This window comes from Scomber scombrus, chromosome 18 (genome assembly GCF_963691925.1).
Source record: "Scomber scombrus chromosome 18, fScoSco1.1, whole genome shotgun sequence".
NCBI classification, from domain to species: Eukaryota; Metazoa; Chordata; class Actinopteri; order Scombriformes; family Scombridae; genus Scomber; species Scomber scombrus.
Window position 1 is genome coordinate 14,526,935 of NC_084987.1, and position 64,652 is coordinate 14,591,586.

General features: G+C 39.9%; 3 protein-coding genes and 1 long non-coding RNA gene across 8 annotated transcripts in view; 2 read left to right on the forward strand and 2 right to left on the reverse strand.

Moving 5' to 3' along the window:
• Positions 1-10,426: 10,426 nt before the first annotated feature.
• LOC134000130 (centriolar coiled-coil protein of 110 kDa-like) lies at positions 10,427-17,964 on the reverse strand. The gene is made up of 13 exons (XM_062439443.1): positions 17,800-17,964; positions 16,392-16,520; positions 14,238-15,453; positions 13,901-14,022; positions 13,601-13,778; positions 12,974-13,083; positions 12,724-12,840; positions 12,494-12,595; positions 12,295-12,411; positions 11,886-11,959; positions 11,698-11,763; positions 11,522-11,581; positions 10,427-11,121 (listed from the first exon to the last, which is right to left on the reverse strand). The coding sequence occupies exons 1-13, from the start codon at positions 17,962-17,964 to the stop codon at positions 11,046-11,048; spliced, it is 2,532 nt and encodes an 843-aa protein (XP_062295427.1). The 3' UTR covers positions 10,427-11,045.
• Positions 17,965-20,052: 2,088 nt separating this feature from the next.
• LOC133999188 (uncharacterized) lies at positions 20,053-20,490 on the reverse strand. Its single transcript, XR_009927375.1, has 3 exons — positions 20,375-20,490; positions 20,171-20,289; positions 20,053-20,066 (listed from the first exon to the last, which is right to left on the reverse strand). It is a non-coding gene; the product is annotated as an uncharacterized LOC133999188 (long non-coding RNA).
• A 2,709-nt stretch (positions 20,491-23,199) lies between these two features.
• On the forward strand, positions 23,200-51,632 carry sun1b (Sad1 and UNC84 domain containing 1b). Of its 5 annotated transcripts, none has more exons than XM_062438214.1 (23): positions 27,015-27,165; positions 29,408-29,505; positions 39,629-39,820; positions 39,963-40,216; positions 40,553-40,810; positions 40,981-41,115; positions 41,849-41,977; positions 42,840-42,923; positions 43,834-43,944; positions 44,065-44,184; positions 44,310-44,403; positions 44,922-44,980; positions 45,373-45,575; positions 45,789-46,064; positions 46,168-46,260; positions 46,849-46,940; positions 47,064-47,208; positions 47,336-47,650; positions 47,789-47,873; positions 49,065-49,180; positions 49,304-49,471; positions 49,563-49,655; positions 49,763-51,632. In XM_062438214.1, the coding sequence occupies exons 2-23, from the start codon at positions 29,423-29,425 to the stop codon at positions 49,877-49,879; spliced, it is 3,222 nt and encodes a 1,073-aa protein (XP_062294198.1). In that variant the 5' UTR covers positions 27,015-27,165; positions 29,408-29,422; the 3' UTR covers positions 49,880-51,632. The 5 variants fall into 5 exon arrangements, with proteins under 5 accessions (XP_062294199.1, XP_062294200.1, XP_062294198.1 ...); XM_062438212.1 differs by lacking the exon at positions 27,015-27,165 and adding an exon at positions 28,735-28,961; XM_062438213.1 differs by lacking the exon at positions 27,015-27,165 and adding an exon at positions 28,735-28,961 and having other exon boundaries at positions 39,635-39,820.
• A 1,297-nt stretch (positions 51,633-52,929) lies between these two features.
• The window catches only part of iqck (IQ motif containing K), a 25,908-nt gene continuing 14,185 nt past the window's right edge, over positions 52,930-64,652 (forward strand). Inside the window, exons 1-8 of the mRNA XM_062439499.1 lie at positions 52,930-52,981; positions 53,063-53,190; positions 53,286-53,436; positions 53,544-53,641; positions 54,102-54,154; positions 54,263-54,340; positions 54,600-54,684; positions 62,004-62,115. Coding sequence (XP_062295483.1) covers positions 52,930-52,981; positions 53,063-53,190; positions 53,286-53,436; positions 53,544-53,641; positions 54,102-54,154; positions 54,263-54,340; positions 54,600-54,684; positions 62,004-62,115 — 757 coding nt within the window. The remainder of the gene's footprint in view (positions 52,982-53,062; positions 53,191-53,285; positions 53,437-53,543; positions 53,642-54,101; positions 54,155-54,262; positions 54,341-54,599; positions 54,685-62,003; positions 62,116-64,652) is intronic.

Sequence of the window (64,652 nt, forward strand, 5' to 3'; positions counted from 1 at the left end):
TTTTTATGTTTTGCATTGATTTGTATTTACTTGAAGTTTTGTGTTTTGTGCTATAATGTTCTGTATGTAATGTCTACAATGTTTTTAATTAATTAGCACTGATCCACCCAGCCCAACAGATGCACTACAACTGCCAGAGTGAAACCACTGAATGTGCTCCTAACTATTAATTTATTTTCTTGATTTATGATTAGTTTGTAACCCAAATGTTTAGTAATGGATGATGTGATAGCCATTGCTGTTTATCTTTTTTCAAGTTTCTGAACCCACTGAAGGTTCCTGTGGACGCGCTGATAAAAGAAATGATGCCGCTGGATTTGCTCTTAAACATTTTTGTTATTACAAATATACAAGTTATTATCCTTCTTTCTTTAAATGTTACTTTGTTAATGTGTACTTTTGATGAGTTTTTTTATTTTTTACTTAATAGTTTGAATAGCAAGCAGGGACTTTTTGTTTTCTTTGAAATGTGAGGAGAGATGACATGTCACAAAGCAGTAAGGTCACTACAAGGCTTCAGAGACTGTGCTCCTCACTTTTCATCTCCTTTCTTGATGTATAAATTGTATGTAAACCTAATATTGACCAATGGATGATGCTACAGCTATGTGGTGCTGTGTATCTTGTTTTAGGTTTCTTTGGTGAAAAAACAGCACAGACCTGATCACACACTGAAGGTTCCTGTGTACACGCTGATGAATGACATGAATTATTATTATTATTATACCTTTTTTCTTGAGTGTTGTTTTGATGTGTACTTTGATGTTTAATGAACAGTTTGAATAGCAAGCAGTGATTTCTTGTTTTTCTTGATGTGGGAAATGTGGGTAGAGAGAGATGACATGTCACAAAGGCCCCTTGGTGGTGAGCAGTAAGGTCACTATGAGGTTCCAGAGACCTTTCATTTTTAAGATTTGCCTTTGTTGAATATATTCATGTTTTTATTAACTGTTTTATTTTTAAAATAATTTCCTTTTTGTCATCATATTTGAGAAATAATAATCCAGTGGCCTCTTACTCATTCAGTTATTTACTATGCTTCCATTGTTTTTCATATTTTATTATAAAGTCTGACTGCACTGATTCTAAATGTATCAAATATTTGACATGGTGTACTGTCCAATAAACTTAATAGTCAACCTCTGAGTGATGCAGTTCGTGATGTAGTTTCCTTACTCATTGTTAATCAGTTGTGATTGTAAGATTGTCTAATTCTTCTGTAAAACCATATAAATATTCTTATCTTGATGACATATGTTTCAGTTGATTTTATTTATATAGCAATTTAAAAAGCAAACAGATTTTGAATATATACACATTCAAGCATATAGACATATATATGTGCATAACACATGTTGGTAAAAGATTAAAAAAAAGAAACATGTTTGAATACAATTAAACGCCAGTGAATAAAAGTGAGTATTAAGGTGCATCTTGAAAGCATTACCAGACCCAGTTGTTTGCCCTTCAAACAGCAGCAGGTCTGCTCGGTACACCTGCAAACAGCTTTTAAAGGTTATTGGCAGGTAGGTTGTTCTTGCATTGTGGGGAAGTCGCCACAGTTCCTCTGTGGATTCAAGCGTCTCAGTTCCTTCTGTGTCTTCATGTAATCCCAGATTGCCTTGATGATGTTGAGATCAGTGCTTTATGATGGCCATACCACCTGTTGAAGGACTCATTGCTCCTCTCAATCAAAATAGTTGTTCATGATTCTGGCTTTATGTTTGGGGTCACTGTCATGCTGCAAAACATATTGAGGACTGATCAGATACCTCTCTGATGGTATTGAGTAATGGATAAGAATCTAAACATCTATAGTGACTAAAACTTTTTCACAGCAGGAGGGTTGTGACTGAAATGTTATGAATTATCAAGACACTACGATGGAGTAAAACCATTGCACAGTGTATGATGAGGGTTGATCGAAATGTTATGTTCCATTTAACCACTGATAAATGTTTGTCAGGGAGATATTCATATGAATATGAAACATGACATCTTCACTCAAAATTACTGCTGGTGCTCCTCAGTGTTTAATGAGCATTCAGTAGGATTGACAACATTAATATCAGTGGTATGAAACCAGAAAAGCACACACAGATTATGTTGCAGTAAAACATGTTCAGCAGGTGCTTTAAGGGCAGTTCACTTCAGGGCAAACTGATTTGCTTTCAGTTTGCATGATTTATTTTCTGTTTTGGATGTGTGCAATGATGACACATCTGCTGTTGACTGCTGACACTGTACACCAGGAAGAAATAAATGATGTTTGCACGCAATAAGAACAAACAACAAGATTTAAGATTAGAACAGAATTCATTTGGGATCTTGTTACTGCAACACTTGATGCAGTATATCTACACCATATTAGTCTTTCTACAAATACTTAAAAATATTTGTAATCAGTGATAATTTCCAAATCAGAATCACACTATGAACAAAGGTAAAAAAAATCATTAACCTGTACAAGCATATTTGCAGATACATAATGATGTGATAGAGTCATTAAGTTTTTTTCTAAGGCAACACTCAAAGTCTAAACATGTTCTAGACCATTTCTAACCTTTTATGAATCATATCTAACCTGGTTATGCCGTGTTATAGTTATTCAATTAACATGACATTAAAAGAATATCAATATTAAGATCCTAAAAAGTTTAAGTTCAGTTTACCCAAATTACGAAAAGACATTAAAAACGAAAACTGCTTCTTCATTACAAATTAGTTCCCATGACAAATGTTGATAGTAAAGTCTATGTATCTATGGAAAGACGTGTTGCTGTTGAGATCATCAATTATCGGCTATGATATTCTAAAGCTTCGAGCAGCAAGTTCAAGCGAAGGTTTTAGGTGCCCATACCTCAAACCTCAGCACAAAAAATTAAACATCTGCACGGCCAGACACCACATTAGAATTCACCATTTATTTTTTTCCTTTAATGATGCCAAGACAGTTCTTAAATATGGAAAATAGTTGCATCTGTGGTGAATTTGATTTCAGACTTAAGTTTAATACTGAGGCAAATGTATGAGTCAGTGCAATGTCTGGATGCCCTCTAAAACGGCAGCTTATTTTTGAAGGGCTCACAAAAGTAGTTTTATCCTGTAGTGTGTAATGGTGTTGGTTTCATGTTGAGACAAGACTGAAGCAATCAGGCCGGTACAACCTGTTTTTTAATCTCACACATCATTATCAAGTAGGGATATGTGGAGCCACACAGTCACAGCTGGCCACTTGCCAGAGTCAACACACAGAGCAAGGACAATCAAATAAAAACACCATCTAACAATCCTGCAGCTTTGGTTGAAAATAGATGTATTAAACACGTAAAATATACGAAATAAATGCCTGTGTGATGCTGGTATGTGGCATTTATAGAAATACCACATACCAGCATCACACAGGCATTTATATATTATATCACACATAATTACAAAATCTAGTGGCATCCTGTTATTGTTATGACTTATTGAACCACGTGATCTCTGTCAGCATAGGTAGGGGAGTGAATGAAGGAGTGAGGCATAAATATTCAGAGCACCAGAGGAGTTGCAAACATCAGAAAAGTGGAAAAGACTAAATGTAAGTACCTCTTAAACAGAAAATACTGTTGTACCATTGATTCAATCAAGTGAAATATTTTACTACATTTAAATGCTTATGCTGTTTTTCCTATTTTTGTTTATAAGGGCAGTGCTAGTTATGATAATGTATACACAAGAATAAAATGACCTGAATTTCCAATTCAATACAATATTTCACATAATCTGACGTGAAGGGTTGAGCAATGCCAGTTTTGTTGCTTGCAAATACAAGGCGACAAGTGCCTCGGAGCTTGGGTGTAGATTTAGATATGTTTCTAGTAGAAACATGTTCAATCAATGAATGAATGTTGAGATGTTGCTTAATTGTCCTACCATTTCTCATAGTCATAACTACTCATAGTGTTGCCTGTAAGATGTATTTATAGTTGCCAGGTTTGTTTGTTTTTTTTTGCAAAAAGTGCGTAATCATGATAAAAGGTGAAAGAGGGGGCACAGAAAACAGGTAAAAAGGTGTTGTTAATTGAAGAACTTTATTAATATGGCCAATTAAAAAAAAATTTAAAAAAATATTTTATTAAAGAAGAATTAGTCAGTGATAGATGAACATATTTTCCTTTCCCTATTCAAAGAGAACATGAAATTGATGGGTCATTATTAGCCTACAATGTGTAAGACCAATTAGCCACACCTTGTCCAACTGATCCAACTGCTGGCAGCATGGCAGACATCTGAGCCACACAGGAGTAAAGGCATTAATGAAACAAGTGCCTATGAATATTGCAACTGAAAGAGATCTACAGATCAAAGGTCTATTTTTGAAACAGTGCACAACTCAACCTGTCAATCAAACTTAACACAAACATTTCTGCACACATAGCTGCTGCATTAAAAAGCCACCAGCTCTACCAGCTAATCAAGCTTACAGAGAAGTAATGAGATATCTTCTGTTCAAAACATTTCTCCTAGTTTTATCATTTCAATAAGTTTTAAATATTATATTACACAGTATCACATTTGTATTATATGTATCAGCTTTTTCCAGTTCTGTATTGAAGCTATATGTTTACACTGCGCAAAGTATCTACTAAGACTCTTTGTTTTTATAGCTGCACCATTCTATCATATGTTATTAGATGTCTTGGACCAGGACCAGGATAGGTTAAGGTAACATTCGAAAGCATTGTTAAAATAGTGTCAGGATAGAGGTATAGTAGTAATTTGATTGTTTTTTGGCCAGTACTGAAAAAGTCTGGCTGATTTAAACAATAATTGCTTCCCATTTTGAGTTTTGACTAGCCCAACTGCAGGTCATCAGGGTTTAAGAGGTTAAAAGCAATTTAAGCAATGTGTCTCTATGTATAAAATGTTGTTTTAAAATGTGCTAACATGCTCTGTCTCCCTGTCACACCTTGACTTGAATTTTAGGATTGTCATTGTTCAATAGCAATTGTACTGTATTGTATTAACCAATCAATAATAATTGTTTAACATTTTACAGCGGGTTTTCATGGAGACACCCAACTTCGTCCGGGACAAATTAACTGAGTGGGGCTTCAGTGAATTCATAGAGAGATTTGAAGGTACTGCATTAATACTCTGCTGTGGTGAGAACAATTGCATCTGTAATCAATGACAAAATTGCAGGGAAAACAACGACATACTGTTGATTTTTGTATGAATATTTGAAAGCCACAAAATCTCTTCTCAAAGACCCAAAGTGGAAAAAATTCAGCTTCAGAAAAAGTGAAAGGTGAAATTTGCATGTACATATTCAGTCAGTCAGGACACCTCACAGTGTACAATAGTAACAATATAAGTATCTCCACATGTAGAAATAAATAAATCCACATCATCAAATAGATTTTTCTTCTTGAAAATAAGAACCAGTGTTATATCATCGAGTTTAATCTGATTGTTTATTTTATTCCAGATGAAGGCATTGACAAGGAGACTTTCCTTTGTCTTGGAGATTCAGACAGCATCAATGTCTTGATTCCTAAAATTGGACCAAGAGTGAAGTTCAGAAAGAGACTCAAAGAATCCTTGCAGGTAATGTGCTCTACTGAGAAGATTCCGTGTACTTATAGGCTATCTAAAGTCATCTGACATAAAAATGTAAAAAGAATGATATCCAACATAGAAATGTCAGAGTTTATGCAGGACTTTAGCCTCTATAGCTTTGGAAAAAAATACATTAAATTATCATACTTTTATACAAAAGTGTCATTTTATCAGCTTTCCAATCGTGTCTTATGTCTGTTAGCAGCTGCTGTAATTAATTTAAGCAATCACAGCAAATTATGTAACTTAATTGCTGGGTATACAGAAACTGCAACTTCAGTTTCTTACATCCATGTTTCAGACAATTTTCCACATTTTAACATATATTCTAATAATGATTTATTGAGTAGAATCATGCATTATAACTGTTTTAAGCAATTCCATTTTCCGCTTCTGCAGAGGATTCCCATGGAGACATCTGAGTTTGTCCAGGATAAATTAACTAAATGGGGTCTCAGTGAGTTAATTCCGAGATTTGAAGGTAAACATACATTGAAGGGCAATAACACTGTATCCCTGATATTTTCTATATGTGAATGTTGATAGGAACCAACCACGTTTCATATAAATATATTTTTAATTTCAGATGAAGGAATTGACAAGGAGTCTTTCCTAAGTCTTGAAGAGTCAGGCAGCCTCAACGTCTTGATTCCTAAAACTGGACCAAGAGTAAAATTCAGAAAAAGACTCAAAGAATACTTGCAGGTAATGTGCTACTGTGTGTCTGAAAGATTAAGAACACTGGTCACTTGTGTTGGCATTAATGTTTCTTTCACAATTTATAGGAGCTGTGTAAGTTTGCACAAAAAGTGATGTATATTAACAAAGGCAGAGGCAAAAATGAACTGCAGCTTAAGCTGAAGCAACAAAAAAAATAAAATCTGCAGCCCCACAGCAAGCTGCCACCTACTCTCCCCCCTACTTAACTCAATAGAACGCTGACTTTTTACCTTCTCAGCCCCACCCACCTGGAACATACATTTCAGGGTACCAAAAGGTGACACCATGCTGTCGAAACATGAACAACAACATTGGTGAAGAATTGTTGTTAATTATTTCTGTTAACAACCACAAATTTCTACCTACTTTGATGTTAAACTTTTCATTTGGGTCATATGTGGAAAAGCTATTGAGGCACCAGTCAACATTTGTGTCAGTATGTGCTCATGAAGCAAGTGCTAAATTTAAGCATGTCTCCCCCCTGCAGGCCCTGAAACAACGACACGATGATACTCCTGAAATGATTGACACTGACACAAATTCGGACCAAGAGGATTGCTTTGAAATGGTTAGTTCTTCTTCAGTAGGTTCAGAAACATTCAGCATGTGCAAAGTCAGTGTGAGGGACTGTCGCTGTCAAAAAATAACTTCTTATCTAATTGGAGGTTATGGCCGTGGCTTTATGTATCAATTAGCACGCTCAATACTTGATATAGGTTCTAATTACCTGTCGTTATATGCAGGACACAACTATTTTTCCATGGAACTTTGAATCTACTTCAGCAACAGATTCTGACACGCACACTGGCAATGAAATGGTAAGATGTTATACCGTCCGTTTCTGTTGACACATATACTTAAAATTAAGCATATGATAATGAAAATATTTGTTGTTATTGTTGTGTTTTTATTGCAGACAGAGGAACCAATTTACCCTGGTGCCACAGTAACTCAAGGACAAGGCCTGCTTGCTGTTATACTCTTCATTCTGCGTCACCATCTAACAGCTGCACAGGATGATTTAATGGCTTTACTAACTCTTCTCATTCCTAACCTGGTTCTCACAGCTAAGTATCTCTCTGATAAGATTCCTGCTGTGTCTACTGTATTTTATTGTGAGAACTGTCAAAACTCCATGGGAAAAGATCCTATTAATGGTTGTTGTTTACACTGTGGCACAACGTTCAACAAAAGTAACAGTACAAAAAGTGGACACTTTTTTTGGTTCACATCGCTGAAAGACCTTCTGAAAAACATCCTTAAAAATCACGGCACTGAGTTGTTACCTAAGATTATCAAACATGGACATGACATTACAGATGTGATGGATGGGAGGATGTACCAGAATCTGCTTAAACGAGGATTACTGGCTGAAGATGACCTTACACTGTCCTGGAATTGTGATGGCGTACCAATTGACTCATACTCAATTTGGCCCCTTCAGTTTACTATTAATGAACTTCCTTACACACAAAGAAAGGAAAACGTGATAGTAGCAGGACTTTGGTTTGGCCGAAAAAACCCTAACATGAACACATTTCTAAAGCCTTTCATAGATGAATGTTGCAGCTTAGCCCGAAATCCATTTCAGTGGATAGACAACAATGGCACTGTTCACTCCTCAAAAGTCTTCACCTTGGTTTGTTCCTCGGACGCTGTAGCGAGACCACTCCTACGGAATTGCAAAAGATTCAATGGTGAATTTGGTTGTGACTGGTGTTTACACCCTGGCACAACAGTCAAAAAAGGCTCGGGATCCATGAGGTCCTACCCATATGATGAAGAGAAACAAGCTGCAAGGTCAGATGGAATCTTTAGGGGTGACGCAATACAGGCTGATAAGACTTGCACCCCAAAAAATGGAGTGAAGGGATTGTCCCTGCTTTCCCTGCTTCCCTTGTTCGACATTGTTTTTGGATTTGTACCAGACTACCTGCACTCAGTTCTACTTGGCGTGTCCAGACAGCTTATGTCACTGTGGTTGAATCAAGATGATAATACGAAACCTTGGTATATAGGTCAACAGATTTCACAACTGGACTCCCGTCTTCTCCGTTTAAAGCCGCCATTAGAAATAACCAGATCCCCACGGTCATTCAAGTATATTGAGTACTGGAAAGCATCGGAGTGGCGAGCATTCCTTTTATTTTATGCTATCGCAGTCCTGCCAGGTGTGCTGCCTCCTATGTATGTGCAACATTTTTTTCTCCTGTCATTTAGTATGCACATTCTGTTACAAACATCCATATCCCAGCATGAACTTCACATGGCCCATGAGTACTTGGTACTCTTTGTAGTGAAAATGAAAGAATTATACGGTGAAGAAAATGTGACTTTCAACTGCCATCAGTTGATCCACTTAACTGAAAGTGTGCAGAACTGGGGGCCTCTCTGGGCAACATCAACATTCAGTTTTGAGAGAAACAATGGAAATTTAAGGGCTCTTCTTAGGAGCATCCCACCCCAAGAAATGTATAAAACCTTTGTCCTTTGGCAGTACATACCCAGACACCTTGGTTATTTAGTTTTTGACCGAAATTCACATTTTGACAAGTTATTAGCCAAGCTTCCACTAATGAATAACAGCAGTGGCTCTTACAAAGCCTTCGGAGAGTCTCGCCATCTGGATCTCATCGGACCTTTAAAACTAACAATAGAAGAACTCTTAAATCGGCAACTTACTATCAGATCAGTAGAAGCTTATGACGGCTTCACTTGTCAAGACACTGCTTATCACTCTAGAAACTGTGAAGAGAAAACAGATTTTGCTATTCAGTTCAAGAATGGGTGCTGCGGGGAATTATCTTCACTTTTACTTTTGAAGGAGAACTGTGTATGCACATCCAACTGTTTGTGCCAGTCTATTCCAGTGATTGAGGTCCACCTGTATGAAATCCAGCCTGATACACTGTTCACCAATGTAAGTCCTTACAACACATCAAAGTCTATCGCAGTAAGAGTTGAAAGGACAGAGCGACCCAGAGCTTTCCACTTAGAGGATATCAGGTGTAAATGTATGTATGTGGATGGCTGGCTTGTTCCTTTACCAAACACATTGGAGAGATATTAAGTTTACAGCAGAGCGAAAGCTCTCCAAACTGCAGGGATTCAAATCTCTACATCATGGCACTGGGATATTTATAGCAAACAGAAACTTACAATTTTTATTTGAATAAAAAACACTTACACATATTTTTATAACTGCATTGCAAGAAGTGAAACTTTCATCGCAATGACACCATGTTGCAATAAAGAGAAGTAAGCACTTTTCAACACAGGATGCGATACTTTTGCGTCATATAGTAAAAATGTGCCTGTTAATAAGTGTCTACTGTAAGAACTGTTCTTGTTATTGCAACATCCTGTTACTGGGTTGAAAGTCTCACTTCTTGAAATGCAGTTGTCAAATTGTGTAACTTGCTTCACATAGGCAGCAGGTGTGGTCCACCACACAGTGGCTTTATGATCTAAATGTTGGTCTACATGAAATTAAAAATAATGTGTATAAATGTTTTTCTTAACAAATCCCTACTTGAAACCATTTACACCCTTGTATAACGTATACAATGGAGTACAACAACGTATAACTTGTTGAGGCAAGCCAGTTTCACCAATATCTTTACATTTAATCATGAAATCAGATTCCAAAAACTTCAAATCATTAAAGAATTTATTCTGTTCATAGAAAACTTAAAAAAAACAACTTTTTTCCAAAGGGAAGGCACAGCAAACAACATCTACACATTGAATACTACTGAAGCACAAGTATAAAGTCAATGTGGCAAATCAGCAGACAGTGTACCAATTAAGTAGTGTGTGCTTAGATAATCTGTCCATGTAAATATTTCCATGTAAATATTCTTATTTTCAGATTTGGACCTATATCGCAGTGGGAAATATGTGTGTGTGTGTGTGTGTGTGTGTGTGTGGCTTTAATAATTTACTTTGCTCAGTGAGTTTCAGGTGGAGGCACCACACTGTATGTCTGCTGTGTATCTCTTGTTATGTGAAGCTACAACAATGTATAACTGTGCCAATATGTAAACAAATACACTTGTTTGTTTTGTTTTTTGCATCAATTTAAGCCAACACACAGAGATGTCTCAGAGCATGAGAGCATAAACTCAGCACCATTAAATAAAGAAAGCATAAGCAGGTACTCCAAGCCCTTGAACATACATTTTTAAGTGACCTAATTACATATACTTAAATAGTTTGCATTTTTTGGCAACTAAATTGTGGACTGCTAAAACGGCACAGGTGTTTGTAAAGTTACTTGCAGATATAAGCACTATATTTTATGACTACAATTATATGCATGCTAAAATATTACAGATAGCAAAGGCATAGTTCTTAGGCACAGTTACTTTTTTCCCTTTAGCTCTAACTGTCTTCTAGCTTGCATGTATGTACAGCTACTTACCAAAAAAAATACCTACCAAGTCATTAAATACAGCAGCTACATGTGAGTTTTCTTGTATAACAATCAGTTAAGGACACTAAAAACTATTTGAGCAAGCTACCACAATAAAAAACAATGGCATTGTGATTGAGTATATTGGTGGCTTAAGTGCGATAGTGAATACAATCATCTGAATATCAGAGGGTAGATTAAACACAATCACCTTGTTAGCAGCGCTGACTGGAATATCAGTGGTCCAAGGTATTAAAAAGATTAAAAATTCAAGTTCACGGGTCAGGGGATGCTGTGTTACCCATCAACCCAGTGAGTGCTGCTTCTTCAGGTTATCTGAGCGCCTCACTCTTTCCTCTGGGGTTTTTCTGTACCAGCTCCTGAGAGAAAACATCCACAGTCATTACTTTAAAAACACAGGTTAAAGCTGAGTTTAAAGTTTCTGCACAATGTTGCCTTTAGTGACATGTTACTGAAATGATACTGGAATCAAAGTTCATTACTTAAAGCAACAAAACTTGACTGATGCAAGTTTGTTGTATGATTGTGCTGAGCTGCAAAATATAAACCAAGGAGCAGTTTTATGCATCGCCTTTGTTATGAGCATTGGCGTTGTTAAGCAGTGTAAATCAGGACAGCAGCAACAACAATCAACAACATTTTTGCAGATGAGTAGCAACCAAATAACATGAATAATAACATGGTTGTGTATGTGTTTAATGATAATTGCTCTCTGGCAGTAAGTTAAGCAAGGAAGAACAAGTCAAATTTCAAATTCACCCCTGACGGTTCAGCTGGTTTGAGACAGGAGAATTTTGCCCTTGGCTTGGCTTCAGAACTCTGTGAGGGGAAAAAAGAAGGCGTGTAGAGAACAGAAATAGACAGAAACTCAGGAAAATATTAAGCAATTTTTGTCTCTGCAAGGTGATAACAAAATGTTCAGTTACTTTCAGCACCTGTTGGTTGTGGGGCTCTTTGGCTTCTGCTGCATCTTCCTAGCCTGGGCTGGGGATTCACCAACCCTGATGGGTTACAAAATCCATACAATAAAAAGACTGCTGATCACTGGATCCAATCATTGAAAATATCAGCATCTAAAAGCAGATCCTATACAGCACCATTTTGTTCTTCTATCTCATATTACCTCTTTTTACGGTCCAGAGACCTCTGTGTGGCAGCAGACAGAACCCCTTTCTCCTTGGGGCACTTGGATTTCTCCTTTGGGTTCTACACAGTCAATGATTAGTTTAGATTTATAAAAGAGGTACGAAACAAAATATGTACAGTATAAAAAACATATTTGAAAGCCCTAAATGTCTGGATTTATACCTAGATGGACTTTACACTAACTGTCCAGAGACATGGATGACTGGCAAACTACAATATAAGCCCCCAACAAAAACATGAGCCTGCTTCATCATTCACCACATGTATTACAAACTCAAGTTGGTTTTTAAGTTTATACTCAAGGGTAAAAGAGTGAAAAGATATCTTTCAGGTCTTCCTGATTAAATATGTCTATGATTTATTATTGGCCTGTATTTTCAAGTTACCATGTCGCGTAACTTCCTCTCTGCACGGAGCTCTCTGTCCTGCTGCAGCAATGCTAATCGTTCCTCCAGAGGCATTTCAAAGAAGATTTCATGAATGTCATAAAGGGCTGCACGTAACTGAAGGATAAAAGACATACACACATAAATACAATGAAAGATGGACCTCTGCTGTCTATAGATAGCAACTGCACATTCATACCTGGGCTCTAACTCTCTCCTGCAGAGAGATATCTTGTGCTGAAAAGCTGCCCTTCTTCTGTGGAGCTTCAGTCTTGAATGAACGGATGAACTCTTGTGTATCCTGAGGAAACATATAGTACAGATTTATAAACTTTTTTTTTCTCAGTCAGCCACATGACAAATAATTCATTAATTGATTATTATACTTATTATAACTTAGTGTTTGTGTATATGTGAGTGTAATCTCACCACGATGGTCTGACGCAGGTGTTTGACCTTGTCTATTTTGAGCAGTCTGCGTGTGAGGAAGCCGCGAGTGATGGCACCAATTTGACACAATGCTCTCTGCTGTTCTGCTGTCAGAACCTGGGAACAAAACAAAAGGTGGAAATGTGACAACAGGAACACAGAGAGGGTTTGAGAAATAAATGTCTGAAAAAAAAGAACTGACACATAGAATCACCCTCTCACTATTACTTGTACACTAAGGTATACCCACCAGACTTAGCCTTGACCGAGGTTTGTTAGCTACCCAATTGGGTCCCCACACATAGACAGGAGGCTGGACAGAGGGAGAGGACACACTGGAACTGACAGGATTGGGAAAACCTGGAGAGAGACACAAAGAGATATTTTTAATTACATGCAGTAATACTGCTGTTTCTCTTGATATCAGAGACAGTGCACTGAAAAAAGCAAACCTTTACTGCAGTTATGGAAGTGACAGTATGCAAAAAAGTATAGTTATCTTAATCTCATCATTATTTCTATACCATACCATCTCCATAATTCTAAAACCTCCACCTTCCCTGGAAAAAAGTTGAAGATGTTAAAGTTCTTCAGAACAATATATGTGAAAGGTATAAATGTTACATTGTTTCTGAAAATCTGATTTACATACTACTTGCATGCCTATTACTAAGACCCATTGGAGATATAACTGTAGAATCCTTACAATAAATATTTTTTTATTTATTGTAAGTTAAAAGAGAAATGTTCTGTTGTTAATCATTCCAGAGTTGAAATACTAAGTTATTCATTCATCTCTGAGCATGCAGTCTTTTGTGACCAATAGTGTTTTTATTAAATTACAACACAATAGTAAGTGAGCATGGTGAAGTGGTACCTATACTGTGTCCAGGTGATCTTTCTGCTGGTGTGTGGGCAGGGCTTAGTCCAGGGCAAGAGGGGCTAACAGCAGGACAGCTGTCACTCACAGACCTGCGGTTCCACCGACAAGCATCCCCACTCAGAGGCCGCACACACTCCTGCTCCTTCAGCTTTCTCTCTGTCTCCTCCAACTCCTAACCACACACATACATGTACAAAATGACTAAAGTAAAGACAGATAACAGATAAAATCCAACACAAAAAATACATTTTTGGTACTATTTATAGTAGATTTTGTGTGATTCTATGCGCTGACCAGACGGAGGCGCTGTTGCTCTTTCTCCTGCTCAGCCAGGAGCAGAGACATCTGCAAGGCATGCTCCTCCTCCAGACGCCATTGCATGTCCTCAAGAGCGTGTGCTCGCCTCTGGGTCTCCTCTGTTGATGTGCACAAATGTACAAAATGATTTATCTTATAATTTTTAAAGATTTGTTTTATTGTTTTCCTTCCACTTTCTCTTATTCTTCGTCACTCTGGGACAAACATTGAGTGTAACAATTTAGTGTAAATTACTCAATACATTTAAATAAGTAAGTAAATACTGTATGTATTAAAGAAACTGTTCTATAAGTAAACATATATAGGGCTTCACCTGTCTCTCTGGCCTGTGCCTCGGCTGCATTTCTGAGCAGAGTTGGTGTGATCCTGCCATTGTGTGACACTCGAGGTTCGTCAGGCTCCATCTTGAGTTTGACCTGAGTCAAGTCAGGATTCACGCGGGGCCTCAGCAGGGATGGTGAGGGATTCTCTATCTCATATGACTGGTTCAAGGGGGCTACAGGGTTCCGCCAACTTGGGGCCAACCGTGTAATTCCTGCCATGAAACGAGGGACCCTCTCCTGGCTGCGGTCTATATGCTCAAGTCCAGAGTGGTATGTATGCAGCTGACTGTCCAAGGTGTGACAGCGCCTCCGAAATCCTGAAGCCAAAATATCATGGTGACCCATCGGGCTGGGCCCTGAGGTGTTGACAGGGCTACAGACCTCCTGCACTGGACTGGTACCACAATGGCTGGATCGACGATTGCCACTACTGCTAACACCTACCCCACTTTCAATCCCCATTGGGCCCCAGTGATCAGGGGACCTTGTGGCCCCTGAGAATACTTCTCCCCAGTCCACCATGCCAGCACCTTCCCCTGACCTTACTGGGCTTCGGGGAATAAGATCTGCTGGGCCGATGGGGAATGAGATATGGATGTTTCCTGTAGACACTGGGCGTGGTCTGCGTTTATGTGGTCGGGGACTAATGCTGGACTCTGGACTCGGGAGACGGACATACCGATCAGGTAGACTAGGGGAGAGGCTGGCAGATTGTTGGGGATTGGGATCGTACAGAGTTTGATGCTGGATCTGGACCTGAGGTGGGCCATTAGGGCTATGGTGCAGACTGAATCCAAACTCAACGCCTGTATTCCTTATGGAACTACAGGTCTTATTCTCCTGCTCAGAGACAGTCTCAGGCGGGGGCGTCCGAGTGACTGTGTGGACAGCTTTTGACCCCTGACTCTGCTCTCTCTTCACATACTCCCTTGATCGCTTGAGAAGGCTGTCCAAACTAATATCCTCCTCCTCCTCCTCTTCCTCCTCACTCTTCTCTTCTGTCTCCACCTTTACTTCCTCCACTGCCTTGTAGCCATTGAGAATGGCAGTATCAGAGCATGTAGAGGCAGTCTGATTGTTTGTTTGAAGCCCAAGTCCGGAGTCTCTAGTAAGTCCAGGTGAGTCAGTGACCAAAGTGTAGCCACTGACTGTCGCAGATTTAGAAACTGGCAATTTGTCAGCCTCTTCACTCGGAACTTTGTGTGCCTGTTTAAAGATTTTTTAAAAAAGTGATAACAACCAATCTTCAAATGATAAAACATCTAAAATGACAATAAAGAATGACTAGTTGATGGATTCCACTTCATCAAAACTGTATTGGTTTAAAGTAGTGTAGTTCATTCATCACTTACAAAAAATTGAAAGAAAAAATAAATCAGATAGTTCAGTGTTTAATATCTACCAAATGAAGTGTTTAAACTGGCATAATTCTATTTAGAATAACCCTGACCTAACTTTGCCCAAATCTTAACACTCCAACTTAAAAATGACTATGCAACCATACATTTAATCTTAACCTTGCTATTTCCATACCTATAACATCACCTGAAACATACTTCTGTCATCCTCTTAAAAAAACAGTCACATAATCACATTGGAGGTGGTAGTAAGTACAGACAATCAGACCAGACATTTCTCAAATACAGCAGATTTGCAAGTGGACAATATTGCTTTAGATGTTGAGGTGATAAAACAGGGACATTATCAGGTATAAATAGCAAAGTCTACTAGGTAAAGTGTTGGGTCAGATAACTTGTTTTCAAATCTGCAAATGTCTCAAGAGATTATGGGACAGATTAGTTATTGTGCTGTATTCTGTGACTGACACACAGACCTACATCACAGACGGGCCTATTTGAACATTTTAGATGAAGCTTGTTTATGAAAAGATTTTAAAAAATGACATATTTCTTCTTTTGTGAACAGAGAATAGTTGAATTGATATTGTATGTGTTCCATAAGTATCTGCTGTGTATGTAGCATTTACTGTACCTGCTCTTTCTTGGTTGTTTGATTTCACCTATTCATTATACTGTAAGCCATACTTGTATTGATTTCGCAAAATATGTTGTACTCAATTGTCCACTGGATCCTCTACCAGACCACACCTGGGCTTGTGACCAAGACCACACTGTTATACTGACCTGAGCTTGGTCCAGTATGTCTTGAACCCGGGCCAAAAGCTTGTCTCTCTGCTTGCTCTGCATGTCCAACTCCAGCTGGACTGCCCTCTGTCTGTAGTCACACATCTCATTGCGTTGCTCTACACTCAACTGGAAAAAGGAAATGCACATTGATTTTCAAAACTGATTCAAATCTCACTTGAGCTTTTTCATTTGAACAGATTCTGGCAATATTACATCTCACATGAGCAGAGATTTGTCGAAAAGTATTTATGATGAGGTTTTAAATGAGCAAAATGTATTTTTTGAAGTTTGTTTGTGCTTTATTTTTAGTTACTGCTGATAACAATCATCCTACTTCCAGTATATTTTTGTGTCTCCTTTATTTGAGTGGATGAGAAATCTTCAAAAGCCCTGAGCCTCACACTGGCCCTGAAAACTAATTTTATCAGCAGTCGACAGCAGATGAATTCTCCTGACTAACATCAAACTGACTTAATGATCTCCTCTCTCTTTCCCCTGCCAACTGCTGATCTAATTGAGGCTAGGCAGCCCACGTGCTTCAGACATATGACATAGGTCTCACAAATAAATAGGCGTGTTATCCTAAATGTTACCTTTATCATTTTAACCTTTTGTAGGTCTGCTCAACCGTTTGGTAGAGGTCACTTTGTGTCATGATATCTGGTCAAAAACAAAATCTATTTAAATTTTTGTGCAATCTTTACCACTTGTATGAGTATGTATGTAATGCACAAAAGACCATCAGATTGCATTATGGTTGCTAGATATAGGTTGTGCTAGTGTATAAATGAAGAACAACACAAATCACTGCTGACATAAGATCCTGCTGGAGACAGTTTTGAAGTTGAGTTTCATTTTTTCATCTTGTACATGAACAGAATGAGTCTCTAACATGTTTTTAAAACGTTTTGAACAAATTAGGTCTAAATGAGGTCTGTAGAAGACTGTAAAACATCAAATTTAGGGTCCACAAATCCATGTGTTATGTTGTCATGTCTTCAAAGAGGTAGGAAAGACAAAGAAATTATTTTTTTAATAGCACTTTCTTGATGTTACCTACAAAGGGTTAAATTGATGTTGTTTGATTGAAATGTGTATCATTACATTCTTACACTATGATTGAAAAGTGTGGGAAATACTTTCTGTTGCTAGATGCAAAATGGCGATACCAAAACAGAGCCACAGGAGGGCAGTCACAGATATAAAACCTACCTATGGAAACCAAACCTTTTGTCAAGTATAGCCACATTAAATGCACTGTACATCAAACCATCGGCAAACCTCCCAAAAACATCCATTAGATATGACTTCTGTCTACTTTTGATGTGGTAAGCTGTGTGATGTAGAAACTTGAATAGGCTAAGATAAATCTCTAACCCTTTAGCACATGCTGTAGCCTCCTTACCAGAGGTGAAAGCACTGCTTGTCCATGAAAGCGGATGACAGAGCAAGCCTTCAGGGAACACAGTGGCTCACATGTCCTCTTCTTGAATGTACCCTCCTCTTGCAGTATGGCCAGACTCCGCAGACAGAAGTCCTCATAGCTTTCCATCTCTCGACACCCACACATAGACTCTGAGTAGAAATCACACACCATGTAGCTTCATCACCCAGCTGTGAAATTAAATGGAGAGTGTGGAATTAGATGGATTGGACATGTGAGTTTAGACTGCACTGGGTGTGGATCGCTACAGGAAACAGTCTAGGCATCATAAGTGGACGAGCAGGACAACATAGCCTGCAACAAAAGAGGGTCTGTCTGCTCTTAGTGGTTTTATCACACTCATCACATTCCTGCCATTCCTGTCTATCAGACCTTGCTGGTAACTGACTTCCATATCTCATGGGAGAGGGGGGAATCGTGTGATCAATACAACCTCTTTCTCTGAAATGTATGTCAGCAAATAAACAGTACAGACCATTTAAAGACAGGCAGGGCGTCGAATAAAACATTGTTTCAATAACAAATGTATTGTGATCATCCCTCGCATGGATTTGAAAGCAAGGTGGTGAGCTCACGATGCTGCCTAGTGGTCTATAGTAGTTTAATTAACGTTACAGCAGCCAGCTACCCTCATTGATTGTTCCGTTTAGTGACAGCACAGCAGAGGTGGGAATGGTTTCTTTTTATATCCAGATATTACAGAGCAAGCTTGATACCAACAGTTTTAAATGTATAATCTGCCAGATAAGCGTTTGTTACCCAATCTATTGAGGGCAGAAAGACGTTTGAGTACAGATGTGCCCGGCTAAATGACAGATACGTCGTGCCATTTTCTTACCTTCACAGTGGATACAAAGTAACGTGTCCTCTCCTTCTCTCGCTTTTCTTCGGGTGAGTGTTACGAGACGCAAACATTTTTCAAGCAGGGAAACAGCATTGTGGTGGCTACAACACCTTTTTTTACGTTTCTCCCCTTCACCTCAGGCTGCCCATCATCATCTTCATCATCATTATTTTCGACTCTTCCGGGCTCCAACAGCGCCTCCTAGCAACAGCATGGAGAGGTTGCCAAATAAGGGAAGTAAAAGATGGACAGTGAGAAAAAGGGAGAGGAGTTTTTAGAAATAATTACCCACTATTAACATCTAGAATCCCCTAATTTGTGACAGATTAACTGGATAAGTGATTATCATGAAGATTAGTATTATTCTTATTCTTTATAAAACAAGGACCATGCACAAAAACAGTAATCTCACCATGAGAAGAGGTGGTTTATGCCAGATTTAGTTAATAGCCTATGTAATTTCCATCTGCCTTTATTTGAGTAAAAGTTTAGCACAGCCTTTTATATGTGGTAATGTGATTAAACACAAGTGAGTTTAGGAAGCACAAGCAGCAATAATTGTCTCAATTTTAGATTTTGACTCTTCAAGACGGGCCCTCAAGAATAGACCAATGGTCCACCTAAAGGTCTTTATGTCAGCTGATATTGTGCATTAGTAATACATAATCCAAAATTCACAAACAAATGTATAGCTAATTATACTGCCACAATAATTGCCAGTTTAAACCCAAGCGCCTACCTGTAGCTCCTTGGGGACACTGCAGGGACCATTTTGGTATTCCAGATTTGGGATTATCATTATCTAAGCACTTTCGCACAACCTAGGTAAGAATGCAATTTGTCTCTTGTTCAGATAATTAAAGTTTATAATGCACACATATATAGGGATTTCAAAGGAATGATCTGGATTGGCTGTGGTGAGGTTGGAACGATCATGCACACGTTATGGATTTACCTTGATGTAAAGAAGTTCTGGATGAATGTAATTGTAATCATCTGTTATGTCAAATGTGCCAGCTATATGTTTACTTAAGAAACAACTTGAGAATGAAGCAAAAGAAAACACAGTACCTAATAACAACTGAATTAAGGCAGTAAAACAGTCAGTCATAATGAAATGGAAACCACAGATAAAGGTCAGCTCAGGGCGACACGTGTTTCCATCTTTCAATGATGTCTTTATTTATACTGACAATTAAAACCGACCATCATGACAACAAGTCTCACACATTCAGTTGCAAGCAATACGACATTTCTCTTTTCACAGCTCATCTTTTGAGTGCACAGGTGAACCTGAATGTATAGGTTTAGCAATGCGCACATTTTCCTTGTTTTTCCAAAGCAGAGCATCAATGTCACTTTCTGTGAAGGTGGTTTTGGATCCCTGCCACAAAAGTGAAATACAGTTTATTAAAACACTGAAATAATCAGGTGAATTACTGGTGCATATTTATTTTTATTTTTTTCTCCAATAAAGCCACAGCTTACCTCAAAAGACTGGCGTTTCACCCCGACACATGCTGTGGACTGCTCATAGCACAAGACTACACCAAAATGCTTTGGTTCCTTATTCACCAAAGCTGCATGGAAATTGTCGTAGTGAGAATCTGAAGGAGGATTCAAGAAAAAAATGATTAATTAGGCTGAAAGAATATGTGCAAAACAACTGTGACTGTCACAAACTGATCTTACCCAGCAAGTGTATGCAGTAGGATGTCATTTTGTCTTTGGAGGATTGGCCATGTTTATAGGACAGCAGTTTGTCACACACACCCCCACTGATGAGGTGCTCAATGACTGCCTGTCTGCTCTCAGCTGGGGTTTCCTTCAGGGCTTCCTCAATCTCTGGAGGCAGTAAACAAAGTCACATGATGAACAAATTGCACTTGGTTATAAGAAACCCATTTGGTGATTATTCAGTGTGTATCATTTTTATTTTTTATTATTATTATTTTATTTTTTCTATTGCTTCTACTGTAGCTCTGAGGCAGGTTGATCAGTTGTGCACCATACCTTGTGCTACTGTTAGACAACTCTCACAGTAGGCATCTGTTAAAAAGAGTCAACAGTCAACAGAATTAGAAGGACACATCAACAGAAACCACGACAAGCAAAATTACAAAAACTATCACAACTGAGGACACCTAAGCTAGCAGTAGCATTTCATTTACTTACAGCGGTCTATGTCTTCAGGCTGTACAGGAAGAAGGTAGAACATACACATTACAAAAATTGAGATTTTCATAGTAAGTGACTGGAGATCCACCGTCTACACGATCAAAAGCACTCTAAACACTAGGAAAGACACGAGTCACAGAGTCAGGCTAAATCATCTTCCTTTTCACATAATGTGGTCACGTGATTTCAGGGACAATGGGATCACATCACCATCATTCCACGGGTGACAACTGTCCAGTTTTTCAGGTTTTCTCTTGCTCAAGACTTGTTGGCCTTTGAACATGGGTCTTCAAAGTACAAATGCTGTATGTATTTTCTTTGTGATTCAGCAAGGCCCTCATATAAAAGTCACCTACACAGGGACGCACAAGAGGATATAAGAAGTAGTTTAAACAGTGGGAGGAAAAAGAAGAAATCTCATCAAAACATTTTTTTTTAGAACAATAGCTTAGTGGTGCTACTCCTACGTTTGCTAAATGAAGAATCAATGAAATAGCTGAACAAAGCTGAACATTTACATTACATTTTTTATGCAAAAAAGGGGTACTGTAGTAAGTAAATATCTGCTGTAGTCGTAATTGATCAATCTGTCATAATTTTAAACAATACTTAATTTGTGAAGGTCTTTTAAAAACAACAAGGCAGATAAAACTGATTGTATACAATATGTATGTGTATGTATAACTGTTTTAACATATAGATGGAATGGTCTATGAGTGTGTGTGTGTACAGAATGTACCCACATAGATACTTAGGGTATCAGTTTTCTTCAGTGTTCTTTTGTAGTGTTTTGTAACTTACTAGTTTGAAACTGTTTAATCAAAGATTCTTTGATAGTTGCCAATTATCAGATTGTGTTTATGATATATTCATGCTTCAAAATATGCTATGACTTGGGTTTTAAAAGTCTGAGACTGTAGGCCTACCCTTTAACAAAGCTTATACCACCCCTCCCCTCTTAGTTTACTAGCTTAGTTTCACTCAATTCCTGGATGCTTATGGGATAATTATTTCAACCCATAAATACTCAACATTTAGCCAGGATAGCTTGATATTTCTGTTTACTTCAGACTACACCAAATACATAAAAAAGGTCTGTCTGAAGGCATTTATTGGTTTCTGACTTTGGTAACAAAGAGCAAAATTACCCAAAATTACTGTATCTCTGAATTATCTCTTTATTAAATTACACACATTTTGGCTATATGTGATCTCCTTTTGATAACTAATAAAATAATAACTCTTAATGTGTTTTCACTTCCATTCACTGAGCCTCCCCTGAAACTGTTTGGAAAGCCAATGGAGAAGCCTGTCTCCCACTTAGAAAACATCTGTGCCAGTTTGTGTGGTGAAAAAATATTAAATTCTTTAAATTTCAGTCCAATTTTCATTCTTCCAATTTAGAAAATGTGGTTTGAAATGTGGGCCTTTATTTATGTGCGACAGTTTTATATATTGTTGAATTGGTGAAATATGCATTTAAGTACATTACATGTGCAATACCAGTAGTTAGTCAGTGGTCTTATAATGCTTGATTTTAACTTAACTTTTAGGCAGGTTGCAAATTATATTATTACTAATATTACATTCATTACTATAGGCTACTATTTGTACCAGCAAAAACATTGTAATTTCTGAAATGACCAAATGTATGCAGTTTTTATTACATTAATTAAGGTGATTTAGACATTTCAGCCTCCCAGTGAGTGTCACAGACTTCATCTCGAACCTTCCCACATCAGGAAAGGCACATAAACTGAGGCAATTTGACACAAGTAACACTTTTGTATTTGCCATTCTGCATTGTGGTTTTTGATATGATTAGAATCATTTCAGAATAGTAGTCACTGTGGATATAATGTATGTTGCCTTCCTATTGAAATCTGTTGCTCTAGTGGCAAGTGCAAAAAATGTCCCATATTACTCTAATACAGTGGTCTCCAACCCTGCTCCTGGAGAGCTACTGCCCTGCATGTTTTAGGTATCTCCTCACTCTAACACACCTGATTCTAATAATCAACTCGTTATCAAGCCCTTTGACGAGCCTCAGCTGCTTGATAACGAGTTAGAGTGAGGAGATACCTAAAACATGCAGGGCAGTAGCTCTCCAGGAGCAGGGTTGGAGACCACTGCTCTAATACATCCTATAATTACAAATGTCTTTTTCGTTGTGTTTTTCATGAGCAGCCACTAAGTGGGGCTGTCCTACATTGAAAGCCGGGTGCATGACGTGTTTAGTTTTTTTGACAGATCCCAAATTTGGTCATTTATACCATATATAGTAGTGACGCACGTGACGTTGATATCGCAACGGAAAGTATGACAGTGTGCGGGAAAGGCGAACGTTAGAGGAAGGTCCTCTTTTCATGGAGTACATGTGCAACTGCGAGTGGATATAAACTACAAGACAAAGCCAAACTGACTAACAAGCGTTCACCTAACATCCGCTGTCACAGTCACAGTCACTTGGTGAGTCGTCAAATGTTCGTATCGATAATTTTCTAAATGAATGTTGCGTGAGCTATCCTGAACTGCTATGTCTGGGATTGAGAGGCTACAATGTATTTCCAGTCTTAAATGAGCTAAAAGTAGCCTGTCCTAAACGTGTTGTGCTGTGGTGGAGTATTTATGTGGAACAATGTATTTCTAGACTTTGTGTGCAACGTGGTCAGTCTTATCTGCAGAAGTTACACTGGTAAGAAGACACAAAGGAGCCTTGAAAGGTGATTAGCGTTTGTTTTTCCAGACCAGTGCAGATGGTGTGACATATTTCTTTTGGGTCAGTGGACAGTTTATGGATAAGCTGAACGTACTATTGGTTACTTTCTACAAGTGCACTAAAATCCCCCCCACAAGAAATCAACTTAACTAAGATATCCTGCTTGTCATTGCTGTGATTTTTTGAACTTCACATCAGAAAGGTAGGGCTTCCATGAGGAGCGATTGGCATCCCTCAGTCTTCGTTTAAATTTGTGAGACCTTAACATTTTGTGCACAATTTGTTTACTTTACAATCTTAATTTGGTCATAGGAAGTGTAACTAGGGCTGGGCAATATGTCAATATTATATTGATATGTTGATATGAGACTAGTTATAGTCTTAGATAAGTGTTATCTTTTTCTGATTTTAAGGCTGCATTACAGTAAAAGGATATAATATTCTATTATTTAACCCATTTAGTTATTTTCCTTTTTACTGATGATTATTTATCAAAAGTCTCATTGTGTAATTATTTTGTGAAAGCACCAAAAGTCACCCATACAATACAATGTAGATATCACTATCAAGGTATTTGGTCAAACAATATTGTGATAAGCGTAACTGCATGTGCACACTGTGATTAGTCATGGCTACATTTGTAGCAGGAACTACTGGACTGTCCTCTTAATGTGCAATAGTTTTCCCCGATCCAGACTCATGAGGGCAGGAGTCATGGTAATATTGTCTAGGTTTGAAGAACAGATGATTAGCACCTCTGTAACACATCTGCATGAATGGTACTAACTGTGAGAGTTGAATGGTACTAACTGTGAGAGTCTGTTTCAAAACCTAGTCTGTAATAGGGTGTGGATCCTGTTTTGTCATTGGCATAGGCTACTGGCATTGGTGTCCAAAGGTCGCAGAACAGATTGGTCACTTGAGTCTGTGAAGTGTGCACAGTGCTGCCCAGCAGATGGCGCCTCACTCAAGACCTCATATGCTCTCATAAATACCATTCAGATATTGTCCATGAGTAGTAATGATATATTTTAAGTGTCTCTGTGGAAAAAAAATAATTCAACACAGCTGCAAAGCAACATCCTTGCTTCTGATTCAATGACCTGCTTGATGTTGGACCTTTTTAAACTGGCATTGAGGAATATGTTATTGATGATGATGATGATGATGATGATGGTAATAAAAAAAAAAATAATGCATTTAATTTACACTGCACTTTTCATTCACTTTGAATCTCAAAGTGCTACAGCGTTAAAAAACATTTAATATATCACATAAAGATAATAACAAGATTTAAGGTGAAACAGCCTTCCTAATAAAGGCTGGTTTTTAAGCCTGTTTTAATATTACAAATTATAATATTGCACCCTGCTACCAACACACAGTGGAATATGTTTCTGTTTCTTTCCCTCTTTCAGTGTATCTTCTTAATCTGTCTTCATATTTGCATTTACTCTAGTTACCCATTATTGTCATTTGGTCTCCATAATTTTATTGAACCCTTTTGTTTACTCTTTTAATGTAATTATGCATGTCTTTACATCCTGGAGGAGGGATGCCTCCTCAGACAGGTTTTGTTTTTAAAGCCTCTAAGGATAGTGTGTCAGTTGTACAGACTGTCGAGCTCCCTGAGACAAATGTGTGATGTTAGGCTATATACAGTAAATTCAATTGATTCAACGTGACTGGAATTAGAGTGTCCTCATCTTAGCCTGCATGCTTTACCTTTTTTGGATTTGCTTTGGTGGTTTTTCTGGTATTTGTTTGTTTCAGGCCAAATGAAGAAGTGTTTTAGCAGTGTGATCATTCTCGATTTTTGATTGTAAAGTAGATGGTTGGTTGATTGGCCTGTTGGTAGCAATACAGATTGAATCTGTCTGCAGTGTTCAAGTAATATTTATTTATGTTCTTGTTTTATGCAGCAGCTGTCTGGTAATATTTCCAGCCCCTTTTATCTTTTGTATAAATTTGATGGACTGTGTCACAATACATAGATTGTATCTTTCTTGTAAACTCTTTATCTTCTCCAGCAGCAGACTGCAGGGCTGAGTTTTCACTAATATTAATGTGATTTTTGTCCAAATCATTTGTTTTCCTAAGAAAATAATGGTTAAACAATTCCTCTGTTCTTTTTATGAACAGTATCTCATATTTCTTGACTGTTACTGAAAAAATGGAATATAAGAGTAAAACATGCAGTGGTCCTGTAATCTCCTGTCTCAATCTACCAATATTAATTCAGTTTGTCTCTTCATTTGAAGACAGTGAGTCAAGGTGGCCCTCTCGTAAAGAACTTTAGGAAACCAAGAGATTATCGGTCTACATTTGCAGTCTTGAATGATTTGGCAGTATATTACTCACTGTTTTGTTTCCTAGTTAACATTTTGCTTGTTTCACCATGACTGAATGAAAGGATAAAACGCTTTAATAATTTTTCAGTGGCCAAATCCCACTTTGAAATGTTTTTATGGTAACAGACCTAAAACAATGTTGCAACAATTCCGATTTGATTTCCTTTGACTGGGAGTTTTGGGGACATGGAGGTAGTTCCTTTTCTCCAATTGAAATAGACAATTTCAAGGTTTTATCTAGTATTTTTAGACGTAATATATTTACTTACTACTTAAGGCCATAAATAATCATGAAGGATACAGCATTGCAGCACAATTTTATTCCTGGCATTGTGGAGATGGTTTTGAAAAAGCAAGACACTCATAGCTCTTTTTAAAAGGAACATATAACTTAACAGTGACTGAACAAATACAACAAATTTGAAATTGAAAAATGTAATGTGTGATTGTTGGTGTGTGTGATCAAACATTGTTTAATATGAGGATGTATACTGGCTATGTCCCTGCTACTCAGTTTGAGAGAATGTCACACCTACATGTTAAACTCATTGATATTGTGTAAGATAATGATAATTAGGAACAAAAATATTGAATTGCCAGACATGTGTTTATTATTAAATATGATATAGAGGCATTCAAAACAAATGTATCATTATAGGCCTATTTATACTGTAAAATAATACTCTATAACACACACCCACCATATCATTTATAACAAGAGTTATTTAGAGGTTTTGGTGACAGATGTCTTGCAGGGACCTTCAGTATCACTTTAGACTCCTCCAGGGTTCAATGTCAACTTAACAATAGTGTGATTCCTCTGAATAAGGAGCTCCAGGCAGCAGCTGTCCTGTGCATCCCGTTGTAGCAGTGCTGCTTTCCTCCAATAGATTTAAAGTGTGCGCCCTGGCCGACAATGGAGGGCCTGGGAGTGGGAGGATCAGCTCAGCAGCGATCCTTCTGGCTTTGTTACGCCCGGGAAGCCATTTTGGAAATCTGCTTGTTGTGCACTAGCATAACACACACTCACTAGCTACTTGGAAACTTTTGTGTCTTTCTACGGGGAAAATAACGTTGACGACCAGAGGGTCCACAGTAATAAGTAACCATTAGGTTTCCGCGCGTCGGGATGCTGGCAGTAGTTTGCGCAGCTTCGTGGATAGTAATGTGTGGATCCTGCTCGTTTGGAATACGCTCCTAAATAATAACAACATACATGGACTCTATACACGCGGGCAAGTTGACATGCTACCATAAATAACATTTCACACGTTTCTAAGTTACAATTTTCTGTTGTGAATGTGCCGTTTCGTTTTATCTGGATTTATTTTTGTCCTTGCTGAGCTCCTTTACCCACAACTGTTTTGACAGCGAACGCAATCTCAGGCCTTATTTACAATACATTTAACATGATCAGACATTGAATGCGTTATCCATCAGTAGCGGATAACGCATCAGTGGCCAGCTAATGCATTTATTGACTCAACAATGTTAAATGCGCCTGTCTGATAAGAAACAGGGATTGTGCGTCGTTGCGCAGCCTGTAAGTCGCTGCCTTCGTGAGTGACGGCGTTGTCTAAATACATGGCGTCTAAATTTAGCACTGGGCAATGTGAGAATATAACGAGGCTTATATGTTACTTGGACGGACACTATCTGCAGTTATTATTAAACTAAACGTGTGTTGTAAACGGCGCATGTCTGAAACACTGTTTTTATAGTATAGTCACTGTAAGCTCAGTTCGTCGCAGGTGGTTTGCGTGAAGGAGCAAGCAAAACAGACGTGTGAGGATAAATAAGAGTACTGTAGGCAATGTGTCACTGTGTAGCATGTTCATACTGTAGGTGTGTGTTTGTTGGATGCCAGCATGGTCTGTTATTGTTCAGCCTTTCTCCTAAATTATGAGCTCAAGTGTTAAATGCCTCAATATTACTGCAGAATCCAGCCTTTTGCTGAAAAAAACAACAACATACATGTATCGTTATTAAAGAGGACATGTGGTCAGACTACAATTATTATACCAGGCTTATTTGTTATACTTTTGCTGTTGCAAAGTAGTATAGCGATGCACTCCCTTATTCTGAGTTAATCTGGCAGTGGTTTTGGCCCACATCACAGCTGATACACTGTAGAAGGGTGAGATTTAATTTTGTACTGCAGTTGCATCACATTTCATTGCACCAGTTGACAAGTCAAAAAACTAATCCGGGCTGGGCTGAACTAAAGTAGTCGTCATGGCTTTTGGATATTTGTTTCAGTTTATCCTTCTTTTCGGCTTGGAGACTTGAATTCGGATTTGAAACATGATTAAGATTATGGGTTGAGACTTCGGTGGTGGATTTTAAGAAAAGCCATCTGTTTGTGCTGCTCCATCTTTGCATCATCTCTGCATTTAATTGAAAAGATGATTATAAGTCTGAGGAGAAGTTCCCTTGTGATTGAGGATATGTGAGGATGGATAGGTCACATGGATGGAGTGGTATGCAGCATAAGAGCTGCATACCAGCAATTATGGGCTATTTACAGAAGGGTTTCAACCTTTTTATATAAATTGGCTCAAGTCATCTCAGTTTTACCTGCATTCTGATATCTGACTTTTGCAAACTGTCTGAAGTGTGTTACTAGGACTAATGCATTTCATCATAGTAAATTATGTTAAAAGTATTTGTACAACCGGTTCAAATAATGCAAGTTTCACTCTGGAAAGCTCAACCCTCATGCCGGCTGTTTCCCGCCCATTGCCTGACACTCAGCCCCACCCCTTGCAGTTTTAGTTGGTTTCATAATATCCTACTGCTTTTACTGCGAGTGGAGCTTACCCAAGCAGTCACTACAGGAGTAGCTGTCCTAGTGAGGAATCTGTTCAATACTAAAGGAGAGAGGATCATCAGTGTCTCTGCACTGTCTCCACCAGCCTGTCTGCTGCTGCCTGGTTGTCGACTAGAGGAGAAGAAACAAGTCATTCATTACAGCTTCACTGGCGTCCGTAGCCTCCGTCAACAGCCACCCAGAGCTACAATGCAGGAAGAGGTCAGGCCAAGTCTCATCCACAGGCAGAATCAGAGTAGCATTGTTGTGCTCCTGAGGAAAAGGAATGTCCAGTAGCTCTCATTAGGGCCTGCCAGGGCTAGGCTTTCTGACATGGTTTTATAGCGTAGCAGTAACTGTTGTCCTGGAGAGCAGCCCAGTGAATAGTGCTAGAGTTGATTTGGGAAACGGCAGGGACTTTATCAGTTCTGTGCTGTATGTAAAGTATATGTGCAGCTCCAAGTCTTTTAATATCACAGTTACACAGAGGCTAAACTTGAGCTCATTGGCGGAACTATTTTGTCTGCATTATGAAATGAGATGGGCTGAATAAAACAGTGCATGCGGGTCTTTTTGTTTGATTTCTTTTTTGTTTGTATGGAAGTTAGAGTTTGTTATCTTCTGCTTCAGCTTAAAGAGTCCTATCTTTTGCATCCTGACTCTTGCAGTCTAAACAAAGAAGAATGACCATGGATTTTTCCCAACTGCACACATACACGCCTCCACAGTGTGCTCCAGAGAACACCGGCTATACCTACTCTTTAAGGTGAGACCTCAGTGCTGTGCAGTGCTGGCTGCGGCATTAAACAGTGTGGCCTGCGGCATGTCAGTTACTCACTGCCTGTCATATGTGACTCTAGGCAACTTAGAAATGAATTTAGAATGAAAAACATTGTCCTTGAGATCTTGCTGCTGCATTTTAATTAGTTTTAAGGTTTCACAAGTGCAGTGTTTAAGTAAGCTATTGAGCACTATCAAACATAATATTTTCATAACTGTTATCAGTTTACTGATGAAATTATCAGTGTTACATAATGAAAAGTTTGTAGGCTATCAGACTATCCTAGAGGTTGTTTTACATTCATTATTTGTGTACTGATTCTGTGCCTCTACATCCCCCTGTATATTGCTTTTACAATTCAGCTTGCTTTGATAGCCAAGTGGTTTTTCAATGTGATCATGGAGATTATTAGTTTCCCAGTTAGATCAGAAACATGATTACAAGGTAAAATTATTAAAAATGTATGCACTTTTGCCACATTTTTTTTTAAACTTCCAGAGTACTTTTTAAAATAAGTTATTGGCTTGTCCAAAAAAATTATGTGGTTGTGGTTTTGATGACTCAGCCTCATGATTCAGTTGATGTGTGATTGTATGTTTAGTGGGGAATCGAGGAGTCTTGCACAGAATAAAAACAGCGGGTCCAGAGATTTTTCTAAACGTACTAATCTTATACTGGAGAATCAAGTCAACTAGCCAGCTTCATGCACAATTCTTATTTTAGACATTAAAAACTGCACAGCCAGTACATACCATTCCTGTAACACCAGCCTCTCCCATCGTTCTCCTTATCCATACATTGTTCGTCATGCTCCTCATCATATCTCCTAGCATAGGTGTGGTGACACTTTACCAGGAAGGTTTGTGCATGTAGGGGAATGTTGTTGTCTTAAGCGCTGTCACCCCTGATGTTGGCAAGTCTCACAACACAGAAAGGCATTTGTGTGTATGTAGGCCATGAAGTTAAATGGCACCTTTCACCTTAGCTATCTTTCTGACTTTAAGGAAAGGGAGTTAACACATGACATTTAGAAGCAGGGGCCTCCCATTTTTTCAGTGAAAGTATGAAAGTGTCTAAAATCAAGTTTGAACAAGGGCTACTCATTAGGTTTACAGCTGTGTCTGTGTCTGGCAAGTTCAGGCTACCATCCTTTACATTTTTATAGGTTGTGGGAATTAACCTGCAGTGGGGATTTTGGGTGTTTTTTAATGTGGAGATGTAGGTTAGCAGGTAATGTAGTAACATTTGATGTTGTGTCATGACATGAAATCCAATAAACAATAAAAGATAAAGAGCTCCCTCGACATCCTCCTAATTTCACTTCAGCTTTGTAGTACATGAAGTGCATTCCAGCAAGGTAAAGTCCCGCCTTTGTAACAAGTCTCACGAGTCACACTGTGGACTCAGGCAAACCAAGATGAATGTACAAAAGCTTGTTTGACACTACACTGGAATCAGCCAGGTAGACTGAAAGGCTGGAACCAGCTAATCGTGTTCCTTTGAATGCAGTCAGCTGAGAAGCTATTAATGAACCTCACAGTCACAACCGTGGCCCTGATCCCAGGATTACACTAATAGTTTACGCTTCTTCACTAGCGAGTTGAGAGATCTGTAGTTTTTATTAGCCTGTCTACTGTAGCTGAGAGGCCATTGATCCTCAGTTCTCCTGAGAAGCAAACTTAGTGAAATATTAATCAGTCAACTGAAGAGCATTACATGTCTTTATCATAGTGTACATTAGGGCAGCCTGACAGTCAGTGTTATATTTGTGAGCTGTCCAAAGTTCATAAATATGAACTCATGAGAGTCTGACAGCTGATTGTGTTGGGACTTTTCAGGGTGTCTGTGTACTGCATGTGCAGTATAGTCACTACAAGAGAGCAGTGTGGAGGCAGACGGAGTCAGGTGACAAAAACGGTTGGCCCATCTGTTGTCAAAACTCAAAAGAGCAGTGACAAGTTTGCTGCATTGAATGGTCCGGAAGAAAGAGAGAGGGGCGGCCAGCCAATCACATTCTGTTTCCATCACCTCTCAGAGCTCTTTGGAGCCCCTCACATACCAGGGAGACCATTTCAACCTTTTGTTAATCTAATTAATATTGTACATGCAGTGAAGAAACACTTGGATTAACAGATTTATAACTTTACGAGGTCTTTATTAGTGAATTGGGAGGTTTCATTGCACTTTTACTGCTTCACACCTGCTCTCACTCTACTTTATTAAGACAAGATATTCCTTTATTAGTCCCACAATGGGGAAATTTGCAAAAAAACTATCGAGCCACCCAGGAGGCTTTTACTGGCCTGATTCAACCAAAACCAACATATTTAGAACTGCAACCATTAGTTGATTAATCAATTAGTTGCCTACTGTTAAATACTATACTATAAAAACTATTTAGTAACTGATTTTTTTCTATCCTTTGTTCTACGTGATTTATAACTGTACTCAACTTCATAGTGAAAACAGCAGAGGTGTGCTGCAGTGCAACGGAAATACTATAGTAGAATAATTTTTAGTTCACACTAGAATTTAAAGTCTCACTATGACGCCATGTGATTTGCATTTATACAGGAAGTGGTACAGTGGGTCTTTACCCTTTGTGGTTCAGCTCTTACTTGTATCACTAAAACTAACTGGCTACGCCCATGTCCTCACTGAAAGCATGTGTGTGCGTGCTGTGTATTGATTTGCAAAGATCCTTCATATTTTATGATGCTGGAAGTGGGTCAGTGGGGCCTCTGGTTGAAATTCTCCCACAAGCAGTAGATGAATTATGGCAGTAGTGATGCAGTTCGTCTGATATGAGGCTGTCTGTAGATAACTCAGAATATAAAAAAGGAAGAAAATTAGATGAGGGATAAGATGTAGAAAATGTATAAACATTACCTCCCAACCTTTGTTGAAATGCAAACAAAACCCAGGTGTTACATTTTCTTCAACATTAAAACTGGTTCAGACTGTAATTTTATTAGATCTGTTTAAAGTTGTTGTTCTTTTTGACACAATTTTGAGAGAGCGTATGAAATATAGTTGGTGCGTTCACATTTGTAAATGCGAGCCACACTCTGCAAGACACGGTTCAGGGACACAACCAAAGCAGTATGTAGCTGTGTGTGCTGATAGTCAGTTGGACAGTTGTTGTTGTTCACGTTGTCGCAGTTGTTTTGACATCTGGTCTGAGTGTATTTCAGTACATGCATATGACGGCAGCTGGATTTTAGAGTCAGACTGTGCCATAGTTATTACTTGTGGGTTAAAGTCACAGACACAAATATTTCTATAACTCTAACTGCTTTTCAAGCTCTTCTTACTAAGATAAAAAGGCAATGGCAGTAGTGTATGTCCAGCTACTGCCACTGATCACAGTCTCTATCGAGCATGGAGCTGTTTAGAGTAGTCTCCATAGCAACCATGGCAACATGAAACCACACACTATAGTGCTATAACGTGGAGAGCGAAGGACACCACTGAGAGAGAGCGGGGCAGAAGGAAAGTGCTGTCTGTGGGAGGGAAAATGAGGGTGGGCTGGAACGATCCTAATCAGTGCCAAATTCTAACCACCCAGAGATAGTCAGATGGAAATTTGAAGGATCTCCGCTCAGTCCTAGACTCCCAGTTCCTGGCCTCTGGTAAATATAGGTCTCAGCACCTCTGGGGGATAGAAGACTTTCTCCACTCTGTAACAATTTTAGGAAACAGGGAGGCAGATTGTGTTACATGTTCAGATGTGGTATTTTTCACAAGGATTGAATTTTAGTGAAAATATCGAGTGCAGTGTAATTTCAGTAAACACAATGTGGCCTCACAGTGTTGTAGGGAGGGGTTCTAAATAAATGGTTGGGAATATGAGACAAATAGCCTAGTCATACTTCAGCCAAACTGGAACATCTCAAATCTCTAATTATTAGTTGTTGGCACTGATCTGATCCGTGTAGATTCAGTGTAGTTGCTGTAAATCTGTTTGTGCTTGCACAGTCTCATTTATCGCATTGTCTGCTGTGTATTAGAGACGAGGGAGGAAAGCTAATTTGTGTTGTTGTGATTAGATTACAGAGCCAACCAAACTAATTCCCCATCAGGAGATGGCAGTTGCAAAATTGCTGTTGAAAATGTCATGAACAGGCTGTTCACATTTCGCAAGCTTAAAATTTAGTTGCATGTAAGTGACACAGTAATACGAATCTGTGGTAAGCCTAACTTTAGTCAAGCAGAATACGTTGGCTAACAATTGTTAACAAATGTTGTTTTATTAGCATTGATTGGCACTTTTTGCTCCTCCTAAGAGTTTCATTGGGGACAGCCTGCCCCCTCTTCTTTATAAAAATGTTTCTGTTTTCTGACTGGTGTGAGTGTAAAGGCTGTCTTGCAAGATTCTTGGCGAACCTTTGTAGCCACACTTGAGGTTTTGAAGCTGAGATTTACAATCCACGTGGTTTCTATAATCTCTTTCTGAGGTGTGTGTATGTGGGTGAGAGACCACAAATGTTAACCAGTGCTTTTTGTCACGAGTTTTAGGGGCAAGAGTATGATTGTTTGAGCTCACTACAGTTCACTTGCATCCAAGAACTTCATATGAGGTTCTATTATAAGATACATTTCTATGCTTGTAATATAATTAGCTTTTTCTGCTGGGGTTTTTTTCTTCTTCAACAATTGAAAGTGCAAAGAGACAAGGAACCAAGGTTGAAGTATGGCATGCAACAAATGTTGCATCTATGTGTTAACCAATAGGCTAGTGGGGCATTACACAGAAAAGCAATCTTATTCATGTTGACCGTGTTTTGTTCTCTAGCAAATAGAAGAAATCAATTGTTTGATATTTTTGAAAATTTGAATTATTTTTATGGGTGTTTTTATTTGTTTTATTTTATACAAACATTTATTCCATTTTAAAAACAATTCTTTGTGTTTTTATGATATTTACATACGTCTTTCGGGGTACTGCGGCAAACCAAACTGAAATCTATCTTTGAATCCAAATGTCAAGATGTAAGCCATGTCTCGGTGTAGGTTATAAACAACCAGATCACAGCCCTTTCATGTGAACCTGATGCTTACATGATGTTTCATTGTGTGCAATCAGTATACTTAGTGATAGAATCTCATTTTTTGCATACAATATGCAAAGCAGACTGTAGATGAGTGGGTGGTTAGTTCCTTCAGTGGCAACAAACCAAACGTTGTACTGGAGGTGTACACTCACCAGAAGTGAAGTTACTGGAGTTACATTTTCTTTATCATAGAGGGATTTATTTTGCGGTTTTCTGGGGGAAAAAAAGATGACAAGCAGGTTTTGCTGCAGTCATTTTTGGCAGCCGTTGTGAAGCTCACACTGCTGTGAAAAATTGACTTTCCTCTTGTCTCCAGGGTATGTTATCTATACGAGCCGGTAAACGGTAGACAGTAGTCTTGGTGCTTCCACCCCATGGGCAGATTTCTTTCTCAGTGATACAAACACATGGATCACCTCACATTTACACCTGGATGAATAGCTTTAGATGAACTCACGTCATCCGGAGGCTGGCTGAAAGATTTGACTCCATTCAGATTGAACTTGTGCACCTGAAGTAATGTTTTATTTATTTTTATTTAGCCTTTATTTAACCAGGTTAGTCCCACTAAGATCATTGATCTCTTTTACTAGGGAGACCTGGCCAAGACAGCAGCAACACAGTAACAGTAAAAGAATCAGACAACACATAAATTAGCTGCATTAAAATTTCTCATATAAAACCCTTGCACACAGACAGCCTGGACTCCAGAAGTTTAACTAATGCTTTAAACGTGGTCAGGGGTATGAGGTTTTAAAGTTGAAGTTCAGATTGTAAATGTAAAGTTTTCCTAAGCCACTCATGGTTCATATCCTAATACTGGCTATTTTCACTCATAATCAATCTGCTGGTTACTTTCTGGATTAATTAATTGGTCATTTCGTTTGTGAAAGATGTCTATCACAAACCCCAAGAGCCCAAATTGAGTCAAAAACCCAAATGTATTCACTCATAGAAGAGTAAGAAAACAAACACAATTGTTTAGTTGACTAATTGTTTCAGCTTTTTATATTATAAGTAGTTTTGTGATGTTTGATCAGCTCTCTTGGAAAACAGTAACTGGCTGTATTGTCGGTCGTATATCACGATCAAGCCCCCAGGAAGAGCGCCAATTTGACATAGTGGCCAAACAGTGTACAATGTCATGTGATGCCCAAAAAGAGTTTTTCCCCAAAAACTTACATTTAGACATCTGTAAATCAGCATCACAATCTCCGTGAAATGACTCGTTTTACTATCAGAATTTGATCTGTTTAATCGATCACATTTCAAAAGTCCAAAATATCTGCATGATTACATTTAGTCCTCATTAAGGTTAGCCAGAGGGCTAAACTGGAAGTAGCCAGCTTGGCGAGCTGAAGTCGCTAGTGTGCTTGCTTTATGGACCCAATGATGCGTAAGAGGAGGAACTTTTTTGGCTTCATGGGCCACTGAGCAGCTTTCATAGGAATGATCAGGACCCCGCCTCCAACGCTGAATCCAGTTCTCTTCATACATCCATGATTATGATAACCCTTAATCTGACATTGTCCTGATTCACATCAACCTTGAACCTGCTTCCTGCTTCTTCATTCTGCGTCACTTTGCATATGAATATTTGTGAAATACTAAAAAGCAAAACTGAAAATACTAAAAACAAGAATCCTCTCTTAACTGATTCTTTGTGTAGTTGTGTGTTGTAAGAAAGCCGGCTGTGCCTACTGAGTGTGGGAAGAGTATCAAAGCTTGGTGTTATGTAAGGAGAGATTCTAGGAAGCTGAATATCAGGATGGAATTGTCCTCTTTCTCTATACTGTATGTCTGTCTCTTCATCTGTGTCTTCACTCACTCGCTCACTCACATCTTTATTTATATCACTGTTGTGGGCTGTAGGGGCCATCGGGGAAAAAAGAGAAACACAGATTAATTTGGATACCCAGAAAAATTTAAAGGTTTGCAAACTAATTAAAGACAGTTGTACAGCATCTGTTTAAACAGGCTGCTATCTGAACAGCTGCTAGTTTTCAAACATTATTTTAGTTTGTTAAAGGAGGTTATGTTTGTCAGCGAAGCACACTTTTATTTTGTACAGTCCAGATAGGTCATTACCTGCTGTGCAGTTCAAATAAAGAACTTCCCATCATTCTCACTCTGTTCATGAGTTTCCAGGTAAAGCAGAAGGATACATTAATGATTAAACCTGGTAGACTAAACAGGCAAGCAAGTCAGTTCTCATACACACCCTGCCATGCCCTGCCCCAAAGGGCATCACTGCCCCGGGCTGTCAGTCAGTGTCATTACCAGTAAATTCAGGATTATTGTCTTCTGCTATGATAAACTTTTTGCATGTTTGCTTATGTTTGCTACATGTGAAAGCTTGCCATTATGAAGGAAGCTGTTTTTGGCTCAGGATGTAACATGACAGCAAGCTTTATTGGCTTACTAATGCAACTGTGAGGTTTGTCAATAAGATATTTGTGGGTAGTGCACTCACTGCAGGCTGGATGTGATGGAAAGCTGTTTGTTCTATTGACATCCTTTGTTTAGGTACACCGTGTTATCTCACTCCTCTGCTTAGTCTGTGTCAACCAAGTTCTCTACTCTGCTGACTTTGTTACTACAGTCTGACTTACCGCTCTGCTCAACTGTACTTGTATGGCCTCTTGTGCTGGTATTACTGGCAGTAACTGTCCCTCTCCAGCATGTAACATAGAGATACATGAGCTACAGTTTGATAGCGGCACATAGTACAGGGTGTCCAAAAAGTCTCCTACAATTTAACACATTTATTACAAAAGCAAATGAATAGACAAATCTGTTGAAATGTAGTCATTTAATACACCTCTATATGGGCACCATTAGTTGCACGAAGCACATCAAGACAGTACTCGATTTCTTGCCATGTTCGCTGTAGCATAGCCTCATCAATGGTGGCAATGGCATCAGTGATCTTTTGCTTCAAGTCCTTGATGTCCCGAATCTTTGTTCGATACACAAATGCAATGTGTTTAAAAACGTTGATAACACTGAGTACATAGAACACATCTGATTAAACATATCTCCTTGGAAGTAGCATGAGTTGTTATTGCAAATGTTACTTTCACCTGCAGGTAACAGCAATGCGAGTGCTGCTTTCATACTTCCACATTCCACGACCCTTAATGATTTAGCGAGCTTGGTGGTGGCCTCCATATATCATATGTTACTGCTGTGTGTTTGCATTCCTCTTTTGTGAGATTTGTTTTTCCCAATAACTCACAGGGGTGTGTGTGACACAAAGACACACTCCAAGCACAAGTTTAATTTAGTTTGGATGTGTGGTTTTAAATCGCTGTAGTCATATCTCTGATTTTTGTATTGATTTTCTGACACACATTGGAACACTCCTCGATGTTACAGACTTCAGTAGAGGGATGTGTAATAAGTAAAACTGATAATAGTCTATTAGTGTGAAGACTAGCAGAATAATATTGCTTTTTAAGTGAAAAGGCACACTTTGGTCAGTTTGAGACCAACAAGATATACTGTACATGTAAGGGTGCTGCTCTGGTCATGTGATCTATGGAGAGTCAGTTAGAGCAGAAGGCAGGATGCAGAGTGAGGTCGAAAAGCACATAATTGGCTCTTGGTGGGAATGTGTAATCCTCAGGGTTTAGAAACAGAGGGAGGCCCAGAGAGCAACATGCACAGTACATACAGATGTACACATGCTTGTATATATGACTGCGACTGTGACTGCTCAGTCTGCAGTTTGTCCTGAGTGCTGTGAGCAAGGACCACTGACAGGGACTGTGTGCTTGTTCCTTAAAGCAAATTAGTCTTGTTTACACAGGAAAGGTTCCTCCTTCTCAAACGTCTAACAGGAAGTTTATTCCCTGTCCTCTAGTGACAGATAAAGTGCTTTGCCCCCCCTCTTTATTTGCGCTCGCCTGCACGTCTGTGAGTCTAGGAGTTATTCTGCCTGACCTAGTTGAACCACATGCTGGGGAGTGCACACAGCCTGCAGAAAAGTACAGCGTGGTTAGGTCACTTAGGTTCAGCTTGTCAAATCATAACTGATTGTACAAAATTGCAGCTGAATGAGTAAACTAGTGGTTACTGGTGGATGTGTGATTAGTGTGCATGACAATAATAGGATAAAACAGGAGCTTATAAAAATGCACAGGGATAACATTTGTTTACACTTAATTTATTTTATGTTCCAATCTTAGATTTAATTTGTTAATTTATTCATGTTTATTTATGTATTAGTTTTGATGTTTAAAGATAATTTAAGAAGTAGGCCTGTCCTGTTGATTATTTCATAGTGGGCAGTGCCGTGAATTTATTTTAAAGTTTAGTTTTGTTGAAACTCTAAGTCAGGTACAGGACTAGTTTTTATAATGGTTCTAGTGGATCTTACAACTGCTGCCCTGTTGCCTATTAGTCATGGCTGGATGTTGGCCTGGCTCTGTTTGCCTACAGTAGCGTGCCAGGTGGGTGTGGCCCAGTGAGTCACAGCTGCACAACGCATGGCAAAGTCAAAATTTACAACGTTCATGGTGTGTTTCAACTTACTGCTGGCTGTAGATTGCAGCGAGTGGAGTAGAATATGCTTTTCAGTCTACTTGCATACTCTTGGAAGTTTATTTGGGTAGTTTTTCTAATTTGGCTTTCAAAAACACACTGAGCCTATTCTTTTGTCTTGTTTTCTCTCTCCCTTGTGAGTGAGTCACTTCCTGTCAGGCCCATCGCCAGTTGCAGGGAACAACAGCATCACAGTTAATTCTGTCAAATGGACTCTCTGTCCCCGTGTTTTGTTTTGTATTGTTTTTTATTGTTGGAAAAAAGAAAATCTCTCTGAAGTTGACATGTTGAAAATGATACACACACATTAGGAAACAGTGCAGGATGTTGTTGTACAGTTTTGATTTGAGGTTGCTTTCTGCTTTTATTGAACTGTTTTTATTTTTATTTTTATGTAGTGGACGTAAGAAAGTTCCCGCGCTGTGGTTATCTGTTATGCAATACCTCCTTTTATTAACCGCTTTCTTTTCCCACTCTTTTTGTTCCACTCTCCTATCGTTCTCTCTCAGCTCCAGTTACTCAACAGCAGCGTTAGACTTTGAAAAGGAGCACCAGATTGCTCCTGTGTACGAGTCGCCCAGGATGTCACGGCGGAGCCTGCGTCTGCAGACCAGTGCTGGTCACTATGGCAACGAGAGCCTGGCTGATTACACCCAGAACCACAGCAACAGCAGCTACACCAGCACCAGGAAAGAAACACGGTGAGACTAGCAATGGAAACACACGTCAGCTTCACAGAGTATCCGTAAATGTTTGATGCTGTGAATCTTTCTGATGGTGTCTCATCTTGACACACACAACCAAAGTAACTCCTCTTTATGTTTCCTATCTGTGCTCTCCCAGGACGCAACGGAGCAGAAAGCAGCAGTCCAGTTCCGGCTCCCTGTCTTTAGCCTTGAGCCAAGCCGCCACACCGAGGAAAACCCTCTCCTTCTCTGCTGCTAGTACCCCGATTAATAACAGCAGCAGCATTCAGCAAAGCCACACTGTGTCTGATGCCTCACTGCTCACCCCCATCCTGGACCAGTCCAGCCTGAGACAACGCACCATCATTACAACAACCACCACCACCACTACTTCTGTGGATGGACACCGGGGTCAGTTGTTGAAAATGTATTCCATCACAAATGACAAATTATGCTTTTGAAAAATGTAAAAGTTATATGAGCATCATTTAAAGTAATTCCACCATGCAAGATATATAACTGAATGACCTTATTGTAGTCTAAAGTTTAAAGTAAGATTTCTGCTGCTTAGACATAGATGTATGATGTAAAATAACGACATCTGGGTCGTATCTGTTGGATATTTACTACAAATATACTTTTCAAAAATGTCAATAATGCATTCATATTTGATCAATTTAACCATTTCCCTGTGTGTTTGAAGTCACGTCAATGATAATTATCTGTGCACATGGTATTCTCTTTCAGGAAGCATCGCTGACCACAGTTCATCAAGTGTTAATGGTGACGTCAGTGCCAGCGCATCAAAGTCCCACACCACGCTCGCCAATGGCTACATCTGTAAAGACTGCTCTTTACACTCTCATAGGACAGAGTCCCTTACCACACGCTCTTCATCATCATCATGTTCTCAGGCAGCAGAAGCTTCCACCGATGCTTTCTCCCTCTCATCGTCACCTTTCACCAGCATATACTACAGGGACAGGAGTCGGAGGAATAAAACAGGTGAGAAACTCTGGAGTTGCCATATTTGAACTGCAGACCGCTGTTCCTCCCACACATTTGTACGTCTAAATGTTGAGAATATTGGAACAGGAAGGTGAAATGCGAGTATCTCCATGCCTTTATAAGATTATGATTATGAGAATATAATGAGTTGTGGTGTTTCTCTCCAGGTGTCCTGACGTCAGTGTCTAATACGTGTATACGCTACAGCAAACGAGCCCTGGCCCCCATAGTGTCCCTAGTCACCCTGCTCTTCAGCAATGTGCTTTGGCTGGGTTCAAGGGCCAAGAGCCCACCAGGAAAAGGTATTCAACAAGAGGTGCTCTTCATCCATTACCCATCATTCTCTTTTTTCTGTCTTTTGTCTTTTGGGGTGACATGTACTGGTTGCTCAGTTCAGAGTGAGATTCTCACGTATATGACTTTTAAAAGTGATAACAGATTTAGACTCTTTATTGCAGCACTTTTGAAATCTCCACCCCTGTTCCTTTCAGGCCTCTATTCACCACTTAATGTTTCTGGCTGAGTCATGGTCTCCTGCTATTTTATAAGTAACCTTATTACTAGGGCCCAACTGATGCTGGGTTTTTGGGGACAATACTGATATTAGGGAGTAAAAAAATTCTGATATCAATGTATTGGCCGATGATCTTATATATAAGTGGAGCATATATATTAAACTTGAAATAAGGAAAAGGATCAAATGTATGTAAAATGTTGCATATATAATTTTAAAGAATAATAAAAAAAAATCTGCGCATATCTGACAACATATATGCAAATACCAATATATCAGTTATTGATCAGCTGACTGATATATCAGTCGGGCTCTACTTATTATGTTTCCTCGTATCAGGCCGTGCATACATCTCTGACCTTTTCCTTAATGGGGTTTCTTCAGGGGATTTTTCTCTCATCCTCTTCACCTACTCTTCATCCCATCTTTTATTTTTAGTTTGTACTTTTTTCATGTCTTAATCAGTGGTTCAAGAGTGCGTTTTGACTAACAGTGAGTGTTTGGGATGGGTGTGTCACCAGGTGTCCTTGCGTCGTTTTCGGACTCGATGAGACAAGCAGTGTCCTCCAGTTTGTCCCAACTGTGGCTGTTTAAGCAGACCACTCTCCACAGAATGATGGGCTGCAGGGCCAATGGCTATGAAGGACAAGGTACCCTCCCCTGATACTGAAAAGGTCGAGGGTCACAGCTCCTGACCTCACTGACCTCTTCTATTAATAAACTTTCTCTTCATGCTTCTTTCCTTTCTGGTTTAAGGAGAAAGAAGCCTTGCATTAGGATGAATATGTAAAATTGTCTAACTTTCTTTTAAAGTGGGATTGACTTTGCACATTCTCTTCATCATCTCTGTCTCTGTCTCATCATCCACCTGTTACTTTCACGCTGTTGCTTTCTATTTCTAAATGAGGAAGTATACTAGAAATAAAATTAACATTGTACCCCCCCTTTAAAAACTATTGCCTGAATTTGGACACGACCTTCACATAAGTTGCATTTTTAATGGAAGTCTCTTAGTTCACATGAGGTCGTGAGAGAATATGTGCACTTAAATGACCATTCAAGCAGAACTGAAAAGACACTCCTGCCTCATCAACCACTCTGCAATTTTTCAGTCTCCTAAGATGTGGTGTGTGGTTAGTAAATGAACAAAAAGGGTTTTTTTTCTTGCACCCTGCACAGTACGAGTAAGAGATATGTGTACATGGATAGTTTTATTTCTGGTATACTGCTGACATAAATGTGCTCTTTTCACAGCTACAGAAGAGTTTAATCAACTCTTATTCTTACTCTGGAGGACGGGTGTCACTACTTTTTGTTTTTCTTGTTTCTAACAGTTTCATCTAACTTTTTTCTTGCACCTCTATTCTTGTGTTCCTCATAAAGACAGAATTCTTCTGCCATCACATTTGTGACGTGCACTTACTCTTCATCCATCATGCACTTCGCCCTGGTTTTCGCATTGCAACATGTTTTAAGTTAAGTAAATAAAAATGTGTTGTATGTATGTTGCAGCTCACTCAAGTTTCTGTGGAAGCATGAATGTGAAGGATCTGGTGACTGAAGACGCATCACATCTTAATCTCAATGGTTCCCTGTGTAAGCAGACACACACACACACACTTCTCTTTTTCGCTATGCTTTTCTTGTTGTTGCTGTGATTGGCAGAGTTAATAATATGCGTGACCTATGTTAGCATCAGCGAGCAGAGGTTGTGTGAACTGCTTTAGCTAGTCAGCAGCCTGTTGACCGCTGTGACCCGCAGATGCTTCTTTTTCACGCAAGTCTGTCGCACAACCCTGTTTTAAAACACCACTTCAACATGACACTTTTCATTCATGATGATCACTGCTAGACATTAACAGTCAGCTAGTTTTTATTCTACTTCTAGTTTTTATTTTACATCAAAGCAGATAAGCAGAAGTGAGCCAATTTGTGTAAGTAGGTGCCAGCTTATATTGTGGAAATATGAAAAGCTGAAAATAAAACAATGAAATAACAGAAAATATCAGACTCAATGAATAAACAGAGCCATGAAATACCATTCAGTTGACAACGATAAAGTTTTTTAGTTGTTAGAAAAGACGTAAGCTTCATATTGGCTTCTTATTGTGAAGTCCAGTTGTCCCTCCTTTTAGCAAAGCCAATGCCACATATGAAATGAGACAGTGAAGTAATAGGGCAATAAATGCTTTTGTCAATTAGGAGATTTGGTTGTTCAATGATGCGTTGGGAGTTTGATCAGGTGTTGTCACACATTTAGCTTTGCATGTTGTCATCACACATATTGCAGACTATGCAATATGAATGCAAGTGGCCCTTGTATTTTCTTTTTTTAATAAACATAACTTGTTATTACAAATTCATTTTATGCTTTTTAAAACTTCCTTTGCATTGATTATTTGCAGAATTATTCCTTTTATTTTTATGCTTGCAATCCATCATAATGTGTTCATTCACACATCTTTTTTTGTTTTCTGTTTGCCTGCCATCATTTGGGTTGACACAGGTGATGACTGTAAAGGGAAGCACTACTCTGAGACACACACCGTCCTCATCTCACAGTCCTCCAGGCCTCGGGGCCTGGTGGGGGCGCTGTGGAGCCTCCTAGCTTACACAGGTTAACCAGCCCTTCTCTTAAGTTGAAATGACGTTTAGCTCTGATAAGTCTATACCCCATTTGTTTGTTGTTATAGTTATATTTTGCTGTAATTAATGAGTTTATTCTTTGGTCTTCCAGGTTATTGCCTCCTCCAGCCAGGATACTGTGTGGTGAGAGCAGGCAAAGCAGTGGGATCAGGGGTCGGGGCAGCAACACAGAGGCTGCTCTCGCTGCTCTGGATGATCCTGGCAGCCCCAGGTTGGTGGCTCTCTCTCTCTCTCATTATCTTAAAATGCGTCCTCTCTGCTTCTTTCTTGGCTAACATGGCCTGATTGTGTTGTCACTCACGGTCAGTATTTTTTTAAATTCCCCAATCTGCCCAGTGAACGCAGGCAGCGGTCTTCTGTGGTTTCTTGCAAAAGGATGGTACCAGCTGGTGTCTCTTATGTCTCTCCTCAATGTCTTCTTTCTGACACGGTAAGACCCACAATGCACAGAATTAAACAGTTTTAACAGCTACACACACTTAATTGTTTTCAAAATATAATCAGTTATATTGAATTACAACTGAATTAGCTGTTTAAGAAAAAACGGGTGTTAGTTTTAGACAAGCATTTTACACATTTGAATAAGAATAAATCAATTCTTATAAAATATACAAATGTACCACATAAGTTGGCTGTTGAAGAAAAAACAACTGGTACTTTTATACAAGTACCAGTTGAAGAAATGTTTAAGACACTAAAAAGTGTCTTAAACATTTAAATAAGAATAAAACAATTATTATAAAATATATTTGGATATATATTTATATTTCCAGTAAAGTTACATTTTCAGATTTAAAATTTTTATCTGACACCTTAAATGTTCTCCTTTTGAGTTTTGACAGTTTGGATTAATTAAGGTCCATCAGGTCTTTCCTTAAGATCTATTTGAATGAACTTGTACTCCTGACAGTTGTTTATTCATCTAACTTGTGTTTGACTCTGTTTCAGATGCCTTCCCAAACTCTGGAAGCTCCTGCTGCTTCTTTTGCCCCTTTTGCTCATCTTAGGTGAGTTTATAAGAGTGTGCGCTTCACCCTTCCTTTATCACAGTTGTAACCCATTTAGTGGGCACAGAGAGAGAAAAATCAGTCTGTAGTGAGGCAGTATATGTCCTAACCAGCACGCATCCCTTGAGTATTTTGCATATCCAGTACCAGATTCAGGTCAGTCTTTCTTGGCTTCTAGTGAGCTACTCCATTCTGTGGCTCAGCCGTACTCTCACATACTTGGACAACAGCATAACTCAAACACATTTATTTACCCACTATTCCGCCTGACATATTCAGTGTATTTGAAAGGCTTTTGATCTTGAAGTAATTGAAAATGCACAAGTTTGTAATTAATGATGTACCAGCAGCTGAATGCAGTTTAACCCCCATTTTCTATCATCTATATGCAGCTTTATGGTTGTGGGGTCCGTCCACTGCTGCCCTGTTTGCCTACCTCCCAGCTATAAACCTAACGGAGTGGCGTCCTACGTCTCCCTTCACCCTCTTGTATAACTTGGTACCAGCCTCTGCTCCTGGTCCTGCCTCTGTCCCCGTCCCTGCAACAGACACTCCAGTGGAGCATACACCAGCCACCCCGGTCTCACAGGCACCGGTAAGATACAGACATGAAGCAGTTAATGGAAAACACTGAGTGACTGTGAGCCTGTGTGTATGCATGACCTTATTATGTTAAGTATCTTGCAGTTTTCAACTTTTTAATGACTGCAGTGCTCACAAATGCACACAAACAGTTTAAAAATATGTAATGCTGTATCAGTTATACCGTCCTCTTCCCCTCCACTCACTCCTTCATTCTTCTCTGCAGCCGATCATCCCCCCTGTGGTGGTCTCAAGTGTGGACTTGGAGCGTCTTGAACGTGTGGAGCGCCAACTAGCCCTGCTGTGGGAGCGAGTACAGCAGGGTGACCAGAAGCAGGAGCAGCATCAGACAGATGTGTTGGGTCTCTACAGCAAGCTGAGGGAGCAGCTCCACACTCAGACCGATAGGGAGAGCCTGGGACTGTGGGTGTCCTCACTGCTAGAGCAGAGGTTGAGTGTGCTGCGAGGAGAGCTGGAGCAGGACAAGAAAGAGGGAGCACAGGTAAAGAGATCATGTTGTTCCTAAAAGTTTAAGTGTTTAGTTACAATAGTGATCTTTTTCTTAAAATGTTTAAATCTTTCTTACTTCTTTCTTCTCTGTGCAGAACGCAGACCAGCAGAAACTACACCAAACGAGTCAGACAGCACGGCTGGCCGATTTGGAATTGCTGCTCAACACTCTGGCTGCCAAGACTGAGGTACATCCTCTCACTGCTTTTCCACCAAGAAAATGCCTTAAAAATCTTGACTGCAGAATGCATTTGAACAAATTACACATGGCTCTTCTTTTTGTTAGTTATTTTTACAGGCTAAGCACACATTGATAACACTGGCACTTTTGCAGTGATGTTAATGTATAATGTCGAAATGGCTGATAAACATAAATCATTAAAACCGGCCAAAATGTTTTATCAAAAGCAAATCTTAGATAAAATATAAAAACAAGCAAAATATAATAATCCAAGAAAAAGCACAGACTGAGGCTGAAACATTAGCAAGAAACACACAACAGGTAGGTATACAATGCATGGAGTCTAATTATTAAATGACAAAAAACACGATGAGACATGCAACGCAACCATAGAGACAATGGTGTTGAAAATATTGAATACCCAGATACGCTCAAAAGACAGCCCAAAAGAGTTTTCTCTTTGTATGTCCTCTGTTGTTATTGACTTGGTTTGTTTGTTATCAAGGAGATTTCACAATTAAGAATTATGGAAGTCTGTTTCAACTTGGTATTTTCTTTATCTGTATTTACTAATGGTTACCCATGTGTGTTGTAGGACGTGCAACAGAAGCAGCAGCAGTATGAGCACGAGAAAGAGAAATGGGAGAAAGAAGTTGTCACTTCAGCAGCAGACACAGCTCCCGTCAGGTACCAAAACCACATGCTGATTGATTTTGCCTCTTTTTTTTCTCTTCTATGTGATATGCAAATTTTGTAAGAAACTTTGCAGAGATTATAGCAGCTGATATGAGGATTTTGTCCTTCTCTCAGTGTGGGCGTGAAGCAGGAGGATCATGATGCTCTGCTGGCAGAGGTGCAGAGACTTGACTTGGAGCTGGGCAAAATCAGACAGGACCTGCAGGGTGTTGCAGGATGCAAGGGCAAGTGTGAGCAGCTGGACTCACTGCAGGAGACGGTAAGTAAAATATTGACTTTAATCTGATCCTTTGTGATTATATTGCATAAAATATAAAAGATTTTCCTGACATTCAGCTCCTGTATTCTGTCTGTATTCATTATATTTGTGTGTGTGCCTTCCACAGATATCAGCTCAGGTGTCCTCCCAGATACGTAAGGAGTTGCAGGCTTTGTTCTTCGGCAGCAGCGGGTCGGCAGAGGAGCAGGGAGAGGTGCCTGAGTCTCTCATCTACTGGTTGTCCCAGCGCTACGTGAGCACGCCCGACCTGCAGGCCTTACTCGCCTCACTGGAGCTGAGCATCCTGAGAAACGTTTCCCAGCAGCTAGAGGTCAACAGAGCCCAAACTCTGAGTGAAGCAGAGTCCCAAGCCAAGACAGTCATTCAGACAGTAACTGGGACTCTCCAGCACACTGCCTCTACTGAGGGACTGACAGAAGAGGTAATGAATGTGCTGTCAACATCATCATCACCATCATCACTGTGGATTTTCATTTTAATCACATAATCTAAGATGAGCTCTTTAAAAGTGTTGTTTTGAGGCTTTTATTTATCTTTCACTCTTGTGTTTGTGTTCCAGCAAGTGAAGCTGATTGTCCAGAATGCTTTGAAGCTCTACTCCCAGGATCGAACAGGTCTAGTGGATTACGCCCTGGAGTCTGGAGGTAAGACAACAATGCCTGTCCATCCTGGGCCTTAGTGTAAGTCAGTAGTTAACCATCTAATGGATGCTAGAGATTAGTGAGCCAGCTGTTCCATATCTTAGTACTGTGCTCTAATGTGCATTACGTTTTGTCTCTTATGTAATAAGCATGCAGAGATTAGCCAGGCTAAAAGACAACAGGGTATTAACAGCAAATGCTCAGGCTCCATTGTCAAGTCAGTTACTGAACAGTTTGCTGACCTACATGGGAGATATCTCTCATAGTAGTTATGAACGTCAGGTCATCTTGGTAACTCAGTGGTTAAGACGCATAACCTCACAATATAAATGTCCTTGGTTGACTCGAACCAGGTACCTTTGCTGCTCCTTCTTTACTTACACTAACAATAAAAAAGAAAAGCTAAAATGCCCCAAAAATCGAAAAAACTGAAAACTGGGCTTGAGCTACATAACTGGTTAAAAAAAAGGCACAACAGTATATATATGTCATGAAATTGATTTGGTTATACAGTTTATGCCTTTTACAGAGTGGATTTTAATTGTAAAGTGACATGAATAAAGTGTTCTTTATACTAAAACAAAGGCACATTGTGGTGTAGACAGCACTACAGAAGAAGGACCAAATGATGAGGACAAGTGGGCGAACACAAGGAATATTTGCTTTGACTCAAGTAGCTCTACTGATGTGTGAAGAGAAAACTTCAATGCAGATTGTGGTTAAGTAGTCAGAGAAGCCAGTGGTCGAAAGACACAACACACCAGAATTGTGCATCTTTGTAAGGACGTGGTGCTTTAACTTTTAACAGATGACTTTTATAAAAAAAATTTAAAAAAAACACTGAAATAAGTGTGTAAAATCAAAAATGTTTCATGTTTCGAAATTCTCCTGCAAATGTAGAACAATTAATACACTCACATGGCATCAGCTGTGAAGCATGATAACCCCTTAACCTAATTTTATATGAATAACTAATTTGTGGGCCATGAAATTATAATTATATTTTTAGTATAATAACTGTTTCTTGTTTTCGTGTGTGTGTGTGTGTGTGTGTGTGTGTGTGTGTGTGTGTGTGTGTGTGTGTGTGTGTGTGTGTGTGTGTGTGTGTGTGTGTGTGTGTGTGTGTGTGTGTGTGTGTGTGTGTGTGTGTGTGTGTGTGTGTGTGTGTGTGTGTGTGTGTGTGTGTGTGTGTAGGTGGCAGCATCCTCAGCACCCGCTGCTCTGAGACATATGAAACCAAGACAGCCCTCATGAGTCTGTTTGGCCTGCCACTCTGGTACTTCTCCCAGTCTCCACGTGTTGTCATCCAGGTGAGCCTCACTATGAGCATATCCAACAAAGAAATATTTTACTGATGATTGAAAACATACTATTATGAGGGGGTGATGTTGTTGAGTAAATATGACAAATTTCCCACGCTTCCTCTCCGTCAGCCTGATGTGTACCCGGGTAACTGCTGGGCATTCAAAGGCTCCCAGGGCTATTTGGTGATCCGGCTTTCATTGAGGATCCGGCCCACATCTTTCTGCGTGGAGCACATCCCCAAAGCCTTGTCACCAACCGGAAACATCACTAGTGCCCCACGTAACTTCACTGTCTATGTAAGAAACATAATAACATAAAGCCACAAAAGCAGACACTTGGTAAACTCATGCAAGCATTTATAATTAACTGATGTTTCTTTGTGTACAGGGTCTAGATGATGAGTACCAAGAGGAAGGGAAGCTGCTGGGACAATACGAATACAATGAAGACGGGGAGTCACTGCAAACCTTCCCTGTTATGGTAATTTAGACATCAGTGTGTTAAAGTCGCACTTCCTACTTGCAATAAATTAAAATCAATTTAGTGTCTGCCAGCATGCGCTGAGTATTTCCCCTCTTCTCTTTCAGGAGCAGAATGATAAGGCCTTCCAGATAATTGAGGTGCGGGTGCTATCTAACTGGGGTCATCCAGAGTACACCTGCCTGTACCGCTTCAGAGTCCACGGAGAACCTCGGCCTCAGTGAACCTACCACTACTATACACACTCATATCAGACATATCACCCTATCTGTACATAGCTCTCGCCTAATTGTTAATAATGGAGGGGACTCGGCAGAAGTTGTGGACGTTTTTGTATGAAAGACATGAAGACACAGAAGTTGTGGATTGTTAAAGGAATGTGGCCAGACTGAATCATGGACATGTGTTTTGTATTATTGAAAGAATCACAAGAAAGTTTGTACGGGGGAATGTTGAGGATCGCAGAAGAGGAATTGAACCACGGAAGAAGCTAAAAGTCCAGGTCCCTTTTTCGAAAGACACCTCTTGCACTGAATCAGCCCATGGGGGGGCGCCAGACTCCACTGAACGGACAAATCCACCCCACTCTCAGCACCTTCCACTCCTACAGGAAGGTGGACGCTTGAAAGGGGGGATTAGACTCATCTCCACCATTTCTTCATATAGTCTGATTTGGTTTTGTGTTCTTGATCATCTGTTACTTTGATTTCCTGTTAGAACTACTATTTTCAGGATCAGAGCCACTGCACCTTTGCCTGTGAAGCTGTCCCGGCATTTCACTCCCTTTTGTTGCTGTCAGGTCTCTGAAATGACTTAAACTGAATGATTTGGCAGCCTGCAGGACCCACAGCTGGTGCATACTGGACATGCAAGGCTTTCTACTGCTGTTCACTACATTCAAGGCTTGCCATCATACATCCATATAGCCATAAATAATACTTTTTTTTGTTTTGAAACTAAACATGCTGCCTATGGACAGGCTTTGAATGTTTTTTCAAGCGGAGGCGCGATGCAAGTCATCCTTTAACTACACAGCAACACTATATAACCACTGACCTGAGCTCTATGTGACTGGAGTAATAGGAGGTTCTTCACTATGTAAATTAAGCAACATAGACAAAATACGTGTATGGTTATGGATAGACGCCAGGATTAACTCTAGCATGTGACTCTTCCTGAACCGTACTTTTAAGTATAACATGCATCATGGATTTACGTGAGGGTGTGTCCTCTCTGCCTGGATCTCAAATTACCAATCAATGTTGAAAGGTAACTTATATAATTACTCCTGTAGACAAGAGTGGGATTTTTCTTTTCTGCTTCAAGAGTGGACTCCAAGCCAATGGGATGGTCTTTCTCCCTCTAGCTCAGTTACAAACGTCCTCCTCACATGGGCTCCCTCTATTCTGATACCCTGAAGGAATGTAATCTGTATATTTCATTGTTGATAGTTGGTCCTTTATAATATCTGCTTTATCAGTGTTGCTTTATAAAAATCATCCCGTCATTATTATTATTATAATTATTATTATTATTATTATTATTAATGTGTTACTACTATTATTTCTGCGGTTACCCATTGTGTTTTGCTTTTTTCAGGTTTTCTCTTTTGGCGAGGGGGGGGGGGTGTTGATAATGTCAGAGGATGCACTGCAACAACTTGTCAGATATGTTTGTGGCACAGGTCTTCACAATTTGTTTAAAAAATGGGGGTGTGTGTAGTCATCAATTTTGGTTGCAAATATGGGGATGTCTAAAATGTTATGTATGAAATTGTTTTGTTCACAATCTTATTTATTAACAAGTCAATTAGTTGCAGCGAGATGTGAGTAACTGCGATGTATATTTTGTCAAAAGCTGTTCAGTGCATTTTGAAATCATCTTGGGACTTTTTTTTTTAAGATAAATGGCTATTTTTGTTCAGTCATGAGATGACTTAACTGCTTTGGAATATATTCCAATAAAGATTTTAATTTTGAAGAACTTTGTCTGAATAACATCATCATGGCCAACGATGACAGTCTGCATCTACAAATGCATCTTTTTGTTTTTGAATATCTGTAGGGAAAAGACTATTTACAATTCAGTAATTTGTTTGTTTTCTGTGTTGTTATTTTTTGTTTGTTTTTTGTGTTTAGTTGGTTTTGGGTGGTCCTTAACACCATTAATTTAGCGCCAATAATAATAATCATAAATTGTATAAGTTTGTTTTTTTTTCCTGAAGGAATCTACATTGGCACATAAGCAATGTAATTACATTTTAATGAAAACAAAAATACAAGATACCAAACACTTTTGTAGAAGCATTACATTAATTCTTAATCTACTCCTGAAAACATACACAACATGTTCATGTTGTATCATGGTGGTTGCCATGTATCCATCAATTTGAAATATAACCATAACAACACTTCAATTTGGAAAGTCTAACAAATTAAGTACAATCATAGGGAAACATGCCCTTCCCCTAGATTACACATGAATTTGAACTGTTTTCAAATGTCACTTATCAAAATAAATCAAATTAAAATATACAAATGACCCCATTAAAAGCATCTACAGTAGTGGTAATCAGGGCAAAGCAAGTAGATTTAGACTGAGAAAATGTTCATGTTCAAGTGTCCCCTCCCTTTCAGACAAGGAAACCTAACAGAAAAGCTGAAATCAAATCACAAAACCCAAGAGTTTATTGTGTGGTGATTGTAGAACACAATTTCCACACAGAAACAGTAACATGATGTATTTGTCTGTTTTTGTTTGCGCTATAATTGACAGGCCGTGAATCCTTTAGTCTGTTTTCTGCAACACACTCGCCTCCAAATCTTGAAGGGTTACACATACAGAATTAAGTGTATTGCTTCCCTCTAGTGGCTAATGTGGGAACTGTGGCATTAAAATGAAAACGCTATAATTTATTTTGAACATGGAAACAGGGCTGAAATGAAAAAAACAACGATATTCTCACCTGTTGTCAGCACGGATGTAGATGAGGTCATTAAATGTTCATTTGTTTTTAAGCTTATAACGCTATAATAGCTCAAATATGCAACTATGATATGAAGCGTAACACTCGGCTAATAAAAAAAGAGGATAAGCTACTTAGGGGACAAGGTTCTGGCTAATCCTCTGTTTATAAAAAACAGTTTTCTACCTAATTATCTTCCAGTGCCCTTTTATCGGGCTTGTGTTGTGCTGTGTTGATACCGGAAGTCATATGCTTACTTCCTGGCAACCCGGGAGTCCCTAGCAACCACAGAAGAAAACACACAGAATAATGGCGAAGATAATCGGTGCCAAAAAATCCCTTTGGCAACAAGTGTGTGATGGTAAGATGGAAATTTTCGGTTTCCCAAGGCGTTTCAAAAATGTATTATTAAAGCTGTGTTTTTGTTTAATGTGTTTTGAAGAGTATGAAGCTGAGCAGCCCAGTCCTCCCAGTGTTGTGTGGACGGATACCAGTTCAGCGAGCACTCAGCTTTCCCAGTACAGCGCCAGTACACACTCCCCCGTCTTCTATGGACTCACCACAGCCAAGGTCAGCTGTACAAATATCCCTATCTGCCACATTAGTCTGGTGCATGTCACTCCAGCATTCTCTGAAGTAATTTTGGCAATCACCAATTTCATCAGGTGTTTGTGGATGATGATCCCCTGACAGACTTTGACCCTCTTCTGTGCCACCCTGCTCTGACTGGCTATTCTGTGTTAGGAAAACCTCCACCTTCAAGCCAGAAACAATCATCATCAGCTGACACTACATCACCTCCACAACTCCATCAACGTAAGATGAATGGACTGTGGTTTGCAGGGTTAAGCTGTGAACAAATGTCTCTGCCATCCTCGTCCGTAAATATTGTGTGTGTGTGTGTTTGTGTGTGTGTGTGTCAGGTCCTGTCACATGGTTTGTGGAGCAGAGAGTGTTCCCAGTGTTGTTGCCTGGATTGGAGGCTTTACTGAAAGAAGCCCAAAAGCAGGGCTGTTTCCAGGTCAGAATTTCTTCTGATAAATATGTAACTAAACAAACGACAGGTGACCCATAGGGCTGGGTATCATTTAAGAAATGACGATACCAGCACCAATCCAAGTACTCTCAGTGATATCGATACCAATTGAGTACTTCCTTAGATACCTATCATGTGAATAGAAACATTAAATTGCATAAAATGGCACCACTCCTCCACATCTAAATGATTTGATTTTTGTTACAGATTCAATTACCCTTTAGTATATTAAGTAATTTGAATTCATACAGTAAAAATGCTATTTACAGATTACTGCTTAATCTACAATAATAAAGTTTACTGTAACTTTTGTGGTGTTACTTTGAATACAGGACTTTACATGTAATGGAGTGTTTTTACATTGCCATGCTACTTTTATAATCTGAGTACTTTTTTCAACCTCTGCAATTTGCATCACATTGATTGCTCTTTTTTTTTATTTCAGCGGAAAACCACATTATTTAATCCATGTGACTTCCTAACTGAGTGGCTCTACAAGTACAAGCTCCATTTTCACTCTTTAATGCTCACCTCATCCTGTGAATTCTCTTGAATGTCATATTTTAGCTGTATGTGTATCATGCGTCTCTCTCTCTCTCTCCTCAGCCATAACCCTCGCAGGCAAGGACAGATCCCGGTGAACTTCCCTGAAATCCACTTTGTAAAGAACTGGCTCAGCATGCAGTAAGTATTTCCTCAAGCTGCCACTGTCACACACACACACACACACACACACACACACACACACACACACACACACACACACACACACACACACACACACACACACACACACACACACACACACTTGACTTTGGCATTCATGAGTTTCATAGTGACCAGGTTCCAGTTCAGTGTCTGAAGAATTAAATAAATATTAACTTAAAGGAACAAAAATATACAAAAACAAAAATTTACTTTCTACCTCTCTCCCTATCCTTAGTCCTAGGCCTCCCATCCCTCTGTTTCTGCTGCTGAGTGAGGATCAGGCTGCTCTGCTCATCCAGGCTTTCTGGAGGGGATACAAGGTATACTGGACAAAACTAAAGGCAAAATGCTGTGTACAGGCTGTGTGTCCAATTGTATATCAAAGCACTAGAACGTGACGAGGACTGGCAATGCAGATAGACGTTGTTGGAAGAATGTAGCTGAGACACGTGTAAAAAAAAAAAAAAAAAGAGAGGAGTTCGGAAAATAAGCTTAAAGTTTCAGAAGATTGTCATAACAAAATACAGGAGGAAATACTCTGGATTCGTTAGCTATGTACTCACCACAACTGCAGCTATACTGTATATAGTGATATTGACAGGGCTAGTCCAGCTGGCCGCTTCCCAAACTTTTCAAATTGATTTGAAAAGTGTGTGTGTGTGTGTGTGTGTGTGTGTGTTTGTGTGTTTGTGTGTGTGTGTGTGTGTGTGTGTGTGTGTGTGTGTGTGTGTGTGTGTGTGTGTGTGTGTGTGTGTGTGTGTGTGTGTGTGTCAGAAGTAACAGTGTGGAAATAAATCAGGATTTTGAAATAGAGAGCGTGAAGGAACCCTGCAGATACCCCACACACACATTCAGCCTGTGTGTGTGTGTGTGTGTGTGTGTGTGTGTTTCCATTAGGATACAATACCGCACCCTCCTCTGAGTACATTGGCCCACAGTGCGATCTTGTTGTATAATCCCATCCTGCTGAAAAGCCCCCACCATCCACGCATCCACAGGGACTGCAATTTCATTTCATTTCATTTCATTCAGCAGTTTGATTATGTCATCAGTGATGCCTAGCTTAATTCCATCCTGTGTGGGTGTTGTGATATAAATAGGCAATACCAGAGGCGAACAGCAGCAATTTCGCCACAATCACACACTCCCATTCTGCTTCACTCAAAGATAAACCTCCTGTGGTGTAAGGATGTAAGCAGAGGCTATGTTTTTGTTTGTCACCCCCGAGGCTCTTATGTTGTTTTTTTTTGTTTCTTGTCCTTCGCCGCTTGAGGGAGTATTCAGTTTCAGTCTCGCTGCACAAACCATTGAGAGGAAAGGATGCCAGCTGTTCTGTCATGTACAATCACCTTCTGTTTCAACGATCTCAAAATCTATATTTGCACATGCATTCATGTGGGCATGTAGATGAATTTAAGGGTTGTGCATGAAACGTTTTTATTGTATGTCTATTATGCAGGATTTTTCAGTTGGTATTTGTTAACACATTGTGTTCAAAGTTGGTCTCTCCTCCCTGACTCAACGAGAGAGAGAGGAGAGGAGAGAGAGAGAGAGAGAGAGAGAGAGAGAGAGAGAGAGAGAGAGAGAGAGAGAGAGAGAGAGAGAGAGAAGAGAGAGAGAGAGAGAGAGAGAGAGAGAGAGAGAGAGAGAGAGAGAGAGAGAGAGAGACAGAGAGACAGAGAGACAGAGAGAGACAGAGAGAGAAGTGGTGAGAACAGAGCCGTGAATCAGATAAATAAAACATCATTTTTGTCCTGTCCTCTGTGGCCTCTCTGCTCTGCGTGTGTATAACTCAGCCCGGCTCCCGCTCAAACAGACACACAGACCTGCACCTCTTTATGCATCCATGACACAGAGACGGAGGGCAGAGCGGAGCAGAGGAGAGAGAGATCGAGACAGTGATGTAACCTGGTTGCTATGCTACAAGTCACGACCTCACACCCTGCGTGCTGGTATTGGCTGGAGGCCACACACCCACTGACGCCCTGAAATGTCCCAAACACAGCAAAATAATTAAAAATTATACAGGCGGAGTGCAGGGTCTCTGTAGATAGATACACTGCCACACACATATAGTGGGTCATAAGTGATGACTAATTTAGAGGAGGTACTTTTGTTTGTTCCAGATTTGGTCTACTATTGCACCAGCAGGGGGCAACACCTCCTCTTTTTTCTGTTGCAACATAAAATCCGATTAGCCTATGCTCACATCAGGTGGCAGCAGTGAGTCAGCTGCCTGTCACTCCTCACTGTGTTTACACTGAAATAAGAGAGGTTCAGTTGGGCCACTGATAACACTGCAGCCTGCTACCCAAAGGGATTTAGAGGAAGAGAGACACGTCCAGAAAGAGAAAAAAAAGAGACAGCAAAGCGGGAATGGAAGGATATAAGGATGAAGCTTAGGGCTATGTTTGGAACATTTTTGGATGGATAGATGGGTGACAAAAGGGAGAAAAGAGGCGAGTCAAGCTGATTCTGCAGTGGCCTTGGATTAGGAATTGGGCAAGATGGAGGGAAATACATCTGTAAAGGGTAAGAAGAGGTCAAGAGATGAAGGATGAAGCCTCTGAGAAGCTCATGGAGGCTGTGAGCACTGCACAATCAGGGGTTTGAGGTTGAGGGTTGGCCTCTTGAAGAGACAGAGGATCATAACTTATTAAAGACATACAGGGTGGAGATATTTTAGGTAGGCACTGAGCAGGCGTTCTGTACTGTGTCGTGGCTGCTGTTACCTTGACACTTAAAAAAACAGCAGTTACAGCAGCAGTGGGCAGTAGAGCAGAGATGAGGACATCGGTACAAACAGTCATCTGGAAAGCACAGATGCACTGTACAACGTCATTAGTTCCTGTGTGTACTTCTGTGTTATTTAGATAGCACTCTCCTATTGTCATAAAATACTATGCTTCACAGATTACATATATAAGTGAACAAGATATACATTACTAAAATCTGACTGAGAGTTTATAATATAGAAATGTTTTTAGGGGTTTATGAGACTAATAGGATTATGGGATTTTGCTGTAGAAAAGTGCAAAAGCATTTGATTCATTGATGATTCTTATGTGACTTTTGAATTGAGTGATGATGCCAAGATGATCATTTTTATAGACGTTTTATCCAAATTGTACATCATATTATCAAAATACTATGTTCTCTTCAACCTTACAACCCCCCCATAGCCTCTCTTTTCCCCTCACTCTTACACTCTCTTTTCTGTTATATAACCCGCCTGACGCAGCGCTGACTGCAGAGTGTGTGTGTGTGTGTGTGTGTGTGTGTGTGTGTGTGTGTGTGTGTGTGTGTGTGTGTGTGTGTGTGTGTGTGTGTGTGTGTGTGTGTGTGTGTGTGTGTGTGTGTGTGTGTGTGTGTGTGTGTGTGTGTAAGAAAGACAGACAGACTGAAGGCCTGGAAGCAGGGAAAGAGGGTATTTTTGTCGATTGGAATTTATCCCTCCATTATTAATCTCCATCAAAACATATTGAAGACTGAGGAAGAGCAGCAGTGGAGATACAGAACGCACAGAGACACAGTCTCTCTCTCTCTCTCTCACACACACACACACACACACACACACATATACATACACACACATCTATGACCCAGACAATGTGATTGTCTCTTGTTTCACTCACGTAGAACTATAAAGCGTTGCTAGGGCTAAACATATTACATAATCTTCTTTACGCTGTGTGCCTTAGCCCAACTCTAATCCATTCATCCATGTCTGCTACTGTAATGCACACATATGTACATGCACACACACACACACAAACACATACCACTAATCACTAAGATTTCTCAGGCTCTCTCAGGTCTAGTCAGCTGAGTGGGAGTAATGTGGCTGCTGTGTAATAAATAGGCATTACAATTACTGTAGGCCGTCAATATCCGGGGTGGTTGTGGTGAGGTACAGTAGAAGCAGGCTTTTATAATAATCATTTCCAGTGTCTCCATTTGCAGATGTAGATTTATGAAGCATACACACAAGTTGTGGTTGGCCTTGCCCTAAATATAACACAGCACTGTGCTGAGCAGCACTGCCTTGTCTAACCTAACCCGATATAGTAAATCACATTCGACTACCCCGAGTCCAACTCAGATCAGATAAGATACGAGTGACTGATTATCTTGTTTTCAACCATGATCTGTTTTTCTTACATCATTTTGTTGCAGAACTGATTATCAATTTATCAATTAATCAGTCGACAAAAGATTAATCAGCAACTATTTTGATAACCAAATAATTGTTTTCGTAATTTTTTAAGCAAATATCCCAAAAAGTATTTTGGTTTCAGCTACTTAAATGTGATGATGTCATGCTTTCTTTGTCATTTATTGTAGTAAATTGATTATTTGGGGGTTTTGGACTGTTGGTCAGACAAAATAAGACTTCATCTTTGAGTGTGAGAAATAATAAAATGCATTTTTTACAGTTTTCTTAAATTTTCTTGCATGAAGTAGATGTTCTTTTTCTTAGAGGAAACTATGTAATGTCTTTGAAAAAATGTTTTTTAAATTTTATTTCTAGTAATTAAACTGAAATAAGAATAGTAGCTCTCTTATGTTCCTTACGTGTCTGAGGAAGTTCTTCTTGCATTAGTAGTCCTAGTTTTTGTCACAAAGTGGGGCCCAGTGATTGGTATTCCACTTGACATAAACTAGAGCTGGTCGAAAGAATCACACACACACACAGACAGAGAGAGAGAGAGAGAGAGAGAGGGAGAGAGGGAGAGAGAGAGAGAGAGAGAGAGAGAGAGAGAGAGAGAGAGAGAGAGAGAGAGCTGTATAGTCAACAGCAGAAGTAGGTCTATGATTCCAACTGAATGATCCGAGGGCCGCAATAGATGAATGGTTTGAATGGAGGTCTAGTGTTTAGTCGGTGAAGAGCCATGCAGTGACACTCATGCAGAAAATTTGTCACAGGCACTGAGGACCTCCAGTAGCCAGTGGCTCTGCTTCAACCTCACTTCCCCCTTCTGTAAAGGGACTGTATGGGCGTCCTGAATGGAAGAACGAGTTGGACTGAGGGATGGAAAGGCCTACACATGTAGTCCTGGGATATCCACTTACCTCTGCAATATTGAAAGTATTTTAAATCTTATTTACTTCTAAGTGTTCTTACAAAGGACAATGGAGCCACAGTGTAACTACTTACTGCGCCTGAGTCTACAGTGCCACGATTCAATTTACAGGTTGCTTGGCTGGTTAAACTTTGATGAAAGCGTTGCGCAACAAAATAATGGTGTGTGTGTGTGTGTCTGTGTGTGTGAGGGGTATAGAGGAAGCTGCGGTGGCTGGGTCCTGTGCAGGCTGTCGGCGCGGTTGCGGCCAGTTCTTCCAAACAGAAGCCATTGTGCTGCTGCAGAGTGTGAGACCAGGAGAAGAGTTCAGTCTCACAGGCAGCTTTGTACAAGAAGGAAGGCGGCTTAAGGCTGTGCATTGGGATTGAAGTGTGTGTGTGTGTGTGTGTGTGTGTGTGTGTGTGTGTGTGTGTGTGTGTGTGTGTGTGTGTGTGTGTGTGTGTGTGTGTGTGTGTGTGTGTGTGTGTGTGTGTGTGTGTGTGTGTGTGTGTGTGTGTGTGTGTGTGTGTGTGTGTGTGTGTGTGTGTGTGTGTGTGTGTGTGTGCATGCGAGAGGGTAAGGAGGGCATACTGTGCGCAGTTTGTGTCACGTTGTGCTTGTATGCATTTTGTGGATATGTGGTGAGTGTGGGGGGGTCTGCTTGGGCTGCTGCTGGCGTCAACTTTGAGGGGAAATGCTAGTAAAGCTTAATAGGATTGAGATTCTTTTTTTAGTGCTACTGTGGAGTGTGTGAGATTTTTTTCCATGTGCATGCATGCACCCTCTCAGTGCCAGCTAGTTATTCTAATTGCTCTAATACCAGCCTTCATGCATGCACACACCATGAGTAGAGTGACTCACGTGCACAGTGAAACAGACTCTGTCACGTGTGCAGTGACATTGAGATTAAACCAGAAATATACTGTATTATCAGAATGATTCAAACTGGGAAAAATAGATGACAAGAAAAACATAATTTTGTGTCATACATCAAGTTTAAATGTATAAACACTTATAGAGAGCATGTATACAGACACACGAACACACACACACAAACACACACACACACACACACACACACACACGTACACACACACAGAGCCCTGGCTTCATGTGCACAGTCAAAACAATACCTTACCCCCGCTAATCAGCAGTGCTGATGCACACAGACAGGCTTCAAAACACTCACACATACACTCAGCTCAGCTTTTTGTCTCCTCACTTTCACACATGAACTGTCAGCATCCTGTAGAAAGCTTGTATATTCAAAAAGTCAGCTTTCCAAGAACTGAGAAAAACAGTTTTTGTCTTTGTATGCTGGTATGTAGTGTGTGTGACACATTATAAAGAAGTGTCACGGGGGGTCCTAAGCCCATCAAATATTTCCCTCATGCAGGAGTAACTGATAGTAACAGAAGCAGAACTTGATGCGTAAGATTTGTGGAGGACAAAAATGGAAAGTGACATTGAATAGACATGGCCACACAGGCACAAAGCAATGAGCAAACCCGACACACTCCCCCCCGCCACCCTTCCTGACCCTCAACCCTCATTTCCATTTCTATGGTTTGCTCTCATCAGCAGAGGGTCTGTTGCAGCACTGTGACACCCGGTGAATTAACTATCAGAGCTCACAACCCATTCCTCAACCCCTTTGCCAGGCTGCATGTTATATAACAGACCCACTTTTGGAGAGGTAGGAAAACAGGATTGGAGAAACTAGACGCAGGAGAGAATACAGAGTAAAGAGGAGATTTATGGATGAAGAGGGATGAAACATTGATGTGCGGGAGAGTATGGAGATAATAAGGTGTTGGCAGGGGAGACTGGGCACTGAAGGAGAGGAGAGGAAATACAAGAGATGACCAGAGACAAAGGAGGGACGAAAAGGAAGGAGAGGAAGGCCTAGTAGTAGTCGTAGTAGGAGGAAGAGATGAAGAAGGAAAATGAGAATACACTCTTCAGGGAAATTTTTCTGTTCATCTACAACAGCAAGCTTGTTTATCAATCTCTCAGGAAAGACTGCATCCCACACATGAGCGCACAGCAACAACAAGAAGTGTCCCCCAAAAACAAAAGCATAACTCATGTTAACTACAGACTGGACAGAGAGAAGAATCAAAGACAGCTCACTGACAATTAGGTCGCATTGATCAGCAGCAGGATTTGACTGATTTATTCATTCTGTTGTCAAGAGTGTGAACACACCCAAATGAGAGCATGTGAACACAGACACACAAAAACACACACTTATTGAAGCATACATTGCGAGTGCTCCAAATAGGACTTTTATAGACAATGCTTGTGGCTTATTGACTAGCCTGCAACATAATTAAGTTATTGATAATGTTTGCTCATTTGTATTTATGCATGTGCTGCCTGCGCACGTGTGCTGTATGTCTGTGTGTGTGTGTGTGTGTGTGTGTGTGTCTGTGTCTGTGTCTGTGTGTGTGTGTGTGTGTGTGTGTGTGTGTGTGTGTGTGTGTGTGTGTGTGTGTGTGTGTGTGTGTGTGTGTGTGTGTGTGTGTGTGTGTGTGGTGTGTGTGTCTGTGTCTGTGTCTGTGTGTGTGCTGTAGATCAGGACACGTTCAGATGTGCAGGAGCTGCGCCAGTGGCAGAAAAAACTTAGAGAGAACCATGACATTGCCAAAACTGTCAAGCAATTTTGGGCCCGGCAAGAAAGCAGAGGTGAGAACCCCCACACACACACACACACACACACACACACACACACACACACACACACACACACACAGGCACGTGCGCACACACACACACACGCGCACACACACTTACACACACAGACATGGTATCAGTGAATCCAGGCCTGAGGCTTGCTGGCAATACGATACGATTGATTTTGAATTTTCTCCTGTGGCTGACAACAGCTGCTGATAGGCAGGAAGCCAACACATACACACACACACACACACACACACACACACACACACACGCTAGAATGCATATATATCAACCCATACAGCACTATTTATTCTTTATCCTTGCACTAAATGTTACCTGATTTATATTGTTTGATGTACTGTTGTCGTGTTTTATGTGCCTTGTAAGGTGTCCTTGAGTGCTTTGAAAGGCGCCTTTAAATAAAATGCATCATTATTATTATTATTATTATTATTATTATTATTATTATTATTATATACACCGATATACAGTCACAGGCACACACACAGAAACTGCAGGGATACAGTATACATCCCAAACAGAGGTTTGAAGTTGAAGCAGAGAGATGAGGACCGTAGTGACACAGAGAGAGAGAATGAGGGCAGTGACAATGATGGAGAAAGAAAAGAGACAGTTAGAGAGAGAGAGAGAGAGAGAGAGAGAGAGAGAGAGAGAGAGAGAGAGAGAGAGAGAGAGAGAGAGAGAGAGAGAGAGAGAGAGAGAGAGAGAGAGAGAGAGAGAGAGAGAGAGAGAGAGAGAGAGAGAGAGAGAGAGAGAGAGAGAGAGAGAGAGAGAGAGAGAGAGAGAGAGAGAGAGAGAGAGAGTAGATGACGAGTGAAGGAGAGAAAAAAAATGTTCTGCAGGGCTCAGGGGTGTATTTGTGTGTGAGAGAGTTAGGGCAGAGGATGGGGGCTGGGGATGCATGTGGAGAAAGAGACGAGGGGGCAGAGGGAGGGAGTGAGATGGAGACAGAGAGGTATAAAATGATGAAATGTGTTGAGGCCTTTGAGTGTGTATGTGTGTATACTGTGTGCACACGCAAGGGACAGAGGAGAGCAGCTGAGAATGCAGGCTCATGTCCACTGTGACTGACGTAGAATTAGAGCTCAAGGAGAGTGACAAAACTTTGTCCTTGGACACACACACTCACACCAGGTGCCAAAGGGTACATTGGGATAATTGTGGTTCAGGACAGCTTATGTAAAAAAAAAAAAAAAAACACATTCAGAGGACACCCAAAAATACACTGGTGTATGGCTGATTTTGTTGTACATTTATTGTCCCAGTTGCCAGTAGCCATCCAACTACAACAGGACACACCTTTTGTTCTCCTTTTTGTTTGGTTTCCCACCCTTCTGCGTCACCTTACCAACACGTGTTCCAGTTGTGTGCGATTCGTCACCTTACCAACACGTGTTCCAGTTGTGTGCGATTGAGTGGATGAAAACTAGTCAGCAAGTGGACAGAAAAGTAAAAATAGAGAGCTAAAAGTGATGGATAAATGATTGAAATGTACGGATTCTGCGACCATGTAAAACAACTAGAGGATACACTGTGTTTACAGTATTCATTCTCATTTTGGCTTTTGTTTGTGCTTTACCAAGCCCAAGGGGTAATATCCGTGTCTGTAGAAGTTAAATGCTCCGCTATGTTAACCAGCTTAACTCTAACTCTGTCTGTCAATTGGTGCCAGGCAGATATTGCACCAAAGATTTTAAGGGCTTTTCTTTTTGGGTGAAAATAGCTGCCTGTTCTGCCCGATAACAAGACGGTGAGAGTGGAACAGACTGAAATAGTAAAGTAGTCAACCAGAAAGCCCAAATCAACGAGCTGAATGATGCTATAAAACTCTGTAGAGCTGAAGGGAACTGCAGAGATGGGTGATTATTCTCTGTGGCACTACATATGACCCCTTTCAAATTCAAGAAGTCATGTAATCCGCTGTTTATATGAAAATATTGATTGTAGCCACTTTAAATGAAAGTGCATGTAGAAGATGACAAACACGCACCCTCTCCAACTTCCACACCAAAACTGGTCGTTTTTTGTCACACGCAGACAATGAACCACCGTGTCATAAACGCAGGTTGTTTCCACACTGACACATTCCACACAACAAAGGCACTCGCTGCAGCCGACGCGGGCCGACGAACATTCTTCCACTGGGTTGCCACAGCCACACTGTGCTGCTGCTGCTGCTAACTGCTGCTACCTCTACTGCACCACGACTGCTGACCTGACATTCTAGCAGGGGGCCTGGGGACGTGTGTGTGTGTGTGTGTGTGTGTGTGTGTGTGTGTGTGTGTGTGTGTGTGTGTGTGTGTAAGAGTATTTGAGAGTATACAAGAGTGTCTGCCCAGACTGTTGTCCTCATTGGAGGCCATTTTATGACCTCTTCAACTGAATCTGAAATGGATGAGAATGGGAGTGAATCAGAAATGTAGGATATAGGGGCAGGGAGGTTACAGACAGAGGGAGTGACGGAGGGAGGCAGGGAGTGGAAGAGAGTGCTGCTGAAGTTGCAGTTGGTTTTGCCTGTTTGT

Coding starts and splice junctions, on each gene's coding strand:
- LOC134000130 (XM_062439443.1), bottom strand. CDS start 17,964: ATGTGTGGGTGTCGAGAGATGGAAAGCTATGAGGACTTCTGTCTGCGG. Junction 14,023..14,237: donor GGCACAGGCCAGAGAGACAG/GTGAAGCCCTAT, acceptor GCACATCAACAG/AGGAGACCCAGAGGCGAGCA. Junction 11,764..11,885: donor TCTCTGGACCGTAAAAAGAG/GTAATATGAGAT, acceptor GTAACCCATCAG/GGTTGGTGAATCCCCAGCCC.
- sun1b (XM_062438212.1), top strand. Junction 41,978..42,839: donor CAATGGCTATGAAGGACAAG/GTACCCTCCCCT, acceptor TGTATGTTGCAG/CTCACTCAAGTTTCTGTGGA. Junction 44,185..44,309: donor GATGATCCTGGCAGCCCCAG/GTTGGTGGCTCT, acceptor CAATCTGCCCAG/TGAACGCAGGCAGCGGTCTT.